Below are 61,387 nucleotides of genomic sequence, written 5' to 3'. Positions count from 1 at the left end.
CAGATGCAGCTTCCACTTTTACCTGCCATTAAGGAGCATTTTAACATTGCTTAGGCATCAATTGTGACATTGTTCATCCAATGTATCATATTTCCCCTGCAAGTGTGGCTGAAGATGAAGAAAACATATTATCAGAACTGTCTTCAAACAGAAAGAGTAAGGTCCTCTCTGTCTCTCCCTCTCTCTCTCTCTCTGTCGCTCCCTTCCCTCCTTTCCCTTGTAGGCTTATGCTAGTGTGAATGAATTGAAGGATGGTGTCTTACTCCATAAAAGCTTTTTTACTGTTAATACTGGAACACCCTAAGGCATTAGCTAACATTCTGCTTTGGTTTCCAGGGAAGAAGCTTATTCCACTGCCAATGAAGGGTGCATCAGGATCCCTTGCATAAGTTAGAAGTCTAGTTGTGGCGCTGCTGCACTTCTGTTAAGTTCTCTCGTCGTCACCATCAGCTAGTTCAGTTGGTTCAACTAAATTGTATCGATCCCAATGATCGAGCATGTATGGCCATGATCTCTTGGAACTTCCCTATCAAGTTCGGACTGGTTATGTACATTTTGTTTCTCTACCTAAACCAATCGCTCATGTTGGCCAGTTTTTAATTTTCTACTTGGAACAACTTGAGTGGGCTATATTTTGTCCATAAGAAGTACAATGTCCAAATATTCCAACCAATTACCTTATAGTTGTAGTAACTCTACTATGTATAAGTTGAAGTTGGAATATGAAGCAGATCAACGTTGGTCACACACTGATCAATTAGGGAAGATAAAAAATAAATTAAAAAAAAATAGAAAAAACCATGACTCACATAATGATAATGATATGTGGGTCACACACTGACATTCTCTCTCCTATGCTAACAAAGCCCTCGTTAGTTTGGCGTTCAGATTCCTTCTTACACCATCCTTGTGCAAAACCCTCTCTTTTTTTGTATTTTTTTTAAATTATGGAATGAAGTCATGTTAAACTCCTGTAGCCCGTAGGGTATCTTTGGCTGGCTGCAATGTAACTACTACTTAGCTGCAGTTAAGCTTCTTACACCTAAATGATACCTAAAATACAAGCATCAACTCCACTTTATCTGGAAAAAGTTTTTCACGACGAGAAGTACCATTTCCCTCTTATATGAAGTTATTTATTATTTTCTCTCATGCTCTGACCATATGTCATATGAATGATACTATACTACACAGCCACTGGTGTGGTATGTAGATTCCTCCTCACACTGGTGTCAAGGGGTACCCTCTCCCTTTGCATTATTAGGAGAGAATTGGGGTGAAGGGGGGAAACCTCCTCTATCTAGGATTGCTACTAGCAACCCAAAAAAATGGATGATTATTGTGCATGGAAGATGAAATTGAATGGTGGTCTTCAAATCGAGAAGGCAAATGCCCTCTCTGGTAGAAATGAGCACTATGGTTCAATAGCCACGATGCTCTCGAAGTTCAAACTTCTAAGTGTTTCATTGCACATCTACGATGGCATCTCCTGTGTTAGTCTCTCCACCAACCCCCTCGGAAATGACCACCATGCCCCTCCCCATCGCACCCACATTGGCGCCACTAGCGTTCAATATGCCCAATAGTCTACCTTGTATGTGGGATTTTTTGTTATTTTTCTTTTCTACCTTGACCACATGGGTCCCATGTGAATGATACCATTCTTTGTGCCACCACTCAGTATTGTGTGGGAGATTCCCTCCACACTGATGGCGTAGAGAACCCTCTCCCATACATGGTTGGTTTTACGTAGAGGTTCAGTATCGGTATCAGCCAATACCAACATGGATACCTGGGGATACCGAATCAGAAGATGGTACAAACAGAGTCTGATGTCGGTATCTTTGAAGGCAAAACCAACCATGTATGGCCGATACGGATACCTAAAACCATGCGTCCATATACTATTATGCCTACACAGAAAAAAATAATCGGCGGAGGGAGGGGGAATAGTGTTTGCACTGCCAACATTGTGTATGGGAATAGTGTTTGCACTACTTAAGTAGTTTCTTTTCTATACCCTTCCTTCTCAACATACCAAGGTGATAGCAACTTCCAACTAGCAGATTTAGAAGCTTGAAAATCACATTCTTTTCCCTGGGGAACAGACTTGGTTGTGCAAAAGAGATCTTTCTCGATTACTGAGCTTTTGAAGAATGAGTGTCTCAATTCAATCTCAGGTTCTCAAAAAAAGTATAGGGTTCATATACTGAAATGATTCAGTTGATTTACTCATTTACAGACATTAGACTTGATGGAGAAAAAGAAGAAAAACGAAACAAAAAAAGGGGGGGGTGGATTTACAAGACAAGCAGGTGTAGTATATAAATACTCATAGTATAGTCAAAATTTCCCTCTCCCATGATGATGAGGTGGGACCATCAACAGCAATCATTTTGGATCTTGGGTTACCGACTCTGCAATTTTGATTATCTTCTTCAGTAGCTCCGGCTTGTTGGCGCCCACAAGCTTGTCAACTTGCTGCCCATCTTTAAGGATGAAAAAGGTCGGCGTGGCTCGGATATCCCATGAAGAGCTGAATTCCTGTATCATAGCATACCACAATAATTTTTTTATAGTTTATCACAAAGAACTTGCTGACATAGTCTAAAAGATGATGCAAACGAAGTCCTTTGGCTAATTTGGAAGAGGAAATGTTCTTTTGAATTTGCAAAGACAATCCCATTGCATTTAAATATCTCCATATGAACCCAACACAAACACACTTATTCATAAAGAGGAAAGCCAAATACGAAGTACAGTAGGTGTCACTTACAGTTAGCTCATCAACATCCACAATAACAAACATGAGCGAAGGGTATTTCTCAGAGAGCTCACTGTAGAATGGTGCAAGCATTCTGCAAGGACCACACCATGATGCACTGAAATTCACCACAACCTATTGAACAGATTAACAGTCAGTTCATATAAGGGAATTCAAAGCATTCAATTAAAAAGTGAATATAAATAAAGAAAACAAAAATAAATTAAAGCTCATTAGAAAGAATAAAAAATTAAAAGGCAAATTTGCAATCTCAAATGGCTTCGTGTATCAACATACTCTAATAGTAGCTTGCATGTAATTATGAGCTATGTGTTAGAAAGACTAATCAGAATCAGCTTTCATGGATGGTCCCCTGCACAGTTGGCAATTCAGTGTATGTCAAAATATTCTGTATGTATGCATGCATGCTGTAGATAAAATATATATGGAGAATACTGTTAAAATTATTAGGTTTAGTTGCTAAAGTTGCTTGGTGTTGGTTGTGGTTTCTGTTTATTAGTTATTGTCTACCATAGGGGTATTTTAGTCTTTATATGCTACTGTTTATGTTTATGTGAAGATTTACATAAACCAAAGGTATATTTGTAATCTCAGCAGTACTGAAGTGATTATAAATAAAGGGGAAATTTACGAAACACCCCCTAAAAATAGACCGATACTCAGATCACCCCCTCTTATTTTAAAATACTCAGATCACCCCTTGCATTAGAGCCCTATACTCAGATTAGTCCCTACCGTTAGTTAACTGACGAAGTCAACTAGTTAAATTTATTTATAACCCTAAACTGCCCTTGACCAGTATATAATTACTATTTTACCCTTTAATCTAAAAACCCCAAAATCTATCTTCTTCCACACACTCTCTTCCTCACATGACCTGCAACTCAATCTCAAGTAGACGAGTCGCCGTCGTCTTCTTCCTCACAATCCAAAAAATGGCTTGCAGTTGCCCCAAAAACTGGGTCTTGGGGCTGTTGATCTCCACCAGCTCTCTCCGGTCACGGCCATAGCATGGAACCAGCACGGCGAAACTGTTCTCCGTCTCATCGTCACTCAGGAAATCAGGGGCGTGGGCTTCAACCAGCAACCACCCAATCGACCAATCAGAGTTGTCAGATTCAGATCCCAATCGACCAATGGATACCCCTTCTCTGGCTTCCCTCTTTCAAGCTCTACACAGAACGAAAACCAGAGGAGAACGGAGGAGAACCCCTGGCCTCTTCCCTCTCTCGATTTCGAGCTCCAGAGAAAACGAAAACCAGAGGAGAACCCTTCCCCTTCCTTTTTTTTTTTTTTAAAACCAATTGTCTTAAATCAATTAACCTGCAACTCATCTTCCCTCTCTCGATTTCTACTAATTTTTTTTTAAAACCACTCTTCCTCTGGAAGAAAAGTTTCTTCCCCATTTTCTCTCTCTCACTCCGATTCCAAGGTTCTTCTCCTCTGTTATTCCCAATATGAACTTCTGCCCAGTATGTCCTTCTCCAGTACAATCCATAATTCCAAATGGGTTTTTCCCCAGTGTGAGATCTTATATCTTCCCCCAGATGTGTTTCCCCAGCATGATCCATTCTCTGTAACTGTCCGTTGCATTTATAATATATAGAACGTTATCTTCATTCTTCCATGGATGGGCTCTCATGCAGTCAAGAACAAGGGATGCAAGGAGGAATTGAACGGCGGAGGGGTATCTCCTCCACCATGCTTGCCTCAGAGAGAGGAGCAGAAACGGTCATTGGAGAAATTGGAATGAGGACAAGAGGGGAGGAGAATGAAAAATCATGCCTTCATGATGAGAGCGATTTGTAGTCCCTGGAGAATAGTCCTACCAGCAGGAACCGGCGGTACAGAGACCTGGACTGCACCTTGCCCTCCCCCAAAGGCGGGGAGGCTGGTTGGAAGATTTCCGAACTCCAATGGGTAAATTGAAGAGCAGAGGAGGCTGGTTGGGGAAGGGCAAGTTGCAGAGCAGAGGAGGGGTGGGGGGCTACTGGCCGGCGAGGGAGAAGAGAGGTTGCCGCCTCTGGAGAGAGAGGAAAGGGTGGGGTATTTTAGGTTGAAGATGAAGGAAAGGGTAGTATTGTAAATTTAATTCTAAAGTTTTAGTACAAGGTTAAAATAGTCCTTTTACAACAATAATTAACAGCAGACTAACACCGTTAGTGTAGAGGAGGTGATCTGAGTATTTTCAAATATGAGGGGGTGATTTGAGTATCGCCCCATTTTCAGGGGGTGTTTCGTAAATTTCCCTAAATAAAGTGGTGACTGGTAGGAGGGTTTACACTCTTTTTCCCTCATCCGATAGTCTTCTCCTCCATTTCCCATCGATTCCCTTCTCTCTCTTCTTCTTATTCTTGCTTTCTCTTGTTTATTTTATCATTCGATATCAAAGCCTGGTCCGTTTGTTGTCTTCCTTAAGATCTATATCCACACGTATACTGAAGCTACACATGAGGGGGAGTATTGAGATGTTGGGAGTAATATATGTACAATCCCACATCGTTTATTCTCTTGTCACAAGTATCAAACATCATGTTGAAAAGTTAATCATTTTATCCAAATTAAAATAGTTTTCCCTCAATGGTGAAGGAAAGAGTATTGATGCAAGGGAAAGTAGAGAAACCATGTACAAATGCAAGTACATGGAAGGAGATTACGTGTCATTTTTCCCCACAGCAAGCAAAGTGAAGACGAGACAAAAGATGATCTCTATAATAATTGTCACAGACAATGCTACCGAATTAGGGGCAATGAAAATTTTACATACATTTTTTTTTAAGGAATGACACCTGGTAAATGACTTGAGAGGCAGTCCTGTTTTTCACGACTTGTAGGGAATACATTTCATCAAGAATCCTGATCTTCCTCTCTTTCCCACTGCTCCAGCTAATGGCAGCAGGGAGTAACCCATAGTCTGCAGTTTGGTTCATTTTACATGGATTGCAATTCAAAGAATCGTTTCTGGATATAAGAGAAATATTGTTTTGCTTCATAATTAACTAAATGAATTAGGAAAATAATGAGAGCAGCCTCTCTAGAACTCTTTCATGGGTCTGATAGATGCTATTGACCATCCTCAAATCCATTCAAACAGCTTCCTGCAGCAACCCTATATGCTAAAACTGTGGAGGAAAGAAATGGGAACCTTCCTACAGATTAGTAATTGCTGAAGAAAAAGGGGTTCCCTCACCAAACATCAACCAAGAACCCACACAAGTCCCTGAACTACCTTGTAGCATGTTTCTTTCGAGGAAATTTTCCCATGATCTTTGGAATTCATTTTTTTTCTTTCAGGGTGGCTTGCTTTGGGTTTGGCGCATTTCATGTAACAGGATTGCATGTTCCTGGAATATGGGTGTCCGATCCTTATGGGCTAACCAGAAAAGTACAACCTGTAAATCTGGCGTGGGGCATGGAAGGTTTATATTCCAGCAAAATTAGTAATTGCTTACTGTTGTAATATGGCCATATGGGTACAAGGGTAGAATTGTTTATAGGGGTAATTTTGTCTTATAACCATTCTAGAATATTCTCCTTTTCTATTATAAATAAACCTGGTTGTCTCTCATTAGACACAAGTCATAATTTTCCCCAAATCACCATGGTATCAGAGCAGAGATCAACCTAGGGATTCCAACCCTACTCTCTCTCTCTCTCTCTCTCTCTCTACCCAGCATTGCTACTGCCTCCACCATCCTTGGTGGTGCTTCTCTAAGCCACCGAGGGCCCTTTTTTCCCTCCTTTGTGTTTGTTCAGTCCTCTCCGATGATTTGAAGGACTGCTTCCACTTTTTTTGTGGATTTTTTTCTTGGTGATTGTTTGATGATCTAGTTCTTCTCCAGCAACTCATGTGGAATTTTTATATTTTTTTTTTTTTGGGAGGGGGGGTAACTATGTCGGGGACTCGGATCTTTGTACCACTACATCTGAATCTGAAGGCCAAAGTCGTGGTTCTCATGGCAGCTTCCCTACGTTCTCTGTGTGCTCCATTCGTTTGGATGGAGCAATTATTTGATGTGGTCTCGATCCTGTTACCCCTCCATTGACTCCCACGGGTATCTTGGCTACCTTACTGGCACATAGGTGAAGCCTACTATTGAAGGTGATGAACAAGAGAAATGGGGTTCTGCCAACTCCCTGGTTATGTCTTATCTCCTCAGTAGTAAGCAACACCAAGTTGTTCAGGGCTATCTTCTGTTAGATACCGCTGCCAAGATTTGGATTTTGGAAAGCTGCTCAGGAAAACTATTCACAGGATGGGAATGATGCCCAGATCTATGAATTGCGAAAGAAACTTCATGAGACCAAGCAAAAGGATCTCAGCCTGTCACAATATTATTCTGAGTTGCACAGCCTGTGGCAGGAGTTAGAATTCTATGATACGATTCAGGCCTCTGCCCCTGCAGACGCCGTATGTTTTCAGAAGCATGAAGACAAATTTTGGGTGTATGATTTTCTCAAATGTGGAGTATGAACAGATCCGCATCCAGGTGTTTAGCCGTGATTCTTTTCCTACTTTGGAGCAGTCCCACACAACAGAATGGAGGGTCTCCTCACCCCAATGATCGTTCTGTTTATAATCCGGAACCTATCAAGTGTGATAATTGTGGGAAAGAACGGCATACCAAGGAATTCTGCTGGAAGCTTCATGAGTTGGAAGTTAAGGAATGCAAGGGAACAAAGGAAAGAAAGATGTAAGTAGGAGGTTGAAGAAGAAGAGAAAATGGTGCAATCTTGTGTTTTGGAGTATTGTCTCTACCACACCTATACTACTTTACTAATAATATAAGAGGAATTACATACACCTCCCAAAGAAGGTAAAAGTTAGAAAAGGAAAATTACAATATAAGATAACTAGACAATAAACTCGTTCCTAAAGTACCCTTATTACATAAACTCTAATACTCCCCCTCAAGCTGGAGAATAAATGTCATGCATTCCCAGCTTGCATAATAGGGTACTAAACTAAAGAGAAGTAAGTCATTTAGTGAAGACATCCGCTAGTTGATCACCAGTCTTCACAAAAGGGTGCAGATGCAGCCAGAGTCTATCTTCTCCTTGATAAAGTGTCTGTCCACTTCGATGTGCATTGTTCTGTCATGTTGCACCGGGTTGTGAGCAATGCTTCAATGTCAAACCTAACTCCTGGACGAATTATCTCAACCATATAAGTTTGCAAACTCCATGAGCCATAACCCTAAATTATGCCTCTACACTGGATCTAGCTACAACAGGCTGTTTTTTGCTTCTCCATGTGACTAAGTTACCTCCCACAAATGTGCAATAACTAGATGTAGACCTTCTGTCTGAGATGGATCCAACCCAATTGGCATATGTGAAGCCTTCTATTCACAATTGATTATGCCTATAATAGTCTTTCCCTGGAGAGGACTTCAAGTATATGAGAATGCAGTATACAACATCCAAATGTCCACTCTTGGGAGCATGCATAAACTGGTTCACCACTCCCATTGCATAAGAAATATCTAGGCAAGTCATCGACAGATAGATGAGTCTCCCCACTAGCCTCTGGTACTTCCTGGCATCAACACGAGAGGGACCGCAATCTTCTCCTAGTTTGTGGTTCCACTCAATAGGAGAACTTGCTGTTTGCAGCCAAACATCCCTGTCTCTTTCAAAAAATAAGAACAAACTTCCTTTGACATATGTTGATTCCCCTCTTGGATCTTGACATTTCAATTGCCAAGAAATACTTCAAGGGACCCAAATCTTTAATCTCAAACTGTTGAACCAAGTAGGTCTTCAGCCTAGGTATCTCAGCTCTATCATCTTTAGTCACTACAATGTCATTAACATAGACAATAAGGGTTGTGATGATACCATTACCTCACCAGGTAAATAAAGTGTGGTCAGCTTAACTCTGGGAATACCCATTCTTCAGAATAGCCTACCTGAACCGCTTAAACCATGTCTTTGGGGACTGTTTGAGACCATATAAAGCCTTCTTGAGGAAACACACCTTCCCTTCAGCTGAAGTAAACTTGAAGCTAGGAGGGGGCTGCATGTACACTTCCTCCGCTAAGTCACCATGGAGGAAGGCATTCTTCACATCTAATTGATATAGTGGCCAATCTCTATTGGCTGCCAATGATAAGAAAATTCTTATAGAGTTGTGCTTAGCCACACGAGGAAATGTCTCCTGATAGTCAATCCCATATACTTGACTGTACCCTTTGGACACCAACCTTACCTTGTACCTCTCAACCACACCATCAGACCGATACTTGATCGTGTAGACCCACCTGCATCCAATTGGAACTCTCCTCCTAGGAAGATCTACCAATTTCCAAGTACCATTCTTCTTAAGAGCGATTATTTCCTCAGGCATGGCTTGCTTCCACTTTGGGTCAGACATGGCCTTAGTAATATTCTTAGGAATGAAAACAAAAGAAAGGACAACAGTAAAGGCAAGACCTGTAGGAGAGAGAGCATCATATGAAACAAACTGGGTTATAGGATTAGTACAAACTCTCTTTCCCTTTCTAACAGCAATAGGAAGGTCTAAGTCAGAAGGAAGGGAAGGGATGTCACTTAACACAGAATGGTGGAGCTTAGGATGTGGATCCAAAGAGGACTCTTGGCAGGTCTTCTTCTTCTTCCTCCAGCAACCTCTTTTGTCTACAACTGGCTCCTTCTCATTACCAGAACCACCACCTGATTGATCACCAATATCAACCACATCTACTTCTTTGTGTTTCCTAGTGTCGAGCATAAAAGGAGAAATAGGTAGGGGAGAAAGAAAAGGAATATCATCAGTAACCTTTTCACTCCCACTATTCTCCCCCTGAAGAGGATGTTGATGAGGAGCAAAGAAGGGCACAGATTCAAGGAAGGTGACATCTTTGGAGAGGAGACATCAACAGGAGGAAGGATGATAGCACTTGTAGCCTTTGGTAGTAGAGGAATACCCAAGAAAGAGGCATTTGAGAGCCTTTGGATCAAGTTTGGTCTGAGAGGATTTGTTAACATGAACATAGCAAACACACCCAAAGACCTTGGGGGGGGGGGGGGAAGAGAGAGCAGAAATCTAAGGAGATAAGGTTTCCAAAGGAGATTCGGAACCAAGGAGTTTGTAGACATGCGGTTGATGAGAAAGGAAACAGTAAGAAGACCATCAGACCAAAAAGTCTTAGGAACATGCATGCAAAATAAAAGACTCTGAGTGACCTCCAATAAATGGAAAATTTTCCTCTTAGCTACCCCATTTTGTTGGGGTATGTCAACACAAGCTAGCTGATGGATAATGTCATTATCAATAAAGAAGTTTTGGAGGCCACCAAACATGTACTCTCCTCCCCCCCGATTTATCAGAACAGACAACCTTGATTCGAGTTTCAAACTAAGTAGGAATCATCTGATAAAAATTTTTAAATGCATCACAGATATCACTCTTATATTTCATCAAAACTATCCAACTACTGCGGGAATAGTCATCAACAAATGAAACAAAGTAGTGATAGCCAAATAAAGAGGTAGTAGGAGAGGACCCCCAAACATCAATATGCACAATATGAAAAGGAACAGTAGATCTATTACCATGATATGGATAAGATGAACGACAATGTTTGGCAAACATACATGGTTCACATTGAAAAATATAGGAAGAAGGAAAAGAAGAAAATAAATGAGGTAATTGCTTCCTCATTACAACAAAAGATGGATGGCTAAGTCGAATATGCCATAACATTACAGAATCCACAAAACTACTATCACTATGTCCACGCACATAGGACTAAGCTGTGGGCAAAAAAGATGGTTGAAGCTAAAGAAGATAAATACCTTTCTCCTCACGTCTACTAATCCTCCTCGTCACCAAATCTTGAAAAAGACGAGAAGGAAAAAAAGTGACACAACAATTTAGGGATTTAGTTAAGTGACTCACAGCTAAAAGACTAGTGGCAAAGTTAGGGACATGAAGAACGAAATCAAGAGAAATGGAAGATGTAATAGGAATACTTCCCTTACTAGAAATGGAGGAGAGGGAGCCATTAGCCACCCTAACCTTATCCCTACCAGTCATAGTGCGATGTACCAGTCATGTGGTCAGTGGCACCAGAGTCAATGACCTAAGATGGGGTTGTAGTAGGTTCTGATGTAGAGGCTGCAAAGCTGAGGATGATGAGGAATATGTCATTGTAGGTGTAGAAGGTGAGCTGCCCGCCCAGATGTGACATGACCCTGCGAAATGCTGCAATGTCCTCCCTGGTGAGTAAGCTGGAATCGGCCTGTATGCTAGGTGGGTACTCCAGAGTATCAGTCTCAGTCATCATAAAATGTGCTCTAGCTCCCCCGCTACGGCCACCACGTGTACCGGGGGGACGGCCATGAAGAGTCCATCACCTCTCTCTAGTATGCCCAGGTCTCCCACAATGGTTGCATCTGGGCCAATCTCCGTCGTCTCCACAGGGTGGCCCTTAGCCTTTGCCACAACCACGCCAATCTCTCTGGAAGCTAGAAGAAAGAGCAGATGGCTCAAGGGAGGATGCAAATTCCATGTCTATCCTCCGAGTCTCCTCACTTTGCAAATAATTGCACACTTCGTCTAGGTATTGAAGAGGAGATCTGCCCAATATTTGTATACGGATGGGCTCATACTCCGGGTTCAAGCCACCAAGCAGAATAAGAGCGCGCTCCTTCTCAAGGGTGCGATAAAACTTTGCTTCATCTTCTGGGCTGAATAGTTAAAGATCTCTATAATGAGTATACTCTTCCCAGAGACCAATCATAGTATTATAAAATTCAGAAATAGTTTTATTCCCTTGATTCATCGTAAGGATCATCTGGAGAAGCTGATACACCTTAGTCGAATCACCAACACGGTCAAAAGTCTAGGAAACACTATCCAAGATATCTTTGGTAGTTTCCTTTGTCATAAATCTCCGCCCAATCTCAAGCTTCATAGAGAAGATCAGCCAAGTCATGACCGCAGAATTCTCACTCTCCCATTTTGGATATGTTGGGTAGGTTGAATTGGGGGCTTTGATGGTGCCATTAACATACCCAAGCTTCCCCCTACTCCAAAGAGAGAGTTTCACAGAATGTGCCCAGTCTAAGTAGTTGGTATTGTCCAACTTCACAATGGAGATTTGGGTTGTCAAACACCATTTGAGTAGGAGAAGTAGTACTCGAGACCACCTGTGTAGTATCACTGCTTCCAGACATGATGAAGAAATACACTCACAAAGTAGGGATAACAACCAAAGTTAATTGGGAGTCACTTCTCAACCCATAGGAGCTAAGGTATCCCGCAATAGGGCAGGACCACAGGTTGTACACCCTAATATGGACTTAGGACAAGGGCTGGAATTTGCACAACTTTACAGTCAGCATGAGAAATAAACAATAGAATTTACCACCAGCAATATATCATCATAAATCAAATGAATAATCACCACAAGCTTTAGGAAACAAATCTAGCAATTAATATGATTAGATCCACAAAGCTAGATAAGAAGATTCAAGGCATTGCATTTAACTAATCCTTCAGCATGAGTAACGGTCCACATACATTGGTAAACCATTAATTAGAAGATTAGGAATACAAACCAATATCAAGACAATGCAATTAATTCAATAAAAAAAAAAAAGAGGCACTGTTTTGGGGCTGAAAAGGGTGGGAAAATCCTGCAAACAAAATTATAAAATTCTGTTTACTAAGGTTAAAGAAGGGATGGGTTGTAGAGGTTGGTTTAGGACTAAGGTTTTCAAAGTAAAATCTGGAATGGAACTGAGGTGGCTAGAGATAGGGTTAGGGTGGGAACTAGGGTTTTCGGTTGAGAGGGAGATGGAGGGGAATGGCAATAACGGGTGCTGGACTGCCTCAGCCACAAGGGGACAGGAAGAAAAAAAAGGCTGCAGCAGTCGGGGAATGGGGAAGGGACTCACGACAGCAGCAGGAGGGGAAAGGGATTCACGACAGCAGCAGGGGGGGAAAGGAACTCACGAACAGCAGCAGGGGGGAGAAGGGAGAGGAGAAAGGAGAGTCGTGGGGAAGAGGAAGAAAGAAGAAGGAGAAAAGAGAGAGAGGGAGTCGTACCTTGAGTGTGGGAGAAGGAGAACCGTAGACAGGGGGAGGGAGAGAGAGCTTCACGCAGAAACTTCATTCTTCATTCTTCTCACGGCTTCTTTCCCCCCCCCCCCCCCCCTCTGATTTCTTCTCAGATTTCCCCTCTCCTATTCTGTCCTCCATTATCTGGTATCAGAGCACATATCCATCTCCTTCCCTGTCAATCTCTCCCATCTCTTTTCCTTCTTCCCAAACTTCCTTTCCCATTACTGTTCTACGGTAACAGTAACCCCATCTCTTCTTCTCCTTTTTTCTATTTTTCCCATTGTTGTTCTACCGTTACAGCAATCCCCATCTTCTGCAGCACCCCTACCCTTCTTTCTCTCCTTCAAATCCACTAAAACCCCAACCGCAACAACCCCTGCTATTCCCACAAAAAAAAAAAAAAAAAAAAAAAAAAAAAAAAAACCCCCTTCAACTCCAGCAACCACACCTTCCCTTTGTTCCATCCTCTTAGCAGAATCCAACCCACCTTCCCTGTCCTTTCTTCCTCGCTGTTACAGCGAGCCACAAAAAAAAAAAAAACAGACTCACTCCTTCCATCGACCCACCCCACCCTTGCGATTCCTACAGACAAACCCCCAATCCCATCTCTTTCAATTCCCTGAGCATAACCCCAACCCACCATCATCCACTTCCTTGGTTCAGCCAAAACCCAAAAAAAAAATTTTTAAATAGAAAACAAGACACTTTATTTTTCCTTTTCCCTTCTTCGTCGCTGTAACAGCAAACAAATCATACTATATTATAAAAGTAGGAACTCAAAAGTCATGGCAAATCTTTTCATACCAAAAATACCCTTCAACAATATCAATAAACCCAAAAAAATTGTCCCTCATTCTCTCCCAAAAAATAGCGTTCATTAATCTTGAATAGTTTACATTAAAATTTCCCTTGTTTTTAGGTAAGTATATTTAAATTATTTAAGAAGTTAAAAAAAAAAAAAAAGACTTTCCCATTCTTTCAAAAAAAATAACATAGAAACGTGTGTATGTACATTGCCATGCTCTGTACCTATCTTCATTTCCTAAGACTTTTCCATTCTTTAAAAAAAAAAAAAAAAAACCGCGTGTATGTAAATTGCCATGCTTTGTACCAATCTTATCTTAATTTCCTAAGATTTTTCCATTCTTCAAAAAATAAAAAATAAAAGAAAGAAAGAAACGACTCCCAAAAAATAGGGTTCATAAATTGAGAAAATAAAAGACTTTTCCCTTGTTTTTAGGTATGTAAATTGCCATGCTTTGTACCAATCTTATCTTCATTTCCTAAGATTTTTCCATTCTTCAAAAAAAAAAAGAACGACTCCCAAAAAAATAGGGGTAAATTGTCATGCTTTGTACCAATCTTATCTTCATTTCCTAAGATTTTTTCATTCTTCAAAAAAAAAAAAAGAAGATGAAAGAAACGACTCCCAAAAAAATAGGGTTCATAAATTGAGAAAATAAAAGACTTTTTCCTTGTTTTTAGGTAAGTATACTTAAATTATAAAAAAAATAAGAAACGCGTGTATGTAAATTGCCATACTTTGTACCAATCTTATCTTCAAAAAAAACTTTCCCATTGTTAAAAAAAAAAAAAATAGAAACGCATGTATGTAAATTGCCATGCTTTGTACCAATCTTATCTTCATTTCCTAAGATTTTTCCATTCTTCAGAAAAAAAAAGAAACGACTCCCAAAAAAATAGGATTCATAAATTGAGAAAATAAAAGACTTTTCCCTTGTGTTTAGGTATGTAAATTGCCATGCTTTGTACCAATCTTATCTTCATTTCCTAAGATTTTTCCATTTTTCAAAAAAAAAAAAGAAACAACTCCCAAAAAAATAAGGTTCATAAATTGAGAAAATAAAAGACTTTTCCCTTGTTTTTAGGTAAGTATATTTAAATTATAAAAAAAAATAGAAACGGGTGTATGTAAATTGCCATGCTTTGTACCAATCTTATATTCATTTCCTAAGATTTTTCCATTCTTTAAAAAAAAAAAAAAAAAAAAAAAAAAGGAGTCTATGTACATTGTCATGCTGTACATCTCACTCTCCCAAAAAAATAGGGTTCATAAATTGAGAAAATAAAAGACTTTTCCCTTGTTTTTAGGTAAGTATATTTAAATTATTTAATAAGTTAAAAAAAAAAAAAGACTTTCCCATTCTTCCAAAAAAAAAAAACGTAGAAACCCGTGTATGTACATTGCCATGCTCTATACCAATCTTCATTTCCTAAGACTTTTCCATTCTTAAAAAAAAAAAATACAAACGACTCTATTATCCACTCCCTCATTCTCTCCCAAAAAAATAGCCTGCAGTAGACTTTTCCATTCTTCTAAAAAAAAAAATAGAAACGAGTCTATGTATCTAGAAACATCTTCCTTTTTGAGTTTTATATTTGGTTATTGCTTCTTCAAAATTCTTGCATTCCAATTTTTTTGGCTTTCGAATTCAGTTACTAAAAGTGCAAGGTATCCTCTAAATTGAAGCCCTGTCATACGACTTGGTACTTTTCTTCACAACTTATTTAAATTCATGTGTTTCTTACCCAAAAAATAGAAATATGGAAACTAATTTTAGAGTTCAGTTCGTATTTAATTGATTATCCTGCAATTTTGCTGCATATTTTTTTTTTAATTGTATTTGAATGATTTAAGAAATTTAAAATTAGTAGGAATGATTAAAGCTTACCCAAAAAATAAAGTAGTAATAGTGAAACTATAGTACGAAATGTCTTCTCATCTTTTTTGAAATTTTTATTCCCTTTTTTTTTATGTAAGTTGCTTGGATAAATTAGTGTTAAAAAAAATTAAAACCAAGAGAGACAGGGAGACACAAAAGAGTAGGAGAGAGGGAAAGGGAGAGAGAGAGAGAGAGACATCGTGAGAGGGGGGACAGAGAGAGAGAGAGACGGTGAGATGTATATCTAGAGAAAAAGAGGGTGAGGAATATCGTGGGGGAGAGAGAGACAGAGAGTTACCAAGAGAGATAAGGAAAAAGAGAGATATCGAAAAAGACGATATTTGAAACGCTATATACTGATAGTTCAAATAAATTAATATAAAATCTAATATCCATTTCAATTGCAACATTGTTTTAAAAATTTATGTACATTTTAATTCTTTATTTTTTATTTTGTTTTAAGTTATACTATGAAATCTTGTTGTGACTGGTAAAACTCAGAATGATAATAAATAAAATGTAATATAATTGTTTTTAAAATTTCTGTATATCTTAATTTTTTTCCACAGGTTATAACCAACATATATCAGTTTGAACTATTACCCAAAAAAAACCAACATATTTCAACTAAAGCAATAAAGATTATTTTATTATCACCTTTTTTTGGGAAAAGTTATTTTATTATTATCTGTATTAACAGATAATAGTGCGTAAATTATCATGGAATAGTTTTTATTAATTAAATTTGTTTACTAAGAAATAATAGTAGAATGTCTGATTTGATCATTATCCGTTGCAGAATTAGTTTAGATGGTAGTTACGTGGACATTTAAAAAATGATTTAGTTTTATTGTCATATATATCTACTATAAGATAACCAAACTTATCGTTTAAAAAATAATTTAGTTTTATTGTCATATATATCTACTATATAGGGAGAGGTATATCGAGAGATAGAGAAAGAATTATTTTCGGTTGCTAATTAATCGTTGGAGAGTAAGTTTAAAAAAAATTTTCTTTTTTTTCTTTTTTTTATTTTTTGAGTTGTACTTTCACAAAACTTTAGATAATAGTTACGTGGGGAAAATAGAAAATAGGAAGAAGCCACGTGATTGTTTGAAGAGAATGCGTGACTTTTTTCAATTGCTAATTATCCGTTGGAGAATTAGTTTAGATGGTAGTTACGTGGACATTTAAAAAATAATTTAGTTTTATTGTCATATATAAAATAACACCATCTTATCTTACCCAAAAAAAAAAAATTTACAATATTATCCATTATTCCATGCACAATCACCCCCCCTCAATTAATTGTTATAATTTTCAGCTAAATTCAATTCTTCCTCCATTAATAACATCTTATCTTAAAATAAAAAATAAAAAAATATTGCAATATTATCCATGATAAACCCTCCCTCAATGTTGCATTAATTATTCTTTTATAAAAATTAAGGGTACCATTAATTTCACTACTTAGTTTTCTCACGATTTTAAAGCTAAATTCAATTCTTCCGCCATTAATATCATCTTATCTTTAAAAAAAATATTACAATATAAAAGAAAAAATAGGTTACGGTAATGTTTGTTTATATAAACAATTTTATTATTTAAGTAAAACATCTAAAATGTTGGGTGTTCATTTCGGTGATTCATACGTGAAAAAAGCAAACACGTGCATTTGCACGTGTAACTTTACTAGTATATATATATATATATATATATATATATATATATATATATATATATATCCTGCGTATCACTGAACCCCAACCCGCAACAAACCCCCCTTCTTCTTCTTCTCATGGCTTCTTCTCCCCCCCCCCCCCCTCTCTGATTTCTTCTCAGATTTCCCCTCCTATTCTGCCCTCCATTACAAAAACTTTCAAACAATGGTAATCACAGTCCAGCAAGCAAACCAGGCAAATACTTCAACAAAATCCAACTCCACCAAATGCTTCACGGCACAATAATCTTATACAACAACGGGAAGAGCTCAAACAACACAAATCATCAAAACCAAACAGCAAAAAATATCACAAACCATCTTTATAAAAAACACAGACTGAAACAGAGGGTGGCGGTACCCTATAATCCAAGAGAGAGGAGTTGTGGAGCAGCAACTCTTAGAGGCATGAACGAGACCATAGGGGTGTAAACACACCCTAGGGCGATCCAAATGAGCTAAACTCCAGCTCCTAATACAGCGGGATGAAGAAGAGAAAGAAAAAATACCAAGAACCTGGCGGTAACTTGCTGCCTGGCTGGGTTGGTTCGATTTGAGCTCCAAACCCTATTTCTTCAATTAAAATCCTCTTTTGGTGTCTCCATGGTCTTCATTCATGCTCCTTGCAAGATATCTTCAAAGCATTTCACATAATAGTTTCTTCCTTAGAACCCCTTTGTAACCTAGAGTTCCAAAGAGAGGAAAGAAAAGGAATAAGAAGGTGACTCGACACTAAAAACAACAAAATGTTCTCTAATACCAAGTTGGAAGTTAAGGAATGCAAGGGAACAAGGGAAAGATGTAAGTAAGAGGTTGAAGAAGAAGAAGAGAAAATGGTGCAATTTTGTGTGTTGGAGTATTGTCTCCACCACACTTATATTACTTCACTAATAATATAAGAGGAATTACATACACCTCCCTAGGGAGGTAAAAGGTAAAAAAAAAAATTACAATATAAGGTAACTAGACAATAAACTAGCTCCTAAAGTACCCTTATTACATAAACTCTAACATCATGGTCGTCCCACAGCCTCTTCTACCAAAGGTCGTAGTTGCGACAAACCATCGGCAAACCATATTGAGACTATTGTGACCAAATACTGAGTTCTCTCGGGAGACATGGTTTAAGCCCCCCAAAAGTCCCTTTCGCTTTAAGGATGACGGCCTGTAGGAGCACGGCTGAATCTTTCTCTTCATGGATGCTCCGCGTGTGGTCCTTGATGCAAAAAGCTTCCCAGGCCTGTTCTGTTCATACGACCTCTCGATCGTGTTTATACAGCTCCTGAGAAGCGTTGATAAGAAGAGGATCCTACAAATCAATTCTTCCCCTGATTTCGCTAGCTATGAAACAAGATTCATCATAAGTAACAATTTTTTCGTGATCGCTCATAGTCGAGAAGGAAGATGGTCCAAAGGAATGCTTCGTCACGTCATTTCAACTCATCCAATTCGAAATTGACTCAATGAACAAGTCATTCCTACCTCTCAGCGAGAGAGAATCCCCTCCGGGAATTCCCTGGATCAGTACATCAATTCTCTAGCTAGTGCTGCTCCTTCCACCTCTCATGATGAGATTACCACGCTTCTCCGGCATTTGGTGACTAAACTAGATCCGTCAGCTTCTGCCAACCCTGCTTCTGCCTCCTCATCCACTTTGATACCCTCGGATTCCCATTCTGCTGCTCCAGGTATGTTTTTTGCTGGTCAATGTGCGTCGGTGGTTTTCCGTCCTTGGAACGTCGACTCTAGTGCCTCTGACCATATGACCGGTACTGCTAGCCTTTTCTTTAAGTACTCTCCTTGTTCTGATAAAGACAAGGTTCGCATTGCCGATGGGTCTCTTTCCTCTGTTTCTGGGAAGGGGTCCAAATTATGCTCTCCTACTTTAACTTTAGATTCTGTTTTACATGTTCTTGATTTTGCTACCTACCTTCTTTCCAGCATTCGTCTCACTTCCAACTTAAATTGTAAAGTGATTTTTTTCCCGTCTCACTGTCTTCTTCAGGATCTGGTAACGGTGGAAACGATTGCCTCTGGTAGGGTTCATGGTGGTCTCTATTTGCTTGACGAGGATGCTCCATCTAACCATCAAGCTCATCAGACCGTTTTCCATTCCGCTTCAGCTGCCTCTCCTGATTTGCTTCTATGGCGTAGGTGCTTAGGCCACCCTCTAGTGGGCACTTTAGTCAAAGTTTTGCCCAATTTATTTTCGAAATGTAACCCTAAGGATTTTTTTTTGTGATGCTTGCAAACTAGTACCTCTTATCTGTCTGGAAATAGCCTCTTTCCGAAAGAAGGGGTAAGACTGCGTACATTATGACCCTCCCCAGACCCCGCAATGGTGGGAGCCTCATGCATTGGGTACGCCCTTTTTTCTCCGTTTATGTTAATCCATTCGGATGTGTGGGGCCTTGCCCATTGCACTTCTATTTCTGGTTATAGATGGTTCGTTTCTTTAATTGAATGTCATACCTAGGTCACTTGACTTTACCTAATGCACCACAAGTGAGGTCTTCACCTGCTTTCAGCTTTTCACAATTTTGTTCGCACCCAGTTCAATGCCAATATATAAATTCTCAGCAGCGATAATGGGAAAGTGTATATGGATGGTGCGTTGCAGGCATATCTTGCAGGTCAGGGCATTCTTCATCAGACAAGTTGTGTCGACACACCCGCTCAAAATGGAGTTTCCAAACGCAAGAATCGTCACTTACCTAAGGTGGCTCGGTCTCTTATGTTTGAAATGAATGTCTCACTGCAATATTGGAGTAATGCAGTCTTGACTGCAGCCTACCTAGTTAATCGAATGCCCACATGTGTTCTTGACTTCCGTTCTCCTATTCAAGTTCTCCAAGGATCGAATACCTTTCTTATTCCACCAAAGGTATTCGGTTGTGTTTGCTTTGCACAGAACCATCAGCATCCCAGTAAGTTGGACCCGCGTGGATTGAAGTGTGTGTTTGTGGGCTATTCTGCTACTCGGAAGGGTTACAAATGTTATCATCCTCTGTCCCGTCGCATGTATGTGACTATGGATGTTATTTTAATGAAGTTGTGTCCTATTTTTCTCCGGCATCTCTTCCAGGGGGCGACTCTACATGGTTTGGTGAAGATATGCCTCCTCTTGTTGGTGAAGACCTTTTACCTGTTGGTACCGATGCTTCACCCCTTCCTATCCAAAGGGAGACTCAAGCCATTGCCATTCATCCTGCGCCTGCACCATCTATTGTTTATACTCATCGACCTTGTGAGAAGCAAATAGACACCACCACAACTGCACCGAACCTAAATAGTCAACCGCAACCTCTTGCACCAGATCCTCCTACATCAGATCCGTCTTCACCTGGTAATTTCTCTCCTAAGTCACCTATTGTTTCAGATCCCTCTCTTGATTTTCCTAATTCTATTCGTAAAGGGACAAGAACTTGTACGCAACACCCTATTTCCCAAGTGGTTTCATATAAGTGCCTTTTCCCTTCATATCGTGCTTTTGTATCTTCCTTGTCCTTTGTTTCTCTTCCTACAAACTAGCAGGAGGCTCTTACAAATCCACGGTGGAAGGCAACTATAGTTGAAGAGAAGTAGGCTCTAGAGAAGAATGGTACTTTGGACCTAGTGTGTCTTCCTCCACAAAAGAAGACCGTAAATTGCAAATGGGTGTTTACTATCAAATAGAATATGGATGGTACTGTGGATCGGTACAAGGCCAGGTTGGTTGCTAGAGGATTCATTCAGACCAGTCTTGAATACCAGGAGCATAGTACTATATCTCGCGATATATCGGTATCTCGGGCCTACCGAGATATCCGAAATTTGGCGAAATTTCGCCGAAATATTGCATTTTTTCTGCAATATTTCGGGAGTCCATCTCGGTGGGTATTTGGCCACATCTAGGCGTGATACTTCATGGACACCCTTATTTAAGCTAAATAAACACATTTAAACCTTCATATTGCAAAAAAAATGAACTCAAAGTGGTGTTTTGGGTTTGCACCCTTGATTGACTGTATACGGTCGGACCCTGTTGTATAAAATAGTTAAATACATATTGTTTAAATACTAAAAGACATAATAAGAAATTTAAATAAAGTAATTAAACAAAAATAAAGTCAAATGTAGCCTTTAGATTAAACTTTAAAGTTTAAACTCATAAAGTCATAAGTGCATAAGTCATAACTCATAAACTTCATAATAGTCAATAATTCAATACTCAATACAAAAAGTATTTCTACGAAATTTACCGAAATATACCGAAATGTACCGAAATTTACCAAAATGTATTGCTCAATACATAGTATTTCTACGAAATATACCGAAATTTCGCCGAAATTTGAACTTTTTTCATTTCAGAAGCCCATCTCGTCTCGGTAGTGTCGAAATTACCGAAATTTCGGTGATATATCGCGAAATTTTGTACCATGACCAGGAGACATTTGCCCCTATTGCAAAGATGAACACTATTCGTGTGATTCTTTCTAGTGTTGTTAACCTTGGATGGGAATTGCAACAACTGGATGTGAAGAATGCATTCCTCCACGGTGAACTTCAATAAGAGGTACATCTGGATCTCCCTCTTAGTTTTTCTAGTCAGCAAATTCATGGGAAAGTATGCAAGCTTAAACGTGCTCCATATGGGTAGAAGCAGTCTCCTTGAGCTTGGTTTGGGAGATTTCATGGTGCGATGGTGTCCTTCGATTACACACAAACTCACGCTGATCACACCCTCTTTATCAAGCAATCTGGGTCCAAGATCGCGGTTCTTATTGCTTATGTCGACGATATTGTTGTTACAGGCAACGACACCGAGGAAATATCAAGTCTCAAATCTTACCTTGGTCAGGAATTTGAGATCAAAGACCTTGGTCAACTGCGGTACTTTCTTGGCATCGAGGTTGCTCGTTCTACCAAAGGTGTTTTCCTCTCTCAACGGAAATAAACGCTGCACTTGTTATCTAAGACCGGCATGTTAGTGTTACCGTTTGTGTAGTAAGGGTATTTTAGAAACTAGTTTGTTAACTAGTTGCCTTATATTGTAATTTCCCTTTTTTACCTTTTACCTTCCTAGGGAGCTGTACGTAATTTCTTTCATACTATTAATGAAGTAATATAGGTGTGGAGGAGACATCTCTCCAACACAACTTTCCACCGAATTCTATTCCTCTCCATTTCCTTGTTTTCTTCTTCTCTCATGTTCTTTCTTCTTCCTTACATCCATTACCTAAATTCCAACTTTGTATCAGAGCTCTACGGTTTGAGAGTCGTCTTCCTTTTCTTGTTTCCCTATTTACCGATTCTAACTGGACCAGCTCTCCTGATGATAGACGGTCCACATCAGGTAATTGTACCTTTGTTTGAGATAACTTAGTTACTTGGCGGAGTAAGAAAATGACAGTGGCTTCCAGGTCTAGTGCTGAAGCTGAATTCTACGCCATGTCTCATGACATTTGTGAGTTGACGTGGCTCCAGGGACTGTTGAAAGACTTGGGTATTCTTGTTCCCTTATTGATGATGCTCTACTGTGATAGTAAATCTGCCATTAGTATTGCTCACAACCCGGTCCAGCATGATCGCACGAAGCATGTGGAGATTAACCAACATTTCATCAAAGAGAAGTTGGACCAAGGGTTGATTTGCACTCAGTTTGTTAAGTCTAAAGATCATCTAGCTGATGTTTTTACTAAGGGATTAAGTAGTGAATTGTTTCCTCCTCATGAGTGCAAGTTAGGCATGTGTGATATCTATGCACCAACTTGAGGGGGAGTGTTGTAATATGAGTACAAAGGTAGAATTGTCTATAGGGTAATTTTGTCTTGTAAACATTCTAGAATGTTCTCCTTTTCTATTATAAATAAACCTGGCTGTGTCTCATTAGACACAAGTCATAGTTTTCCCCAAATTATCACTTACAACGTGCTCAGCCTTTCGAGGAAATTTTATATTCCTGTAAAATTAACTTGCCCAGCTTGTTAAAGTAGCTTCCATTGAAGCAGAGATATTTCTCCTTCATTTACAACATTCTTTTCCAAAGAATACAATGTCTCCTTTTAAAAAAATTCCATTGGTTAGCTTGTCATTATGCATGTGCAAAAAACAAAAAAGAGTTTGTTGAGAAAATATCCTAAGGTGCATAGTGCCATTAGGTCTTCTCATTACTCCCTCGACAATAACATAGGTTAAGCACATCCAGAAGCCTTATCCATGGATTTGTTTCTCAATTTATATCCTGACTGATATCTGAGTTTAAATATAAATCAGAAAGAATCTGATGCTAACCACCAGCTCAAGATCTAGTAAGTCCTACTTTTTGGTCTCTTCTGTGACAGATCTGAGTTTATGGGGATAGAGGTGGCTAATCCAACATTACAAGCCTCAGCTACTCCTACTACAGTTCTACATGAAAAAAAGTTGGACAACATAACCAAACTAGATGATAAGCCACATATTTGCAGAGAATTGTTGACAGCCCGTCCATTAAGGGAAAAGGACAAGCATGGGCTTTCTAAATCTAGCCAAGCAGAGCCTCCAAAACTAAAACCCTCCATATAAATGGCACCGTTGACTATAATGCGAACGTTGCCAGACATCCATGACCCCCAGGGATGATGAAACTGTTCACATAAGCCATATAGGTCTCAGTTCATTTGACAAACCATAGATGCAGTGGATAAGGAATCATGAAGTTTGAGCCCATGATACAGTTAATATGACAGATCATCAAGCCACTAGATGCTTCACTGCTAAACAAGGAGAAACAGTAGTGAAAACTTACAAACTTGCCACTGTTATTTGCTTCTGATATCTTTTCATCCCAACTTTCTTTGGTAGTTATAAGATGTATATTCCCACTGGCAAAGTTTACCGCATGATCTGCATCACTTTCATCCTTGTAATTCTGCAAGCAGTAGTGTTACTTCCCCAGAAAAAATGGTGTGACAAGGTAAGAAGCAAGTGCCAGTACCATAATGCATTAGAGCCAAAATTTACAAATACCATTTCAAAGCATGGTCATATAAAAAGGCAAATCTTAAGTGCAAACAAATTAGTATCATAAAGCTACAGCATACCAGGAAGATAAAATGTAATGGCTAAAGTTTAGGTCTAATTTTACAAATTATAAGCCACAAGAAAGAAGACAAGTATTCAATCAAGAGCAACATCCTCATTGCAACACCCTATCACTTACATGATAGTATGACACCATGACAAACTACATTGTGCCCGACAAGAACAGGTGAAGATAATCACATGACGAAATTTTGAAAAGATAGTGCATGCTGGGGAGATTTAAGAAAAGGATGGATTTTCTTTCTCTGAGGTAAGATGTACAACCATCCACATGGCACTAGGTGTAAGAAGATTCATCACCAGTACTGACAAGAAATCTGGACCTAATGATTAGAGAACAAGGTCATGAGATGCCCACAAGACATTTAGGAGCTCTAAGCCTGCATTAAAGGTGAAAGTTGATGCAGCACCAAGTGGGAAGAAGAAGAAGAAGTCCTGAATTTAGGGCTTAGTTAGGGAGCCATAGATTAGGATTATTATTCTCTATACTTAGTTTATTTTCCTGTTTTTAGATTGAACCGGTTTAGAATTGGTTGCACCCAATTGGTTCAATTGGTCTAATTTAAGTGAAGTGTTCCTATTGGCTAATAGGTCTTTAAATCCTATTGGCTAGTATGGAATCTTCTTTTAAATTAGTTGTTTTAAGTTAGATTCTTTTAATTTGAGTTAATAGGGGAAATTAGGTCTTTTCAGGGTTTTTAAGTTATTAGCTTTGTTTAATTAGGTCCCTTCCACGATTTTAAGTGAGGAGGTAGTTAATTTGTATTAGGATTTGGCATAAAGCCATATTATAAATAAAACAAAATTGTGGAGGCTCCCACACAGTTTTTTTAAGGAAAATTTTGTGTGTTTGCTGGCTGCCATTGCTGTTGTTCCTTGCTCCTTGAGAGTGTGTGCATCCTTGTGGGTTTATCAAGGTGGAAAGGGATCGGTGGACTCCGGTTGACTCCTTAGGCCGTGACGGCTAGGAGGATCTCTCTCTCTAAAGGTGGTTTCATCCTTCATCTTTCAAGCTGCTGCTGGTGGATTCCTGTGGTAAGTTTGAGTTTTAATTCTATTTTTTCATTCCTTCTCCTTCCCCATTCGATCCCCCTTTATTTTTCTGTTTTACTTTCATAAACCCTAGACTGCTGAATTCTGTCCAGATCTGTTCCTCCATCAGAAATCAATCAAACTTAGGCCATAGCCTCCCCACACCATTGTCTACACTCGACCTAGCTGCTGCCCATAATCAACACTCAAAACCCTAAATCCCTTGTCTCCATTAAGGCCCTGTAAACCCTAAAATTCCCACAGCACATTCTGGCCATCAGAATTGGACCATATTTGGGTCGAACCTCCCTCCCACAGCCCCCTACACTCGATCCAAAACCCTGCCCTAAATTCCCCTTTGAAACCCTAAATTCAGCCTATTTCCTAATTCCCAAAAACCGAAACCCTAATCCTAAATCTGCAGAATTATAAAACCTAACCAAATCCTATTTTCTTTATACCAAAATAAACCCCTAAACCTGTCTATTAAAACCATATAAGACCCATTCCAGAATTCTAAAACCTAACCCTAGTTTTGACCTAAAACCCTAATTCTGCCCAGCCAAACCAGCAGCCTTATTTAGATCCTATTGTTTGGCCTCTAGTGGGATTTTGTCTCCTATCTAGAGCTACATTAACTTGGTATCAGAGCCTGCAGAATTATAAAACCTAACCAAATCCTATTTTCTTTATACCAAAATAATCCCCTAAACCTGCCTATTAAAACCATATAAGACCCATTCCAGAATTCTAAAACCTAACCCTAGTTTTGACCTAAAACCCTAATTCTGCCCAACCAAACCAGCAGCCTTATTTAGATCCTATTGTTTGGCCTCTAGTGGGATTTTGTCTCCTATCTAGAGCTACATTAACTTGGTATCAGAGCCATGGATGAACATGGCAATCCGTGCACAACACATAGTTGCTACCACACCCACCCTGACCCTATGGCAGCAATGTTAGAGATGTCCAGAAAATTTACTGCTGCTGACCAAAAGGCTACAACTGATGCAATGACTAGATTGCAACACTTGGAAGGACAGAGAATCCCTCCTGATAGGGACAGCAACCTGCCCATAGAAGAAGACAGGTACCAACTCCATTCAGTGGTACAAAGGCTGCCTGACAGAGATGGGAGCCCCAGAGATGACTACAGGGGTTATAGAGATGGACACATAGGTCACAGGGACAGATTCAGAGCTGACCGAGATGACAGGGATGGTAGAGATCATTACAAAGATCGTCGGGACAGACCTAGAGATGCCTGTGAGCCTTCCCGGGAACACAGAGATCACCACCGAGGCTACAGAGACAAAGATAGAGAAGACCGAGACAGAGACAGAGGTCGCCAGCCTACTTTTGAGGAGTATATGAGGTCCTACTTCACTAGAGACCAGGGCCCTAATCGGCGCTACACCAACAACCAGAAGGTAAAGCTTGAGCTGAAAGAATTCGATGGTCACCCCCAAGTATTTTATGACTGGCTTGCTGCAGTAGAAGATTACTTCGACTGGTATGACTTGTCTGAGGAGAGGAAAATGAAGTTAGTTTGTGCTAAACTTGTTAGACCAGCACGTGAGTGGTGGAGAACCACTGAAAGAGAGATGGACTTTAATGGTACTGCACCCCACACTTGGGAAGACATGAAATACGACCTGAGTAAGCAATACTTGCCAAGGCACTTCAGGTCTCAACTGTAGGATCAATTCAACTCCCTCCGCCAAGGGACCATGACTGTGACTGAGTACATGAGGAAATTCGATGCTCTTTCTTCTCGCACTGGCATTAGGGAGGAGGACATCCAAATGCTTTCCCGGTTCAGATTGGGTCTGTCAATTGAGATCAACAGGGCAATTGGGGTGGTTGACGTAGCAAGTATTCTAGATTGCTTTGAGAAGGCCTTGAAAGCAGAGGAGCTATTATCTTCAAGTCAACATCCGGGTTCTACTTCCAAGCCGGCCTACATCAACACTAGCACCTCAAAATAAGGTTCCTCTATAGGCAGCACCTATCACCCTGCTGTTCCCCACGTATGGATGATAAGGGCAAAGCTCCTATGGGCCAAAATGACCCTTTCACTTGTTATTACTGTCAAGACAAGGGGCATATTGCTAGAGACTGCCCACACAAGAAGAAGTATATCAACGTAGCTGAAAAGGAAGGAGTTCAAGGTGAAGGTGAAGACCAAGGCGAAATTCATTATCATGCACTTCCTCCGAATGATGATGACGATGGGGCTGCTTATCTTGAAGACGAAGGTAATGATCCTAGAGGTGTTCATGTGATCCTTCAAGAGGCTGGTGCCCAGATAGAATTCCAGCTTTCTCCATCCATCAAAGAGCTGCTGTCTGCCTATAAGTTTGCACCTTCTGCTGAGGCTGATCTTAAGAGACTTGACCCTGATTTGAGTGACTATTCTCTGACCTCCAACCATTCATCAGAGATGAATGCTTTTAAGTCAGGGAGAATTGATGCAGCTCCAAGTGGGAAGAAGAAGAAGAAGAAGTCCTGAATTTAGGGCTTAGATAGGGAGCCATAGATTAGGATTATTATTCTCCATACTTAGTTTATTTTCCTGTTTTAAGATTGAACCGGTTTAGAATTGGTTGCATCCAATTGGTTCAATTGGTCTAATTTAAGTGAATTGTTCCTATTGGCTAATAGGTCCTTAAATCCTATTGGCTAGTATGGAATCTTCTTTTAAATTAGTTGTTTTAAGTTAGATTCTTTTAATTTGAGTTAATAGGGGTAATTAGGTCTTTTCAGGGTTTTTAAGTTATTAGCTTTGTTTAATTAGGTCCCTTCCACGATTTTAAGTGAGGAGGTAGTTAATTTGTATTAGGATTTGGCATAAAGCCACATTATAAATAAAACAAAATCATGGAGGCTCCCACACAGTTTTTTGAATGAAAATCTCGTGTGTTTGCTGGCTGTCATTGCTGCTGTTCCTTGCTCCTTGAGAGTGTGTGCATCCTTGTGAGTTTATCAAGGTGGAAAGGGATCGGTGGACTCCGGTTGACTCCTTATGCCATGACGGCTGGGAGGATCTCTCTCTCTGAAAGTGCTTTCATCCTTCATCCTTCAAGCTGCTTCTGGTGGATTCCTGTGGTAAGTTTAGAGTTTTAATTCTGTTTTTTCATTCCTTCTCCTTCCCCATTCGATCCCCCTTTATTTTTCTGTTTTACTTTCATAAACCCTAGACTGCTGAATTCTGTCCAGATCTGTTCCTCCATCAGAAATCAATCGAACTAAGGCCTTAGCCTCCCCACACCATTGTCTACACTCGACCCTAGCTGCTGCCCATAATCAACACTCAAAACCCTAAATCCCTCTTCTCCATTAAGGCCCTGTAAACCCTAAAATTCCCACAGCACATTCTGGCCATCAGAATTGGACCATATTTGGGTCGAACCTCCCTCCCACAGTCCCCTACACTCGATCCAAAACCCTGCCCTAAATTTCCCTTAGAAACCCTAAATTCAGCCTGTTTCCTAATTCCCAAAACCCGAAACCCTAACCCTAAATCTGCAGAATTATAAAACCTAACCAAATCCTATTTTCTTCATACCAAAATAACCCCCTAAACCTGCCTATTAAAACCATATAAGACCCATTCCAGAATTCTAAAACCTAACCCTAGTTTTGACCTAAAACCCTAATTCTGCCCAGCCAAACCAGCAGCCTTATTTAGATCCTATTGCTTGGCCTCTAGTGGGATTTTGTCTCCTATCTAGAGCTACATTAGAAGTATTTTATGGTTATTCGAGGGATGTGTAGCAGAAAGGACAAAAAGTGAAACAATTTTGTCAACAGGAATAACCATGTTGTTAAAGTGGAAAGTCGTTGAAAAAGTACTTGCCATTTACCCAGTGACTCAGTGTTCTTTAATTTGTTTCTATTTCCAATAATTTCTCAACAACTTCTAATAGGTGGTACGTAGGATGAACCCTAAAACCCTCCCAGAAAGGATCCTAAAACACCCAATCCCGAAAGTCAATAGAAAAGTCAACAAAATTTAATCTTTTCAAAAGAAGGTCAAATTCTAAGAATGAGTCACAAATATATAGAATAGGAGTCCTGCAAAAGATAAGATTGATCTACCGGTCAGATTAAAAGTAACTAGAAGAATATTGAATTCTGAAACCAAAATTCAGAAAATAGAGAATAACTAATTAATTCCAATCTGGAAATCAGATCTGGGTGCAACTTAAATCGTATCTCCCATTTAGCAGTCTAAAATAAATCGCAAACTCTGCTACAAATCCAATAGCAGGAATTAAAGAAATTTGAAATTTTCAAATCTGAAATAGAACAGTTAAAAAAAACAGGAGATTTTTAATATCAGCAGATCAAAGTTTCAGATCCACCTCAAACCCTGGTCAAGTGTCAGCGGTAAGGCACCCTTTAATACCCCAACTAGATCTGATGGTCAGATCTGATTTAGTTGGGATATCAAATCAGACTGAAACAAGCTCTAAAACAGAGCATACAACTTAAGGAAAATAAGATCAACCGAGGGAGTAATGAAACCAATACCTTGATTGCAGAAAACAGAATATAAAAGAGAAGAATAGGTAGGTGATAATGGCCTCCCACAGGGAATCTCTCTACTATCTTACTCAATTGGAGGATGGGCACAGGATTGAGTATGGGATTTCAAAATCAGACTGAAACAAGCACTAAAACAGAGCATAAAATGTAAGGAAAATAAGATCAATCGAGGGGGTAATGAAACCAATACCTTGATTGCAGAAAACGGAATAAAAAAGAGAAGAATTGATAGGTGATAATGGCCTCCCACCAATCTGGACAGAATCTCACTGTCCAAGGCATCACACCCAAGGCTTCTCACCCAAAACAACTGAATCGCACTGCTTGACTGAAGAAAAACTTTAATCTCATTAATCTCAATCAATCCCGTCCCTAGGCCAATGGCCATTACAATTTTATAAATAAAAACTAAAACAGTCCTATTTTATGGGACTTAAGGAATGATGGAAGGGAATAAAAAGCAAAAAGAAAAGAGAGCGGAAGAAAATAAATCTAAAAGAAAAAACTCAGATTCCAAATGAACAAATCCAAACTCGAAAAGGATCTTTCTGATTCTCGAAGAATGAGGGGCAAAGTCAATCCCCCCCCCCCCCTTGAACCTAATCGAATGACCAAATCTACATCAATTTGCCCCCACTTAGCTGGATGAGATCAAATGACCCAGGTACATGCCCATCTGGAGCAAATTTTGATCTTCTCTCTACTATAGAATCACCACATCTCTCCCCCAGCATGTCTATTCTGTTTAAGTCCCTAATTCCCAATCCAAAAATAAAAAATTATTTCAAAAAGTCCCCACTCAACTAAACTCGACAAAGCTTTTTCCCAACTAAATAGGTAGGGTACATGGATCCTGTTTTGTCATTCAACTCTATTATTTCCATTCAAAATTTCCCCATCACGAATCCTAGTTATTTCAACCATAATAATACCCCTTAAAGCAATGATGTACCTCAAATTTTAGTTGCATATATGATGTAGAGCTAGGCCACTAGTAGCCTAACCTCAAGTAGGATCACAAGTACTGTCAAAACCGTAGGCTTCGCACTTGACTCCAACAGAAAGATAATACAAAACCACCCAACCAGTAGGCTACCAATATGGCCTTTGACACGCAAGACACTTAAGGGTCTGAAATAATATTCTGTCACAGGAGAACAGCACAGTGTAACAGTCTATAATGTCAGCAGAACAGGGAATGAACTCAGAAGTAGTAAGTAAAACTCAAAGTAGCAACTTACAACCCATAGCCAAAATCAGTCAGAGGATCAGGCTGAAATCCCCATTGAAGGAGAAGACTGGGATGGTTATTATTCTCCCAAAAATTGGGCTGAAGCTGATGGTCGGATCTGGAGTTGCAGGAGCCCAAAAAAACTGCAGAAAAACACCAAGACACCAGTGCTGCAGCGATGTATTGAGTCTTTAAAGCCAGATTCTGAAGGAGAACTGATAGAACAATGTTCTGATGACCAAACAGCAACAATGGAAGTGCAGAGCAGTGCTTTGGTACCTCTCAGTGATAGCTTTTGCAGGTTACTAAAATAGAAAGTCAAAGGAATCGATGGAGGGGAAGAAAGGAAGAAAAAGGAGGGATATGATCAAGGCCTCTCACCTATGGCCTTGGTCTCTCACCACAGCTGAGTCACACAACAACAAAAATTTTTCTTTTTCCAAAACTCAAAATCGTGGGAGGCTAGGGACTCCCTCCTCCTTTATTTATAAAAAAAAATTGCCTTGTTACAAAATAGAAACTCTCCTTGGCTAATGGAGAGATTTAACAAGAAAAGTGTAAAAAATCCAAGAACATGAAACCCAGTACCTGCAAGTATAAAAGAGAGGAGAGAAGAAAGAAGAGCACAATGTAGAAGAAGGCGGCAAAAAAACTAGAGCCATGATAGGATACAGAATTATTCCTATCGTTGTCTATTCCCACAGTATTTATCATATTAGGAAACCTACAAAGAGTCTATTACAACTTAAAGTAAATAACAATGTTGAAGTACTGTTCATGCGACACTGTTCACGTGAACAGTGCTTTGGTTGATATGTGTATCTTCTATTTTCCTAGTCCTAGTTGGAGTCCTAGTTTCTAATTATGTCAAGTCCTAATTCTACTGTGAGTTGTTAGTCTTAGTTTCAGTTTGAGTTGTTAGTTCTAGTTCTTTTCCTATTGTAACTTGGAATCTTATCATGATTAGGAATTCCTAATCTGATTAGGAGTTCCCCTTTCTATTGTAATTTGAGATTATAAATACAAGCAGTATGAGGGAGACTGAGAAGTGTAACAGTTCTCCCCTCTTCCTCATCTTCTTCTCTTTCTCTCTTCATCCTCCATTCTCGGTTCTGGTTTTCGTCATCTATACTCTCAAACATGGTATCAGAGCTAGGCAACCAGTGACTGATTCTCTCCAAGATTGCTGTTTTGAGAGTCGATTTTAAATTCTGGTTTGAAGAAGGAAACCCTAGTTCATAGAGGAAGAAGAGAAACTAGGGTTTTACAAACTGGTTTCGATGACAGCTGAAATAGTGTCTGAAGATCATACCTGAAGTTGGGTGTGCATCGATTACTGAATCTGGCTGCTATTAATTTCTGCTGAAGAACTAATGTTGTGCTTCATCGATATATATTTGCTGCTCTATTCCGCTGCTATTCTGCTATTGCAAGTTACAATTTATTTCCTTCTATGGATTGCTACTATTTGCTGATTTGCTGTCATTATTCGATTTGCTGCTGAATCAGCAATTTTACTGTGCTCTGTTTGTGGCAGTAATAGTCGATCAACAGAATCAAGTTGATCCTGTTAGTTGCATCTTCTTTCTTCCCACGGCTTGGGGTACCATTACCTCTCTTGGAGGCGACCCAGTATACTTAGTTTTAGGTCGAAACTCAAAGGGAGTTGTGAGATATGTCCTTGAAATCAGACCTGAAACCATAACTACCGCTTTATCTGGTTTCAGGAATTTTTTGTTCAACCTTACCTTTGTTATTCAACTTTTTGTTGCTTGCATTCAAGATGGCATTGTGTTGCGATTCTCCACCCAAAATTTCAGGGTGATTGGCAGTCGAATGAAGAAGTTCTCTCGATATACGCTGGTTCCAGTTCTCTGCCTTCTCCTTTCTATCAAGAGGTAGGAGATGACTCCCCCTGACATGTCTTTATCTAATTTCTGTGATTCCATGGATGCCCCTCCTTTTACCCTTAATTCAAAGATATCCTTTAGTTATTGTCCCTTCCTAGTTTGTCCCCTTACAATAATTTTAATTCCCATCATGTCCCATTGCCTCTTTAACTACCAAATTGACCCCTTGCAAATTCTGGTTTATTACCAGTTTGCCCTTTGGCTTGAATTGTATTTAAAAGTGGATTTCCACCAACTTACAACCATGCCATCCTTGTTTTTCAACACCGTTCTCTTTCAATAATTCTAAGGGAAAATTACAGTGCCACCCCCTGAGGTTTGTATAAATTACAGCGCGACCCCCTGTGTTTCCAAATTATACAGCTACACCCCCTCAGTTTTGATGATTTGTTACAGTCAGCCCCATTCCGTTATATCATTCCCGTTATGTTGTACGGATATGGTAATTCATGACCTAAAATGACTAATTTACCCCTAATAGTCATTTGAGCTTCCCACACCCTTCCCTGCCCAGTTACTCAAACTAAGGAGCTGCCCTCCCCGTTCTGGTTCTCTGCAACTTCAGAAGAGGGCGATGTATACAGGGAGGGTTCATCGCCATCCCATCTCTGCTACGCAATTTGAGAAGTGTGCGACCATCGTAGCGACGTGAATCCATCTCTAAGAACTGCGACGTTGGAAAGCCATCATCGAGATCTGCAACCTGCGACGACAACCTGCGACGAAGGTCACTCGAGTAGGTAGGAGTAACTCCACACACTCTGATCAAGTTTTGATGGTCAGATACTCAGATCTGGAGTTTTAATATTTAGGTTCCCGCAATATTAATAGGAGGGATTAATAATTGGTTTCATCGAACTCAACTTCATATACCAATCTGCATATCCTGATGACCACCACCACCACCCTTCACTTCATTGGTTTCATCGAACTCAGCTTCATATACCTCCTGGGCTCTCTTTTCTTGCTGTAATGGTTGCATCTCTTCCTGCCTTGGAGGCTCAAAGGGTTCAACACCACAAGTACCCCACATGAGATTCTCATCTAAAAACCCAAACCCAGATGGAATTATTGGAGATGAGGAGATGGGTATGCTCTGATCAATAGAAGATCGACTAACAAAATCAAAAGAAACCTGCAAGTTTTGGCCTTTAACATTCCAAGCAAGATTGGGATTTTGGTATCATAGGAGGGATTAATAATTGTCATGGTTTCATGAAATGGAGTATGAATTTGAGTAGAAGCAGTATATACAAAAGATGGATGAGGAGGAGGAGGTGGTGGTGGTGGCAATGTGATAAAAAGTGAACTTGTGTTCATTGGTCCATCTCTCATCTGTGAATTTACTAAGAAAATTGAAGTGGGTTCTTGGTAGATATGAAGATTATTGCATGCATTGTTATTTTTATTGCTGGTAAACTGATGAGAAGGAAGGAGATTGTGAGTTTTTGGATCCAATCCTTGTGCAATCAGCTTTTTCTTAATGCATGAGTTCCAGAAATTCTTCACCTCATTATCTGTTCTTCCTGGTAGATGCTTAGCTATCTAGGCCCATCTGTGAAAAATAAATAAATTAAGGAACTTCATCTGATGAGAAATCGGAATTGCTGATAAATTTGATGGGTTGGGATTTTAAAGAATTTGATCACACAAACAAACCTGTTGCCTAGAATTCTATGAACATCAGTGATGGTTCTTTCTTCTAGTTCAGAAAAAGAACCCCTTTTCAGCTCTGGTCTTAGGTAGTTAATCCATCTTAGTCTGCAACTCTTTCCACACCTTGCAGCCTTGCAACCTCAAATCAATTAAACCCCTTAATTTATTAGAGCTAGCTAGAAGAAAATTATTAACTAACTAGATAGCTAGAGATGATCGAGAGGAGAAGTTTATTTCTCTAGTTCTGAGTTCTGACCTGCTTGTTTTGGAACAGATTTTTTTAGGGTTAATAGCAAATGACTGAGAGAAACGGTAAAAAATCGGAGAGAGCAAGCATAGAGGGAGAATAGATGTATACCTATACGATGGAGTTGTAGTTCACCAATGGGGATGGAGGCAACTTCACATTTGGATTTGCAGGTCAGCGATGGAGTTGCAGTTGCAGGTCAGCGATGGATTTACAGGCCAGCGATGGAGGCAACTTCACATTTGGGGAAGAAAACGGTAAAAGGGTTTGGGTTATAATCTTACATCAGGGCAAAGAAGGAATTTCCACTAAGTTTAAACAGCATATTAGACGAGGGCAAAGTTGGTATATAAAATGTATAAGTCAACACCATCCACTTACCATCAGCTGAGGGGGTATAGCTGTATAATTTGGAAACACAGGGGGTCGCGCTGTAATTTATACAAACCTCAGGGGGTGGCACTGTAATTTACCCTAATTCTAATTCCCTTCATATCCCATACCTTTGGTATTTACCCATAACACCTTTGGAAACTTCTAGTAAATTACAATTTTACCATTCCTACCTTTTTTCACACCTATAGCACCTTTGGAGAATTCTGGAAGTTTATACTTTTACACTATCTCTGACATAATCTCCGTTATTTGTCCACGTGTACTACTACACGTGAGGGGGGGATTATGTACAATACACCTGCAGACATTGCAGAACGCAAAACTTGCAGGAACATTGGTGCAAAACATAGAAGATCAGTTTTCTCCACCATTGCCATTGAGTATCCTTCGTTATTAGGTTGAGTTTACCGTAAGGGGGAGATTGAAGTATTGAAGAGTATTGAAGATATTTGGTTGTTGCCTATTTGAGGACTTTCAGTTGGGTTGATACAGTGTTTTTTCGCTGCCTAATTCAGCTCGTTTCCGCTACTTGCTGCTCTAGTTATTTAACTTCAAGACTTTATGTCATTATGACAATCTGAGATTCATCACTGGTTAGCTATTGAAGATCGTTAAAAGCTGCCTTTTTTTGGAAGAAATTCTAGTCCTGGTTTGCTACTCATGTCTGTCCAGGTTTTGAAGATCAATTATTTCAAGTTCTTGAAGGTTTATTTGGGAGCTACATTCATCTGTCAAGCTGGATTCTGCTGCAACTTAGTTTCTTCTCATTTTGTTCAAGTTGGGCATTAATACCTTGTATGCGCCAACTTGAAGGGGAGTGTTTGCATTATTATGGAGTTCTTTTTTTTCCTTTTAGTTCAAGCTGGATCTTCTTTCTTTACTTATTTGTATAATCCAGCTTGAGGGGGAGTGTTGAAGTACTGTTCACGTGAACAGTAAGCGGTGTGTTGAAATATTGTTCACGTGCCACTGTTCACGTGAACAATGATTTGGTTGATATGTGTATCTTATATTTTCCTAGTCCTAGTTGGAGTCCTAGTTTCTAATTATGTCAAGTCCTAATTCTACTGTGAGTTGTTAGTCTTAGTTTCAATTTAAGTTGTTAGTTCTAGTTCTTTTCCTATTCTAACTTGGAATCCTATCATGATTAGGAATCCTATCATGATTAGGAATTCCTAATCTGATTAGGAGTTCCCCTTTCTATTGTAATTTGATATTATAAATACAAGCATTATGAGGGAGACTGAGAAGTTTAACAGTTCTCCCCTCTTCCTCATCTTCTTCTCTTTCTCTCTTCTTCCTCCATTCTCGGTTCTGGTTTTCTTCATCTATACTCTCTAACAAACAATAACTTGAAAGTAAAACAATATAACTCAACATCAAACTCCTCTCTCTCATGACTTAACAATAACTATAACTGTTGAAGGATTAGTTTGGTTCCCTAACCAGTCCTATAATTGGTTCAGTTGGTTTGGTTCTCACTGTAATGTCTAGATTCATTGTACCTGCTGCTAGATAAGGTTGATGAGTCAGCCTTAGCTAAGCATGCCTTATTTGTAATTGTTATCCTTATTATAAATAAAGGCGGCCTTTGTCATATCTGACAAGCCATATCATTCTCTTTTCTCTTCTTTCTCAACTCGGTATCAAAGCCCAATCCACTTTGGGTTCAAACTTTTTTTTTTAACTAGGATTTTCGCTCAATCACCACTACCAAGGCTTCGGCCTCTCACCAGTGTTTACCATGGATGACTGAACATGTGTTAAGGCATGTCGCCCATGCTAAACACCACTAACCACTGACAATGAATATCACCACCACTACATCACCTGCCGCCGCCGGCCAATGTCTGCTTCTGCCTGGGGCTCCAAGCCCCTCGTCGACTCTAGTACCATCGCCTAGGTCGCCTGCCGCCCTGCTTAGGCCACCGCCTGGCCTCACCTGCTTCTGCCTCCTCTTCCCAGCCTTCACAGGCCCTCTGCCGACCTACAAAGGCCCTGCCGGCCTTTCTGCCGACCTGCCCAAGTGTCACCAGACTCCTGCTGCCTTGTGTTGACTTCCCTAGCACTATTTCGGGCACTGTATGCTTGCTGGCAGTCGCTAGATCATCTTATGTGACTTCTAATGAGGTATTTCCCATCCAACTTCTTGTGCTTATTTTCTTGGTGCTATGACGGAAGATTCTGTTACTTCCCTTGGTACTTGGAATGGTCCCTTGAATCTCCTTGGCACTCCACACCATTCTCTTCAGCCAAGACCCACCAAGTTGAATGGACTTAATTATCTCTCGTGGTCACACGCTTGTCTCCTTACCATTCGTGGTAATCATTTCTCGGAGTACATAACTGGTGACACCCCCTATGCCCACAGAGGCTTCTGCCAAGGAAAACTGGTGGGCAATGATGCCTTGATTATGTTTTTCTTGTTAAATTCCATGGAACCAGCCATCAGCCAAAGCTTTGTTCTAATGAATTCTGCGAAAGAACTATGGGACACTGTTTAACACACATATGGGCAGACTAGCAATTATGACCAAATTTATGAACTTCGGCCAAGTTCACGAAACTACTTAGAAGGGGTTGTCTCTCTCTGCCTATTACGCTGCCCTGAACACTTTATGGCAGCAACTGGACTTTTTTCATCCCATTCCCATGGCCTGCACTTCTGATGCTGGCAAATTCAAGAAGGAATGTTAAATGGAACGTGTTTATGACTTCCTTATTGGTCTTTGTACACTTCTCAACAGTCTCAACCCAGAGTATGACCAGATCCACGTCCAGGTGCTTAGCAGGGATACTTTCCCCACTCTCCTTCAACCCAGGTCTGAGGATTAAATATAGAAAGTTCTCACCTTATACATGCAAGGATGAAAACAAGCAGCAGTACCATGGTATGGTGGTTTCTGTTTTGATGCTGAACCAGAGTAGGAAGGGTGAGATATTATGATGGAAGTATGGAAGGAAAAGCTTTAACCTTAGGGTGGTTGTAGAATTGAATTAGTTTGGTGGTCAAAGACTAGCCATTAAGCACTTAAACCTATTATACTGTAGAAAAGACAAGCAGTATAATAAATTGCTTAAGAATGAGGGTGGCAGATTGTATACAGAAGTGCCAAGTCTTAACAAAAAAAGGCCACTCAGATGAGGGGGAGGGAGTGGATGCGGAGAAAATCTCTCACGTGGTGCAGTAGTTCAGGTTCAAGAGAGGAAACTTGCTCTCTGATGCACTGACAGAGGAGAAAACAAACCCAAAAGATTATAAAGACTATTTGGTAAATCATCCAAGATTTGACTATGAACCTGAGGGAAGACTAGTAAAGCTATCCTTAAGATCCACCAACAATTAGAACCTGAATGCACAACAAACAATACAATTTGAAAACAATCATAACTACAAGGAGAAAGAGAAACAGAAAACAAGGAAATATTATCTGTGAATTGCCACTACAATCAGTAGTATTTACCTTTTTTTTCCTTTTTGGGTGGGGGGAGGGAGGAGAGTGTTTTAAGTCCATTATCAAAACGAAGAGAAGTTAAAAATGTTGAGCTACTGCAGGCAGATTCCAACTGAAGTTAGAGAACTTGCAATATGTATGAAAGACTCACCCTAGCCACACAATTTCCCATTGAAGTTTGGAGCACTGGTCCCTCGAGATAGGAATGCAGCAGTACCCTGAAGGTATAGAATCCATCTTATTAACAATGTAAATTTACAACAGGAACAGAAAGTTAATTCTTATTCCAAAACTTAATAAATAAATAAGGGAACCAAAAAATCCATAGCACAATAGGAGGGAAACCAAAGATCGAGCTAGAAGAATCTGATGTATGTCCAACTACAGCTTTAATCAGGTATCAATTGATAAATAATCAAAAAGTATATCTAATTCCTCTTCTTCTTTTCTTTTTTTTTTTTGTGGGGGGTGGGGGGGGGGGAGGTTGTTGACTCCCCCAGTGAAGAAACGAATATTTATCTTTACAAAATATTTTACAGACATCGGGAACTCAAATTATCCATCTCCAACGACCATCACAATCATACATTCCCCACGTTGACCCTTGCTAAAATATAAAATAGAAAATGCCATTGTTCCACCTTATTCAGGTAATCCAGATGTCAAATGTTCTCACTGATTGTATACGATGAGTGAGTGCTTTGTGTTTTGTAATAAATGCCTAGTATTCTTCTTGGTGTCTAGGCCCATGGCCCCATATAAATTGCAATAATCTCATTTATATTCATTTAGTAGAAAAAAGGCTTCTGCACGGCCCAAGTATGAAGGGATTCCTCCACAGCCCTCTGGGCATTGTGCCATGTGGACAGCTATGTGATTATTCCAACTATTGGTATAGAGAACATAGTCTAGATAAGCCACATGTCAAATTTCAGCGTCTAATTCAATCAAATCCCCCTGTGGATTGGCATGCATCCCAGTGTATGTCCATGCATGCCTATCGGTACTCTGGCCATTACTCTGCACTCTCTCAACTCCTGAAATTTTCAAAGCTCTATTTGCCACTTTTGGCAAAATTCATTTGGCCTGAAATTTGAACTGTAAGCAATTGACCTTGGGGTCTACTTGCCCACAAATTTTTGGCTCTATCCAAACCGTCATGTAACAGATATTGGGGGTTTGGGACTGGGCAGGAAGCCCTTCATACGTGGGCCACGCAGGAACTAAGAGCTCTATTTTATAATAAAAGAAGCACAGCCTGGATCAATGGATTTCATTGAAACAACAAAAGTAAACAATGTCATCCAACAACAAGCATAACCTTATCCCAACTAAATGGGGTCGGCTACATGGATCCAATAGATGCTAAGACAGTAATGGAGGTAAGAGAGATAAGAAGAAGTAAAATGGAAAATAAGTAAAGGTAGAAGTCGAAGCAATAGTAAAAGCAGCATCCTAGGAATATCCCCTTACAAGCGGTCGGCTACGCGGGTCCTTGTTCTCCAAACAACTCTATCCGCAGTCATACTAGGATCGAGCCCTACCACATGCATATCCTTTCTTACCACTCCACCAATAGTCATCTTAAGCCTGCCCCTACCCCTTTTAGCTCCGTTAAGCTGAATCTGATCACTTTTCCTTACTGGTGCATCCATGGGTCTCTGTTGGACATGACCATACCACCGCAGGCGGCTCTCATGGAGCTTGTCTTGGATTGGTGCAACTCCCAAAACGGTTCTAATACAATCGTTCCTTACTCTATCTCTCCTGGTCTTGCTGCACATCCACCTCAACATCATCTCTACTACACTCATCTTATTTATATTATTCTTCTTAACTGCCCAACATTCCGCCCCATAAGTCGTAGCTGGTCTTATTACTGTCTTGTAGAATTTTCCTTTAAGCTTAACAGGCATGCGTCTGTCACATAACACTCTCAATGCACCTCTCCACTTCATCCATCCTACTTTAATTCTGTGGGAAACATCATCCTCTATATCACCCTCTTTGTTAATGAATGACCCCAGGTATCGTCCATCCACCGTTATAACCATAGTTTTGGAATATACAAAGCACAGAATTGATGAGTGTATCTGAGATTATTGTTTAGAAAAAATATATATATATTTCTAAACAAACAATGGTTGAGTTGATGCTACTGACCTCTTAAAAACAACTCGATTTCGTGGCACTCAGCACCCAAAATCTGCATAAATTTGAAGTAAATACACTAAAGGATGATCTTGAACACGAAAGCCCAACCAAATTGTTATATACCTACAAACCCAACTAAATAAATAGGTGAAAATTGAATGTTCTAAATTTCCATAAGAGACCATCACGAATTTGAAATAAGCATCTTTCACCAAACCCAGAAAAAAGGGAAATTGTACTAACAAAAAAAAGCGTTGAGGGCACCCGATTGCAAAATTTACAAGGCTTGTAATTTTCGAGTTTTAAGAGCTGAATAATTCAATCGTAATGGAGTCCATCCTTACCTTCAAATTGCAGTAATTTCTGGAAACTCTCCTTAACCCACACACACACACACACAAACACCTCAACTGAGATCAGGCGGCCTTTCTCAAAGCTTCCCGCAAACAAGACAAATGCAACAGAGCAGAGAAAGACAAAAATCAAAACTAGCGAATGAAGACCTCCATAGAATTACCATCTTCAACGAATGACATAATTGTAGTAGAAAACAATCCCAAGGAATTTAATTTAAAAAAAAAGGGGGGGTTAATTACCTTAGACGGGGATTCAACTCGTTTGAATTCGGTATATTCGTCTGTTTAACATGGAGGACTCCAAATTTTAACTGAAATTCGTACTCAGAAGTCCTGAGCAGAGATAATCTAGGCAAAGAAGACAATTTCGAACAATTAAAAAAGCAAGGCAAACAGGGAAAAGCATGTCCTTCGCCTTCCATGGCTTAAATTAATTTTAATTAATTGTAATTTAAACCTTTCATTAAATGATGTAATTACGTAAACCTCTTCGTCGTAATAATGATAGATAATGATTAACATTTTCTCCTACCCAATCAAAGAAAGCCACCTGTTACTGTACATCTGCATGCCTTTTGCGCGTTTAAGTACTGAAAATGCCTCTTTATTTAACCTGAATAATCGTAGGCAACCTCCCATCCTTGGGGTAAGGCAGTTGGAAAATAATCCTGTCCAATTTCCCAAAAGTGTGCAATGCTGCAGTTTGGGATGGAGATATCGACACTCGGTAGCTCGCACATCCAATGGTGCTGAGCTCGAGAAGGAAAAAAAAAGTTAATGAACTTGAACCGTTGGATGTCTGAGCTGCCAGGTATCGACATCTCCATCCTGAACTGTCGCACTGCACAATTTAGGGAATTGGAGAAGATTAAAATCCAAAGTTGTTAGGGGTGCAAGTATGGTGGAGCTGAGTGAGCCATAGAAGTTATGGTTCACCAAAAAAGGGGGTAGAGAATATTTGGATTTATTAACAAGAGTAAGCATCCATAATATTTTTTACAAATTTAGTAAAAAAAATGCACAATAATAATATGGTACGTGTTTAATATGATTCTTGTAAAAAATTGAGAATAAAAATGTTGGTATACATTCATTATGTTACAGGCATGTACATCACCTAATAAACAAAATAATAACATATAAAATGTAATTTTATTGAAACATTTTTTCACCTCTACTTCTTTCGTCTCTAATTTTTCCAATATATGGAAGTTAGTTTGGTGTTTGAAAATTCATCCCAAGTTTACAGTCCTTTTATTTTTTTTTTAAATTAATTGGGGTTGCATTAACTAAGACTAAATTACTAGTATATTTACACTTGAATAATCTGTGTATTCAATGTAAGAGTGAGACTAAGACGGATTGGCATTTATTTTTGTCTTGTTCATTTACGAAACATCTCTATGTTGCAGGGCCGTTGGGCATTCCAACAGAATACCTTTGTTCTTCTTCTTTGGTTCATTTAGTGTAAGATTTTGTGTCTAACTCTTTCCTTTCAAAATGATATTGTAATAGTGTTAACGGTGTTTGCTATTACTTCATACTTTGTCTGCCTAATCCGTAATAAAGTTATGTTCATCGGTTCAAAACCTTACCTTATTGGGTTTTGCAGACTATTTAGATTCTAGTTTGAGTTTCATACCTCCATAATCATCTCTGCCTTCCCGTTATTGTGAGGAGACCTATATGTCTTTAATTGAATATAACAAATGGGTGATAGACCAGTGGTTATCCGTGATGGAAGTTGGGACTATCCATAGGGGATGCAAGATGGGCACCGATATTATTTTATATCTGTCATATTTTTTTTTTTAAATACAATATATACGTATAAACTAATAAATGAGAGAGAGAGAATTTACACCAACGTGATTCTCTTGCTGCCTAACATTATATTAGCGGCACTAGGCACTAACTAATAAAGTCTAGATATTAATTCAAAAAAATTTTTTTTTTTTTTTGTACGAAAAGATTAATTGTAATTATTATTCCATCTCATCTAAAAAGTAACCACTCTTGGGAAGGTAAGATGATTATTCATCAATTATCCAGCAAATTGCATTGAAGAGAGAGAGATCATGCCTTCAAGGTAAAATAGTCAAATTAGAATTTATTTATTTTTGCGAGTTACAAGAAAGAATTACTATTCTTTTATTAATTAGTACATTTGTTGACTTATTTACGCAACATTCAAGTAGTCAACTATGTATTTTAAAAGATGACTAGACTCACTGGGTTTGTAGTGACTCGGATGAAAAGACTGAGTCTTATTTGACTCAGACGACTCATGACCTAGTCTAGTCATTTTTCAACATGGCCGAGTTTACATGACCCTTGACCAGGTTTTGCAGAATTTTGACTCGACTCGAGTAACTCGGTCGAGTCAAACCCTGGTTTTCCAACTATGAAAAATCTGAGACCACATATACTTTCATGTATTAAACACGAATTTTTTTTTATGGGTTGAGCCTAAGCCTGCACTACTTATGATAGGGACTAGAATTGGGTTTTCAGCCTACGAGCTGGGCCAAAATTGAGATATTCATGACCGGGGTTGGGTTGAGCTAGACCTATGCTGAAGTCTTGGTCTAAGCCCGGCCTGGCATATACACACACACATACATGCATACATACATAAAATATAATTATGGAAAAAAACAGGGGCATCGAGGGCCAACATGACCTTGCCTAACGAGGATCAATCAGAGCCATAATGGGCTGTGCTAAACCCAGTGTGGTTGGGCTTGGGCTGAGATATCTCAACTCGGCCTCAGATTGGGCTAAGTCTAGGATGAGTTCATAGGGTTGGGTTGGGATTTTTAAAAACCCAGCCAGATTGCACGCCTAACTTGAAGTTTAACAACATCTTTGCTCATAAACATAATATATTCCACTATTCACGAGGCTCATTAATTTTTTGATGAAAACACACAGAAAATACGCGTTAAGTAGTAGGAAAATGTACGTGGTGGTTATATTGCCTGGCTTTAGCTAGGCCTTGTACAAACCTGACCGGATCAGTATTTTTACAGTAGTAAGTAACACTAGGAGCCATATCTACAATAAAGAGAAGGTCCACGAGCACATCCCAAGGCCATGGTTTAGTAGTTGGAGAAGGCAACATCTCGGTGATAAGTGGATTAGAAACCCATATTTCCTTCACATCGATACCCATACCCTTAGCATATATTAACCCCTTTTTTATACAAAGCATATCAGGTTCCAAGTCATTAGTGGGAGTTAGTTGACCTGCATCAAAAAACAAAACTCTTCCACGAAGTATAATGCTAAAAGCCCAACCTGCTGTTGTCAATCCAGAACTATTGTGTCCTGCACAAATTAAAATAGGGAATTCAAGCATAGGAAACTGGTTAGTAGGGTGAGGGCCATAGTCATCAGGAGGGGAGGGAGATTCACAGTGGGGGGGGGGGGTAGTGGTTGGGGTCAATTGTAGATATGAAATCCATTTATTTACAGCATGCAAGACCCCGTGGGGCTCAGGCCTGGATGAAGAAGATATCACCCGATTTCTAGTATTCCAGATAAAATAACAAGTTACAATAAACACACTAAAAAACCATTGCAAAGATTGTTTCCCTAAACCAAATTTAAACCGGAAGGTAGTACACATGTCCAAGACTAGAGAACTTAAGATGTTCAATGCGGAGGCCTAATGGTCCAGCAGCCCAAATATGTTTGGCCCAATCGCAAGACAAAAGGAGATGCCATGGTGATTCGACACAGTTGCCACAAAAAACGCAGGAGGGTTCAATCTGGATCCATTTCGAAAGAGTATCCTTGGTAGGGAGTCCTGCATTAAGCAAACGCTAGAAAAAAACTTTAAACTTTGGATGGATTGTGAGTTTCCAAAAGAAATTCCACCAAGATTTAAGCAGAGGGTTGGGGTTGAGAGCATGAGAATTAATCAAATTTGCAGCCAATTTGGTGGTGAATGCTCCAGTTTTGGAACCGACACACCACCAATAATCAGGTGAGTCAGAGACATTAATCAACCGAATTGTCGAGTAAACTGAATCAGGCAGCCATTGTGTCAAAAGATCTTGATTCCAATTTGAGTGGGAAATAAAATCAGCAGTCATAGTAGAGAAGCAAGAAGATGTCAAAGGTAAAAGAGAAATCGAGGAGAGAGCATGGGGTATCGAAGGTACCCATTTCTCAGTCCAAAAAAACGTCGATCTACCATCCCTACCCTTCTAATAATCATATTGTTAATTATTTCAGCCACACTACTGATACTGTTCTAGGTCCATGACCCCTTGCGGAGCCTAGTTCTAGGATCAAAGAAAGAGAGCTTGGGGAAATACTTAGCTTTAAGAATCTTGGCCCACAGGGAGGAGTGGTCAGTCAATAACCTCCAGGCCAATTTGGTAAGAAGGGCCTTGTTATGAGTTTCAGCTCGGCGGAAGCCAAGCCCCCCCCAGCAGATTTAGGTCTACAACATTTGTCCCAGGAAACCAAGGCAGTTTTCTTAGTTTGATCAGTCCCATCCCCTAGCCAAAATTGTTGGCAGATCGAATCAATAGATTGACAGGTTTTCCGTGGGAACAGAAAACAATGCATCAGGTAAGCCGGGGTAGATGCCAAAACTGATTGTAACAAGACACCTCTGCCAGCAAAGGAAAGAAGATTTGCTTTCCAAAGTGATAATTTACGTTGTACTCGAGACACAATACCACCCAGCTCCTTAACCTTGGATCTGCAATGAAATAAATTAGTTCCCAGATAACAACATCTCTTGCCATTCCCTTAATCCCCAAAGATGAGCAGAGTAATTGTTTAGTTTCCTTAGGGACATTTCTGCTAAAATGAACCCCACTCTTTTGGAGATTGATCTCCTGTCCTGACAGGTCAGAAAATAAGTCAAGAACAACCTTAACTGTAATCAAGTTTGTGGACAATGATATGCCTAAGAGTATAACGATAAATAAATGGGGAAGGGTTTGCTACTCGGTCGTATGGCCCTTACACCAACTCATGGGCCAATGAGTGTAGCAAAGGAGCACCAAGAGGAGTTGGTCGATAATTTCTCCCCCATTGTGTGTGGGCGTAGGGCACGGAACACAACTATGACATACGCCAACAATCCCATGTGTTTCTCTCTCTCATCCATCTCCCCATGTGTAAAGACATCTTTGCCCTTTGTTTTAGGGAGGAGAGAGATCGACACAGAGAGCATTGGCATAGGCCATTCTCTCAAACAAAGAACCATTTCCCATAAATTTATAGGAATAGCTGCTATAAGCCGAGCATAGAAGGTACACTACCACCTTGTCACTCTCTTCCACATCATTGCATGAAATGACCTCTTTAAACCCTCGTTTCTTTCACATTGTTGCGCTCCCTTAGGGAATCCTTTCCCTAAATTTATTTGTGGGAAGGAGTTTGTTGTCAAGCTGTGCGGCCCCTACACCAGCATAGGCCAATGGGAGGCGCATGGACCTTTATCAGCTCTATTTCTTGGGCAGGTCCATTCCTCAAGTTCCTTTAATAGAGGGGGTAGAAATGACCATCCTACCCATGCCTGGGTGGGGTCACCCCCTCTATTAGAGGAACTTGGGGAAATGGAGCGTGCAAAATGGAGTGAATAAAAATACGAGGCGCACATGGGAGAGGGTATTTTTATCTGCTCCATTTCCCCAAGTTCCTCTAATAGAAGGGGGTGGACCCCAACTGGGCAGTGTGTCCGGGCAGAGGTAGGGTGGTCATTTCTGCCTTCTCTATTAGAGGAACTTGGAGAAATGGACCTGCCTAGGAAATGGAGCAGATAAAGGTCTGGGAAGAGGCAGGCTTCGCTGCCAGATCTTTATTGCCTCCAATTCCTAACCGACCCAGTTCCCCAGTTCCTCTAACAAGGGGGGCTGAAATGATCACCCTACCCCTGCCCAAACACTCTGCCCGGATGGGGTCCACCACCCCCTATTAGAGGAAATGGGGAAGATAATTTTTCCATTCAGTGCCCCATGTGAAAGGGTGGAGGGGTGCCGCCGGATGGGATAAGCTAAAAGGGAACAGACCCGGTGAAATCCAAGGCTTTAAAGCCATGTTAGTATTTCTTCAGTTTGCTTTCCTTTAATGCTGCAATTCTCTTTCTTTCTAGGTTTCCTTAGCTACGGTGTTCATTTTCTTGAATTCTCACGCGGTTGGGGTAATCATCTGCTGTTCATATCCTCTCTTTCTATCTCGTTCTCGCTCTTTGGGAGCTGCAGATGTTATTACCAATTCCAACGGGGGCTTGGAGTGATCGAGAAAAGCACAGACAATGTCCCTCTCGATCTCCACACCACCTGGAGAACTTTCTTCGTGTCTGAACTCGATCGGTCATGGGAGGTCGTTGAGAGGGCCCCAACGTTGTCCTCCGTCATAGCCGACGAACAATTGAAGGTTTTAGCCGATAGGCTCCATAGGCCAGGCAGGAACTGGAGATTCTCCAACCAGACGAGAAGAATGGAATATAAATACAGACGCATCGGGTAATTTGGGTGAGAGGCAGTGGGGTGGGAAATTTCATGGGGACTCGGCTGGAAAGGGTTCTCGAAAGATCTTTAAGAATAAGGAGCACAGACGAAGTTTTGGTTTCCGGAAATTCATACGGGTTGAATTCAGGACAGGGACAGGGCACATTGGGTGCAGATGGAAGAGAGGAGATTCGTACAAGCAATGGAAGTTATAGCAGGGCCAATGGTCGCTCCAATGCCAGTGGATTTTTGTGGAAATCGAGAACATCTCATACTGGAGAAGAATATGATTTGAGCTTGTAATAGGATGGAAGTTATGAATTACAACAGGACCCCTTGAACACCGAGCCTGGGAGCAGGAGAACTTGATTTAGACCAGCTTGAGAATTAGGATGCTGCGTGATTCATCAGCCACATTAAAATTGTCTATCCAAGAGCTTGGTTTAGTTGAATTTACATGAGAGAGAGTTCTTTTAGTAGGCATGGCTGAGCTTGTAGCAGCTGAATAATTCATAACAACAGAGGTGTTGGATCAGCTTGGAACGCCACTTAGGTAATGTTTGACGCTTAATTTCCTCTAGCACAGTTTTCAGTTAGATGTCTTTATGATGTATGCCTTCACGATCATTAGCTGAACATCATTTTACATAAGTGCTCCTTTAGGGATAAGGGGTGGGAGTCTTCTGCAAATAAATAGGAAACTTGCTGATTTTATGTCTAGAGGAACCTTGGAACCTTGAGTTTTTGATAGCTAAGGTCGATAGCAGATTTATCCTGAGGAATATAATCGGACCTTAGCTAAGCAATGTTCAGAAGTGTATGATTGTAAATTCTTGTTAAGTTCTAATTTATGTAAATCTCATGAGTAAATTCATCTTAGTTTGAGATGTATAGTTGTATACTGATTAATATTAGTTAACTGAGATAATAGGAAGATTTGTTGGCGAGGTGAGAATGCGTTTTAGTGATGGAGGCCTTTCCTCCTCTTCCTTCTCTTGTAGGAGGGAAGGCTGCGGTTAGTAAGGGGATGAAATCTGAAGATTGTGTTAATGGAGGAGAAATGGGTGGTGATTTGTGAGCTTAGTTTGGGGTGCCTTTGGCCAGTAGTGATGAGGGATCAGTAGGTGCTGATTCTGTTAAAGGTCCGACTGTTCACTCAGTTGGAGGGGTAACTGCTTGGTTTTCCTTATTTTCCAATGTCTTATTAAGGCCAAAGGGTTTAAACTTGCAGTTTGTTCAACCTCAGTTGATGGAGGGAAGGCGTGCTGCTTTTTGTCCATCATATATATTGGAGGAAGAGATTGAAATTTGAAAGAATGCTTTGGTGGGGCACTTTATTGTGTGTGGACCTGCGTTTGGATTTGTTAAAGATTCACTGCTGCAACAATGGTGCATCTCTGGTTCTGTTGAAGTTAATTTGCTGGAAATGGTTTGTTTATCTTTTGATTCAACTTAGAGAAGGATAGGATTGCTGTCATGGAGGGCAGTCCCTGATATGTTGAAAGGAAGCCTCTAAACCTTTGTCCTTGGAATTTGAAATCATGTTTTAAATTGATTTGAGTTCAATTCCGGTGTGGGAGTGTCTACCAAATCTCCCCTATCATTTTTGGTATTTAGAAGGTTTAAGCATTATTGGAAGTGTGTTGGGTAGACCACTTTGCACAGATAAATGTATAAAATCAAAAGAGAGGCTTTCTTATGGTCGGTTGTATATAGAGCTATCAGCCGAGGAAGAGCTGGTGAATTCAATTCCAGTATACGACGAGAATGGAAAGCAGTTTGATCAAGAAGTTGTGGTTGTTCTGCCTCCCCAGTGCTCGAAGTGCAATGGTTTTGGTCATTCATTAAATCAGTGTGGCATCCCAGAAGTCAAAGTAGTTCAGAAAGTGAAATCATCAGTGGCGGCGGCAGTTGGAATACCACCTGCTGTGGCTATCAGTGATGCTTCATTACCAGTGATGGATCTGGGTGGTGTTTCTCCTCCTACGATAGCGGTTGCTGTTTCTTCAGCTCATGTGGATGTGGAGCGTGTAATTTCTTATTTGGGAGTTAAGAATATTTTGGTTATGCTGAATACTCTTCAATTTTAAAATTTGAATTAAAAATCTAAAAAGACAAGGGTAATTGGAGTAATTGGTACTGAAAAAAGAATAACCCCAATAAAAAAGGAAATCAGTTTGCTATTTTGAAGGGATTAGAGGAGGATTCCTTGGATTTATCTAAGGAAGCTGAAGGGGAGGAATATATGGAGGATACGTCGAAGTGGGCTTCTTTAACTACAGCTGGTGACCGACTGGAAGAAAGGGATATTGCAAATAAGGTTGCTGATATGGAGTCTGTTCTTATAGCAGATTCTATCATAGAATATTACGCTGGAGTTGAGGAAGCTTCAAGAGGGCTCGAATTAGTTCATCCAATTAAGTATGCTAAGTCATCAAATTTAGTTGTAATTCCTATTGTGGATAACTGTCTTTCATTGACTACTCTTTTAAACGAAGGGGAGATTTTGAAGGAATCAAATCAAAATCCACCATCTATGGTTATTGCACACTCCGTTATCAACTCCTCAATTCTAGATTTGGATAAGGAGGGCTGGGGGAGACTGGAATAATGGACTCTCTTATGGGGAGGATTTGGTTGCAGATTTGCTGGCTCCTACATTATCTCCAAATGTTGATTCCAACTCTAATAAGAAAGCTGGCCATAGAAGATCTTTTAATGAGGGATTTGCTACACAAGTCGTTGTGCCAACTCATGTGGGGGGAAATAGTAGGGGAATCACTTATGGATAACAGTGAGGGGTTGTTGTGCCCCACCTCTCTCACCCCTATTTGTTGCTCTACCTAGTGGAGGGCTGGTAGGGAAGAAGGAAATACTAGAAAGAATCTAAGTAGTAGGGGGAGAGAGAAGTGGGGACATACACACGCACAAGCACTCTCTTGAGCATAACTATCAATTTCAACTTTCAATATTCAATTCTCTGCTCTGCTACCGTATTACAATGCATATATATAGAAGGTTCTTGCAAAGGAATAGTAACCTAACTAAAATGGAAACAACACAAAGAGGAAACTACCAAAATAAGGCAAATCTAAGAAAAGGAAACTACCTAAGACCTTCCTATGTAATCTACCCATTCAAAATAAAAGAAACTAAAAGATTGCATCTTAAGTAAACTACCAACCCTTGGCAGACCAGAAAACCGGTTTCAGACCAATCCTTGGTTTGGGCCTCCAAAGTGGGTCATGTCGGTCCAGCCAGGCTAAGGCAACTGCAACCGCTTGCCTCCTCTAAAAAGAACTCGACTCCGTTGAGTTCGGATGAGGTCCAAGAATGTCGTCCGAGTCAACTTGTCGTATGAGAAATGTACCAGCTGTCTTTATGAGTTTGATAGATGGAAGATCTTTCGCTAGGAGGAATTTCATCTCAAGTTCATCATGCTGAAAGGAATATGTATTCTCATAACCTTAGTGCTTGACTTTCTTGTCATACAACCATGGATGTCCCAAAAGAATGTGTCAGACTTTCAGAGGGAGGACATCACACAGCACCTGATCAATCAGTCCACCAATGGAATTCGTGAGCAAACAACTTTCATTGACCTTGAGATTTGTGTTCACCCACGCATCATTGTAGGGATTAGGATGAGGTTCCGTCTTCAAACCCAACTTGCGAACAAGATCTTCAGCGACAATATTTGTGCAATTGCCTGGGTCTATCACTATAGTACACAGGTTGTCATTGCCATCGCACCCTGGTATGAAAAATATTGTTACGACGCCAATCTTATCTTCCTCATCGGGAACCTTCTGTGTAGCCAAAAGGGGGCAACTAACATAGCAATGTTGACGCTTGCCATCACTATCATCATCGTCGACCTCACTGAGCTCACGCTCATGCTCAGCCACCAGATTGACTATCCTTATTGTCCGTTGCTCTTCCAGTACAAATGGTATGAAGTTATCCTTGTCAATATAAGCTATCAAACAGTTAGGGCACTGAGTAGTCATATGTTCATACCCCTTGCCCGTGAAGCACTAAATTGCTTCTTTCGACATCATAAAATTTCTATCATATCAATGTCGAGGTGGAGAATAAGGTCTGTTTGAACCTCGCTGAGGTGGGGAGCAAGGACGAACCAGTCGTGTAGGTGCCATAAAAGAACCACTAGCCTGTGGTTTGCTAACCGAAAATGACTTCTCCTGAGAAGAAGACTACTGTGGGTGGAAGCTATCACCTTTGAAATGTGTGTTAGCAGAAGTCCTCCAAGTATACGGTTTCCTCAACTGTTTCTCAACCGATATGCCAGCTGAAATGCTTCCTCCATGGTAGGTAGTTTACTGGCAGCAAGTGCGGCACTGATCGGGAACCTTCTGTGTAGCCAAGAGGGGGTGAATAACATAGCAATGTTGATGCTTGCCATCACTATCATCATCGTCGACCTCACTAGGCTCACGCTCATGCTTAGCCTCCAGATTGACTATCCCTGTTGTCCGTTGCTCTTTCAGTACAAATGGTATGAAATTATCCTTGTCAATATAAGTTATCAAACAGTTAGGGCATTGGGCAGTCATATGTTCAATTGTTCATTCCCCTTGACCGTGAAGCACTGAATAGCTGCTTTCAACATCATCAAATTTCTATCATATCCACGTGAGGTGGAGAATAAGGTTTGCCTGAACCTCGCCGAGGTGGGGAGTAAGGACGAACCGGTTGTGTAGGTGCCATAAAAGAACCACTACCCTGTGGTTTGCTAATTGAAAATGACTTCTCATGAGATGAAGATTACTGTGGGCGGAAGCTATCACCTCTGGAATGTGTGTTAGTAAAAGTCCTCCGATTATACGGTTTCCTCAAATTTTTCTCAACCGATATGCCACCTGAACTGCTTCCTCCATGGTAGGTAGTTTACTGGCGTCAAGTACGACATTGATCTGTGGATGCAAGTCGTTGCAAAACTATGCCAGTAAGACGACCTCATCTCACTTTAACTCAAAACGAGTGGCTAAGTAATAGAACTTGTACATGTAATGCTCAACTGGCATACTGTCCTGTCTCAACTACACAAATTTGAGGTGTACACGCTGCTTGTAATTGGCCAGTTAGAATCTCCAATCCATCGCATTTTGCATCCCAGCTCATAGGATTCGGCTCATCATCTTCTCATGAGCTTTTATAGTAACTTGCCCAAGGCCTCAAGTTCGGTACTCTTGTTGGTGTTTGATCCATCAGAGTCGAGCCGTGCCTTTCAACTTACCCTCTGTAAATATCAATTTCCTGGCCTCTATCAAGTTGTACCATCGAAAGAAACTTTTCAAACTATGAACCTAGTCAAGATATTGCTCCGGATTTTGGTCCCCATAAAAATCAATGACATCCAACCTTGCTGCTTTGTCCACTCCATCTTCATGTCGTCAAACTCCATATGGTGGTAGTGGTGTGTAATGTGTTGGCGGGGTGACGTTTAACGAGTCATGGGGGACAGAGTTGGAAGAATCCCCAGATAGCATGGGACCCTTTCCTTTCTCAGAAGCCTATAGTCGGTCAATCGAAGCTTGCATAGGTTCCATCATTGTTTGAATGGAATTGACAACAGTAGTGAGAGTGTTAAGTTTTGCATCAGTTTCCCTTTTTATGAATTGAGTTGTTGAAGAATCTCATTGTTGGCTACCATGATTACAATAAGCAAGAAAACACTCAAAGACAAAGGCTGAATGGCAAAACAGTTAATAAATGGAAGTTTAGAAGGTGATGGCAGTATCGTTTGCCATTGTGATTCCAGGATGGTTATACTGGTTCTATACATTGATGACATTATTATATCCGGTAATGATTCCTCTGGTATTGATGAGGTGTTATATTTATGGCAAAACTTTCAGATGAAGGATTTGGGCATTCTTAGGTATTTTCTGGGAATTGAGGTCCTGAGGAGTAGTAAAGGCATTAGTCTCAGAGAAAATGTGTGCTGGATCTTTTGTCTGACATTGGCATGTTGGCTTCTAAGCCTATTGACACATCTATGGACCCACGCCATAAGTTTGGGGATAATAATGGTGAAGAACTGGTAGATAATCATTGATACAGGCGGTTGGTTGAGAAGCTTATTTTTTTGACTGTAATCAGACCTGATATCTCGTTTGCAACTGGTGTTATTAGTCGGTTCATGCAGACACTTAAACAAGCTCACTAGGAGGTAGCTTGCCGAATTCTACGATATCTTAAAAGTGCTCCACGAAAGGGTCTTGTATACAGACTAAAAAAAAAATATTGATCTTGTTGGATATTCAGACGTTGACTGGGCTAGTGCTAAGGGTGATAGGAGATCTATGTCTAGTTATTCTCTTTTATTGGTATTGGTGGAAATCTGGTTACTTGGACGAGTAAGAAAACTACTATTGCCAAATCTATTGCAGAAGTTGCCATAGAGACCTACGACTCATACTCCAACCGAGTTAATGTGACTGAAATCTTTTCTTTAAGAGTTTGGATTTCCTATTACTAAGCCTGTCAACATTCTTTGTGACAACCGAACAACTATTTATATTGCAAGAAATCCTGTGTTTCACGAGTAGACCAAGCACGTTGAGGTAGATTATCATTTTGTTAGTTATGAAGAAATTGATTGCTACTCAGTTTATTAGTTCTGGTAACCAGTTGTCCAGTTGGGTGATATGTTTGCGAAGACATTGTTTCTTCCTGTTTTTCATGGTGACTGTTCCAAGCTGGGCATGGGCGATATTTATGCTCCAATTTGAGTGGGGGTGTTAAAGTGTTAAGTAATGTGTATGGGGTATTCTAGTCTTTATATTTATGTTTAGAGCCCGTTTGGTAACACTTCTGTTCTAGAACAGGTGTTTTTTACCTTTATCATTTTTTTCTGTTTCTATGCTAGAAACATGTTTCTGGATGATAAAATGGTGTTTGGTAAACTTGTACCAAAAATGTTTTTAGAACAGAAAAACAACACAAAACCGTTTGGTAAAATCTGTTTTGAAACACCTTTTACCAAATTAATAAATTATTACAGAAATGTCATTACTTGACTAAACTTACTTAAAATTAAAATGAATACATCCACCATGATCATGTATGACTATCCAAAAAGGATCTTGGTGGATTTGAACCACCATCCCCTTAGAACATGTTTGAGACATGCTCATGTTCCAAGTGCTCTACCAATTTGAGCTAAAGACCCAACAAGTAGAGTTTAAAGTTTACAAGTAACCCAATTCTTGTTATTCATTGCATTCAATTTACTTCTACAACTACATCATAAGGAGACCATGGTTTTCTTTAAGATCATAAATGAACATCTCTGCATGTTGAGCTCGGGTGTGTGAGTGTGTGTATGGGCAGCAAGGGGTGAGTAAGTAATTATAAAATCCAATTTAGAAAGAGGTTCTTGGGTGCTCACAAGGACCATCTTCTAAGTTGGAGGTTTGGGAGGAGGGGGGGAGGGGAACAACTTATATATTGTACCATGAAAAGGATGGCAAATGATCAATTGAGATCATATCTCTTATAGCAATATCCAACAGAAAGTTGGGTTCTACAAAATCTAAAGCAGGTCATGGAAGATTACTCAGCCAATAACAAACATGTCCACCCTGCCTGAGACCTAATTCACTCACCAATATGCTTGGTTAAGCAAGTGCAGCATGACAAATACCTACAAAACGGATATAGAATTCTGCATGCAAGTTTAGAACTAATCAAGAAATACTGTAACAATGAACAAAATCCTCCACCAAATATAACTAAAATTCAAACTCAAACCCAAATCCAAATGAAAGAATTGTAGGCCCAGAGGCCAGAAGGTGAGTGGAAAGATTAGTCCAAATTTTGAAGGATCCCATCTCATGAAAGGGACTTTGAGACAATCCCAGCTCAAGTCAGTCAACAAGATTAACATTTTCTGATAGGATCATATAACATCGTGTGTCATGGGTAATTGGGTAGGGAACTGAAGGTGGAGAAAACTGAAAAGGACAATTAAAACAAACATAAACGCCAGATTTCAAGCTCCATAAGTTGAAGATTCCAATTTTTTATAATATAACCAGTTGAAACCTATCTAGGATCTATCTTCTAGAGCGCAAATATTGAAGAAATGCACATCTTGAGAAGAGTAGAGAAGGAATCTCATATATAATTATACCAATCTACTGCTGCAAGTTGCAAATAATAACAAAGGTTGATGACAAGTTTTTCAGTACAAACCCCAAAACCCAATTCCCAACTCTAGTGGACCATGAAATTAATAGACTTCATAGCAGTCAATCTACTACCTTAACTTCTGAGTTCAAATTAACTTCTGACCAGAGGTACAACAACCCAGCTCTCAATCCTTTTCCTTTTACCTTCTTTTCTATTCCTCTACGAATTATAAATATTCAACCTGATTCCTCAAGTCCAATGCAGGAACATGATCAAACGATTTCATCAAGGTTTAATATATTGGAATCAGCTAGTGACTAAAAGAAGAGATCACTGTGCACTTATGGCAGTGTATTCCAATCTGATATTTAAACCCATGGATTTCATCCAACTTCTTCCCACTTGTAGGCTAAGAAAGGAAAAAAAAAAATGATTTCACGCCTGATCTGCAATCACAAATGATTTTGGTCTGAGAAGACAAAGGGACACTTATACCTGGGCATTTGCTTGTTCTTGCTTTCATCATCAAGTATGAATAAATAGAGAACCAGATCGGAACACTTCCATTAAACATTACGCAACTTCCATTAACATTGCACCCCCCCCCCCCCCCCCCCCCAAAAAAAAAAAAAGAAAAGAAAGAGAGAACCAGATCAAAAGACAAAAAAAATCAAACAAATGGGGTGGGTTTTTTTTTCGACAAATAGGAAGGAGCAGAGAGGGGTTTTACCTTCTAGAGATTAGATCGGTATGTGGGAGGTCAGGGCTTGTGAGTAGACCCTCGCAAGAGAGGGGTTTTACCTTCAAAGCCTTGGATTTTAAGGGTTTCTGCAAAAATCAGAGTACAATGCTATAAATCGCAAGCAAACAAATTAAAAGAAGAAGAAGCAGCGCAGAGGAAGAAGGACAAGATGATGTGCAGAGGAAGAAGGAGAAGAAAAAGCTGTAGAGAAGAAGAAGAAGAAGAGAAGAGGATTTACCTGGGTAGCAGAGGGAGGCGATGTCGCAAAGTGGAGGAGACCTTCGGATCTTCACAAATGGAGAAGACGACGTCGCTAGGGTCACTGCTCGCTGGTGTCCAAGTTTTATTGGGCACAGATTTGCAAAAGTTCTTATTTTGTTTCATTTGAGTTGTTTCAAAAGTGAAAAAACAAGGGTTTCCTTGTTTCTACATTTCTTGTTTTTTGTGTTTTTTTTGGCCGGTTCGTTTCACTAGCACAGAAAAACAAACCGGTGCATCCAAACGATAGATTCCGTTTCTCTGTGCCAGTAGCACAGAAAAACACCAAAAACAAGAAACAGAAGTGTTACCAAACAGGCTCTTAGTGTCCTTTCTTATAAATAAGTTATTTTGTCCTTATAATTTCCAACAGTGACATTATATAAACAAGTTGTTGCTCGCATTTTTTCCCCATTCTGTGAAAATCATGAGTCTTGGACCACAAGACTTCTCGATATTTCTTCTTCTTCTCAGTTTACTTCTTGCACTGGTACTGTTTGTGTTGTTGCTTTGCTTTGTTACACCCACTATGTGGACATGCACCCAGCACAAATAATGAACTGAAAATTGTTGCACAATAACGTTTGTGAAGTATGAAACTGTTACATATATGGTCTTTTAAACTTATTGACCCAAAAAAAGGATAAAATTTATCTGTGGTTGTTTTAGTACATTCTTATGTGCAGGGTTATTAATTCCACCCTGCAAGTTGGTACTTGTACTCCTTTTGCTGCTGAAGGATTTATCTTGATGCCGATGATGAATCTGTCCCCTAGATTTCAGAGTAACTACATTAGTTGAGGATTATGTGGTATTGTGATTTATGATGTCATCTAGAGGGGATACTCGTCTATTCAGTATTGGACCATCTATCGCGGTCATATCAATTCTATTAAGTTATTCAGTAATTCCTTTTGACTATCGTCTTGTTCTAGCCGATTGCCATTTCAAGTATTGCTCCTATTGGACTTCTTGTGTCAGGATATGGATCGAATAATAAATATTCTTTTTCGGGTGGTCTACGAGCTGCTGCTCAATCGATTAGTTATGAAATTCCATTAACTCTATGTGTGTTATCAATATCTCTACGTGCGATTCGTTGGGGCATAAAAACCTATAGCCACTACCTGAGTTCTTCTCTTTGTAAATTAAAAAATCAATCAGACAGAATCCTAACACATTTTCTGTCCCAAATCTTATTATGGATGAATGATTGCTGTTATGGTACTCCCGTGCTTTTGTGAGCAGATTGTGCTTGTTGATCATCATACACAAATGATTGAAAACACTTGTTTCAAAGTTCTTCTGGTTTTAATCTTTAAATTCCTCTTTCACTCTGACATAATGTTAAATTATGTTAGAGATGCACAGAAACCATTATGAATCTGGAGTCAAATTATTTTGGCTAGTTCACATTTTGATCTGTCGTAGTTTGGAATTGAAATCTTATACATATTTTCCCCCTCCCAATAGAGATCTTGTTAACTTGAGTTTGAACTTACCTGAAAGGGTTTTAAATTTTTTTTTTTTTTTTTTGCGGTTCTTTATTCACTCCCTCCAAAATCGAATTAGAGAAACCTCAAATCGAATTTTTGGGATTAATCTTAACCGATCATGGACTCCAACTCCAAGATCATATTCTTATTAAAATTAGGGATTTCCCAACAGTACTCACTGAGAAGAAACACCTTCAACAGTTTCTTGGAATCCTTAATTATGGCCGTAATTACATCAAAGACCTTTGTACACTAGAAAAACGTCTTTTATTAAAATTACAGAAAAATGTTGAATTTTCTTGGACTCGCACTGACACACAGACAGTCCATTCTATTCTCCAATCTGCAGCAGAGTGAAAGAGGAGAACTCATCTCCAACTATTTGTAACTTTGTAAAGGTATATGAAGATTTAATTTTTATGTTTCTTCTTCCTTTTTGTTTTTAGACCTTGCCTTCTCCGGCAACGACGGTGTTCGTCTTTTGAAGTAAAGATTATTACCTGAGGATTGAAGTTCAAACGTTGGTGCTTGTGCTTCACGGATATTTTGAGGGGTATCTAAAATATCAGTAATTAACCATTCACCGGGTAGTTTGATATCATGCCAATTAAGCACTCGAGGTTGTATCTCGTGCTCATAGGGTCGTGGTTCGAAGAGTTCTACGAACTTTTTATCTGGAGGGGGCAATAGTTTAGTAGAGGTAACATTTGTTAACTCATGTAAACATTTCTAACTAACTGCAAGATTATGACAGTCAGCTTTCATGCCGGTCCATTGGGTTTTTATCTTCAAAACCACAGAATCACAAAGATTCGGGTCATGGATAGAGATAAAGAAATTGGGTTTAAGTTTGAACCAAACCGAACCATTAACCAGGTTGGATTCGATTTCACCAATAAGAGTGTTGAGTGGCTCTTGAATGAATCTCTTATCGAAAATGGCAACAACAACGGGGTTTTAGCTATTTTGCCTTCTTCAATTTGATCGAATTTTTTAATGAATTGCAAGACATCACATTGGAGTGAACCACTAAGGTATTCCAAGAATTTGTCTGCATTCCAAAGAACCTTATTATTGGCAATGAGAATGGCAAAAGTTTGTGCCCATTCAACTGAATTAGATTTGAAACTGGAACACCTGCGATTGGGGAAGCCATAGGGCTTGGTGCAGCAATTGATTTATTCAAGCTCTTAATGAAACTGTCATGTTTCTTCTCTTAAAAGGTAACTTTTACTTTTTCAATATATCTTTAACTTTTTTCCATTCTTCTTGTAATGCTCCATGATATGTTGCATGCTTATTATATGCTTCATCAACCATTTAAGAAATCCTTGTGGTCTAAATGGGAAAGATTGTATAGCAATTCAAGATGTTATTGTTAGTGTCATTCCTGTAAGAGGCCATGTTTTGCTTTTTTTTGTGTGATGCTGAAGTGGTGCTTGTAGGAGTTATAATGACATGGGGGACTGTGCAGTGAAAATCCTCAAAACAGGACTACCCTTGTGGGACTGGGGGGGGGGGGGGTGGACCCTGATCCTCTACTGCCGAGCTGCCCGGCAGAACCCTACTGCCAAGACACAGCAAGACGTGGAATGACCGCCTTACCCCTGCCCGAGTGCCTTGCCCGAGTGGGGGTAAGGCGGTCATTCCCCCGCCTTGCTATGTCTTGGCAGTAGGGTCCTGCCGGGGGGCAGCTCGGGAGTAGAGGATCCATGGTGGGGGGGGGGGGGGGTATGGGTATCATTTAGGTTCCTGAATGTTACAACTCTATTATTTCCTTTTGAAATATATACCCTTGGTGTATGTTGCCTTTTATTTAGAATTTGGAGTTGACTGAATGTAGTGTTCAAATTTCAATCAGAGCATTGGTTTACAGGTCAAAGGCACATTTGGTACAAATAACTTATGAAGTTGCTCATGTTTATGTTATTTTCTGGATGTCTTCTTCTGTTTCAGATATTGGGGTGGGTGAAATTTGAGAGACTTTTATGCTATGCATTCTTTCCATTGGGCTACTTGGACATTGTAAAGGCAGGTAAGCGCATTTGGTTTGTAATAAGGATTAAATGATCTCAGCGTCTAAGCTCTGCCTTTGCTTTGTGTGGGTCTTTTGGTTATAGTTTTTCTCCTCTCCCTTGTTGAGGAAGGAAGTTTGTTGTCATCAAGTACTCCTCCTTATAAACTATGTAAAGTGTCTACCAGTAAAAGGCAGAGACACAATTCATTGTGCCTCACCTGCTGACTTCTTTGATCATTACCTTTGTTTATGGTTAGTATCTGCTGGCTAATGCAGTCAACGGTTACATTTTATAATGGCTGCAGCCTAGAGTTAAAAGAAGCTTTTGGCCCTGTTTAGAGAGAGAGAGAGAGTGAGAACCTGAAAAACTTGTAAAGATTTACAGGTTAGGAGAAAGTCTTTCCTGTCGTTTAACAAGAGAAATGGTGGTGGGAACTGTTTGTCTTGCCAAGGTGCAATTTAGGTGACAAGCAAAAACCAGAGATGGGTACATTTCAGAGGCGCTCATAGATTACGTACATGGATACATTGGAGAGAAAATAGGGGAAAAAAGAGAAGAAGAGAATATAGGGCATAGAGATAGAAGATATGAAATAAAATAAGGAAAAGATAGGGTTTGGCTTTACGGGCAAAACTATATTGTCTTGGCTTATTAGGAGGTAGTCGATCTCTTAGATAACATCTAAAGAGATAAATCAGGAATTTTCAGGTCTTTCTTCTCTCATTTAACCCTAGCTGTTAAATACCATAATTAGATACCATAACCCCTAACCACTTCTGCTACCCATGTACAACAACTGAACATAGTTACCACTACTTGCTTAACTCTTACAACTACTCCCTTGCATATAACAATTGATCACATAATGATATTTCATACATTCAAGCTAATACAATGATACTATAACTTACACTAACTAATCA

General features: G+C 39.8%; 1 protein-coding gene across 3 annotated transcripts; it reads right to left on the bottom strand.

The window, feature by feature from the left end:
* Nucleotides 1-2,290: 2,290 nt before the first annotated feature.
* LOC122651286 (thioredoxin H9-like) lies at nucleotides 2,291-41,673 on the bottom strand. 3 transcript variants are annotated; one of them, XM_043844620.1, is made up of 6 exons: nucleotides 41,306-41,354; nucleotides 38,959-39,025; nucleotides 24,594-24,709; nucleotides 24,034-24,156; nucleotides 2,777-2,899; nucleotides 2,291-2,544 (listed from the first exon to the last, which is right to left on the bottom strand). In XM_043844620.1, exons 3-6 carry the CDS (start codon nucleotides 24,624-24,626, stop codon nucleotides 2,392-2,394), a joined length of 432 nt encoding a protein of 143 aa, XP_043700555.1. In that variant the 5' UTR covers nucleotides 24,627-24,709; nucleotides 38,959-39,025; nucleotides 41,306-41,354; the 3' UTR covers nucleotides 2,291-2,391. The 3 variants fall into 3 exon arrangements, with proteins under 3 accessions (XP_043700555.1, XP_043700557.1, XP_043700556.1); XM_043844622.1 differs by lacking the exons at nucleotides 24,594-24,709; nucleotides 41,306-41,354 and adding an exon at nucleotides 41,558-41,673; XM_043844621.1 differs by lacking the exon at nucleotides 24,594-24,709 and having other exon boundaries at nucleotides 41,306-41,343.
* Nucleotides 41,674-61,387: the final 19,714 nt, after the last annotated feature.

This window comes from Telopea speciosissima, chromosome 2 (assembly GCF_018873765.1).
Source record: "Telopea speciosissima isolate NSW1024214 ecotype Mountain lineage chromosome 2, Tspe_v1, whole genome shotgun sequence".
NCBI lineage: Eukaryota > Viridiplantae > Streptophyta > Magnoliopsida > Proteales > Proteaceae > Telopea > Telopea speciosissima.
Note: the sequence above shows the minus strand (reverse complement) of the source record. Positions and strands in the feature narration are given on the sequence as shown.

Bases quoted from the DNA above. Each gene is read 5' to 3' on its own strand.
- LOC122651286 (XM_043844620.1), bottom strand. From the start codon at position 24,626: ATGAATCTTCTTACACCTAGTGCCATGTGGATG. The intron at 24,157-24,593 runs GTTGTACATCTT...TACTGCTTGCAG, and splicing joins CACCTAGTGCCATGTGGATG to AATTACAAGGATGAAAGTGA. The intron at 2,900-24,033 runs GTAAGTTTTCAC...TCTGTTCAATAG, and splicing joins CAAATAACAGTGGCAAGTTT to GTTGTGGTGAATTTCAGTGC.